The sequence below is a fragment of the Colias eurytheme genome, chromosome 16 (assembly GCF_061535395.1).
Source record: "Colias eurytheme isolate Ceu_HAF_F1 chromosome 16, ilColEury1 Martin Lab GWU primary, whole genome shotgun sequence".
In the NCBI taxonomy this organism is placed as follows: Eukaryota; Metazoa; Arthropoda; class Insecta; order Lepidoptera; family Pieridae; genus Colias; species Colias eurytheme.
This window is the reverse complement of record NC_142995.1, coordinates 8937676-8997709: the sequence shown is the minus strand read 5'-3', so window position 1 is coordinate 8997709 and position 60034 is coordinate 8937676. Positions and strand designations below refer to the sequence as shown.

Sequence of the window (60034 nt, the reverse complement as noted above, 5' to 3'; positions counted from 1 at the left end):
CGATTATTGATTGATCGATTATTGATTGATTGATTGATTGATCGATCGATCGATTGATCAATTATTGATAGATCGATTATTGATTGATCGATCGATCCATATATCGATTGATCGATTGATCAATTATTGATTGATCGATTATTGATTGATCGATTATTGATTGATCGATTATTGATTGATCGATTATTGATTGATCGATTATTGATTGATCGATTATTGATTGATCGAATGATTGATCGATTGATTGATAGATTGATTGATTGAATGATTATTGATTGATTGATTGATCGATCGATCGATCGATTATTGATTGATCGATTGATCGATTATTGATTGATCGATTATTGATTGACCGATTATTGATTGATTGATCGATCGATATATCGATTGATCGATTATTGATTGATCGATTATTGATTGATCGAATGATTGATTGAATGATCGATTGATCGATCGATCGATCGATTGATCAATTGATCGATCGATATATCGATTGATCAATTATCGATTGATCAATTGATCGATCGATAAATCGATTGATCGATTATTGATTGATCGATTATTGATTGACCGATTATTGATTGATCAATTATTGATTGATATATATATGGGTGATTATACAAAAATGGGGTAACTTTTGAGGATATTTTGTTTACTATATTTTTTATATCAGATTGTTACAAATTAGGGTGTATATGATAGCTAATCTAATGAATATATTGTTCCAAATCGGGCCAGCCAGTTTTTTAAGTAGATTGTGAGATATTTTAAATTTTCTGAAATTGGCCTCCGGGGGACTGACGAGGCTAACATGGTACTGATAAAAACACAATTTTGTAATATTCTTAAAGAAATTGAATGAAAATTACTACAAATCTCTCAGTTTTAATAATGGCACATGTCTTTTAAGTATTAAAATCACTTAGTTACGTTTAAAAATGATAATTAATAATATGTGATACTGGGAAAAAACAATGTCTCAAGTTTCAAAACAGCCTTCTGACATTTAACGCTACGTTAATATTCTTACTCTCTTACTTAACTTTTTCTACTTTGACTTAGTTTTACTTGATATTTCAAGTAATTCACAAACAAAAGAAACAAAAAAACGGCCAAGTGCGAGTTGGAGTCCTAAAAAACCTATTTTTTATTATGTTTGTAACTAAAAATTTACACTTTTAGCAATTTTTCCTTATCTGTGTTATAAAGACGTTGCTATTTACCAAGTAGAAGTAAACTATATAGCAGTTTATAGTAGACTGTATACACTGCAAGCATCCTGTGTGTTTTTTTATTCCCTTGCGAATATTTAATTTTGCGGAAATTTGCAGTATTAACGGATGTAGGTATCTTTTGATTGCGTTGCGTTATAAGTTTGATTTTTTTACAGCCCCAAGGGTTCTTAATCTTGAGTATCCAATATAAATTTCAGATTGATACCTCCACGCGTTCCAAAAAAAACGTCTTAACAGACAAACGTACAACAAAGTGATCCTATAAGGGTTCTGTTTTTTTCCTTTTGAGGTTCGTAGCCCTAAAAATCTACCAATATTTATGTTAAAAGTACTAATTATAGTAAAATTAAAAACCAAAGTCTCGAATGAAAGTCTCATCTGAGTTTTCATAAGAGCCCCTTGACATTTTTATAATGTTATTAAGTATATTAATTAACTTTTATGTTATTTTGAGGTAATTTTACTTCACAGTAATATACGTATACGTATTTATCTGATAAATATAAAAAGCTATGCCCTGAAAGCATCAAAATCAATAATTAAAATAAAATAAGATCTTTTTTAATAAAATTATTAGTAGTTTGTTTCAATAGCTCTTTTCTTTGCTACTCTTTCTTAAATGTTTTTTCCCTAGTCAAATTCAGGTTCTTTTAGCGTGGCGCATGATGTTTTAAACTGAAATATAAAATAGAAATGCTTATACCAATAGCAATCAAGATAAAAGTTCTCAAAAACGACAGAATCATCAGTACTATGGGGTCGAGTCAGTCCTCTGGCACGATATCTGACAAAGGACTGATGCCAGCGGATTGATGAAAAGGGACTTAATATGAGGTTATAATCACAAATTATGTTTTTTTGCCTAATTTCTAATATCAACAAACTATATTTTTACAAATCATAGTTAACCATTTATAAATGAAAAGTAAAATCGGATTAACAATAAAATAACGACTCACCATAGGACTGAAATGTTGACTGGCGCAGCAAGATTTTAGAGGACAAACACAACCCTAGCGCTGGTACAGTTATGACGGCCGTCAAAATATGCGGTGCACAAGTAACTTCATTACCAACATTAATACTTAGACAGGGATTTGACCTCGACTTGGTGATATTTAGCGAGAATTTCGAATTTAAAAAACACACAACGGACTGACTAGTGAAAACGATGACAAAGTTTAATTTTATTTTTTAAATAAAATGGAAAACATTGCGTTATGAAATTTGTAGTATATAATACTATGTACATCAAAGATTGTAGTGTTTTTGTAAGTTTTCTTAAATCGATGATAATGTTTAAACGATAGTCACTTGATTGTTGGTTTTCGGAGTTGTGACATGCCAAAGTACTGACATTTGAGGTATTAATTTATTTTTTTTATTCATTTGTATTTTAAATAAAGAAGTGAAATTGAGTGACCAAATAAAGGACGCTTCATTGTTTTAAAATAGATTGTTATTTGAATAAAATATAATAAGACTTTGTTTAAATTGGCTGATGACATCGAGTTACCCCATTTTTGTATAATCACCCATATATATATATACTATTTAATATTGTAAACAATATATATATATTATGTAAATATATTGTTTACAATATTAAATAGTGAATGGATATGAATGTGATTTTTGTGTATTATGTAATATTATGCTCATCTATCTATACTTTCTATAATAATATTATAAAGCTGAAGAGTGTGTTTGAACTACTTGTCCGATTTGAAAAAAATAGCCCATTTATCGAGGCTGCTATAGGCTATAGGCAGTAGGCTATATATACATATATAGCCTAAAGCGCGATGATATTATCATCGCGCTATAAGACCAACAGGAGCGGAGCCACGCGGGTGAAACCGCGGGGCACAGCTAGTTTGATAATAAATTGCTAAAAATATTTGTTAAAAAATACCGAACAGAAAGCTAGGTATAAAGATTGTATACAGCAATATTATAAAGCTAAGTATTATGACGTCTGGAGTGAATGTAAAAAGATGCAACTGTTAGGTAATAGTAGCTCAACAGTTACCACACACCTGCGATATCAAATAATGATTAGACTCTAAGTGTTAGAAGCATTAGAGTCAATAGAATTTAGTATTTGTATAACTTACAGGAAGTCAATAACAGAAAAAATAAAAATTACAAATCTTAGCCGGCGGCTCTCTACAGGATTTTTTTTACCAATATTGATAATATTTTTTATGAACTATAGATACGCTTTTATTGGTCGTAGGAAATGTACTAAACACAAATATAAAAATTCTATTTAAACTAGTCTTTCCTGAGATATTAAGCTCAAGTAAACAATCCAACAAAATTTAAAGCTTCATTAGTGCAAAGATATAGAGCTGCAACAAGTCCAAAAGCAACAATTAATATTTCTCATTTTAGAAATTAGTTACTAATCAAGTAAGACCACAGATAATAGTATTCTAATAGGTACTATAGGTACTAGGTAAAACTATTACCAAACCAAATTATTAATGATATGATGTTTTTTGTATTCTTTCGGATTTAAATGAACAAATATTAAAAATGACTGCTGACCCGCTGAATTTATTAACCTGTCTTGACTTTTCCATAATTTATCATTTTTTATTGTTTTGAAAATTGCATACGTTACACAATTTTCATTATGATCAGTAGTTAGTTTAGTGGTGACAAACAAATTGTTATGAAATCATTATCATTAAAATTCTCATGTCACAGTGTTGTTACAAAACTTATTCGAAACAGCTTGACTGATTTTTATGAAATTTGTGTACAGGCACGTCGGTCTTTTATTAATTAATTAAAGTATAAGTAAGTGATGTGTTCTGGCAAAACAACGTTTGGCGGGTTAGGTACTTTTTAGGGTTCCTATCTGTCTGTCAGTCTGTCTTTACGGTCGCTTTTTAGTTTAAGCTTATTTGTATGGAACCCGCACCTCGCACTTGACCAGTTTTCTATATCTGCATATTAATTTTTCGCTATTAAGATGTGTCTCTAGTAAAAAAAACATAAATCAGGAAAGGAAAAGTAGAATAATATGTTCAAACAAAACTGGCCTTTCCAAGATTGATAATATTTGATATTACAAGCGTGATGCGACTATAGTAGCGAAAGTATTAGGTATATGGTGTTTATTCTAGAGAAGCTTACAGAATTATAATTGTTTCGTTTATTTATCGTAGGTATATAAGAAGTATGGTAGAAGTTATGGTATCTAAAATACCTATTAAGTATAAAAAAATCAACCTATGATATTTTTATTACACACAAGATATGTGTGTGACGATTAAAACGACTCGATTATAAATAATTTTAAAAGCTTTTCGTAAAATGTGAACATACTGAAACAATTTTGCTCATGCATTTTTTATTTTGTAAATAATATAAATATTATGCCACATGTATGCCACACAATTTTTCCTATAAATCATAGCTCGAAATTATCAAAGTCACAAACCGCAGAACATGAAAACATATAAAGTGTTAGCTTTCGAATAAAACTCTTGTTTTATTATAATGGCGTCAATTTGTATATTCAGAATGGGCATAACAAGTCGGTCATTCAGATTCTTTCGCTGGACGCGAGCGGAATCGAAAGGCGGTGAAAGTTAGTCCTTGTGTTCCTATGAACTAGCGGTCATCGGCTTGCTGATGAACGGAAATATTTTGAGTAAGTATATGTCACTATGAGATAATACTTGAAATCTATGATCTATGCGCCTATAAATATACCTGTATAAAGAATAACTGTATTCGTTATTATACAGGTAGCTGAGCTTACCTTTTGAAAGCTCACTCTATCTCTTAAAAATCGAGCATCTAAATCTGTTGCGTAGTTATACAGATTTAAGCGGACATACAGACGACGGAAAGCTTTATTTTACACTATTTTATTTATTTTACGCATCAAAATCTGTTACGCAGTTGGAAAGATCCAAGCATAGGTACATATGGAAGACAGGCAGTGGAAGGCGACTTTATCCAATACTATGTAGTGATTAACCTTCCTCTTGAATCATCACAAAAGAAAAACCCACATCAAAATCCGTTGTGTAAAGATCCGTGTTTTAAGAAATAAGAATATTTGGAAATAGACAGATTGTCTGTTGTAGCGAGAGACAGAAAGATAGCGGAAAACGATTTTGTTTTATATTTAGGTATACTATGTAGAGTCGAAGCGTTAATAATGTTTGTTTTTTAAGAACGTGACATTTTCACAGATTAAGTACCTTTATTAAACATACGCTAGATGAGCAAGGAAATAGGAAAACATAAAAGCATCTACGTTGCATAACATAACATCATTGATAGCAACAGGATACTTGCAATAATGTTTGCAAGCATGTTTAATTTTGCCAATTTGTTTAGTTAAGTTCTCTTAGATAATTCTTTAAGTTGTGAAGATTAGAATGCCTGATTAGTGATGGATTATCCGTCAATGGTTCATACTGTTTCAATAACAAGCCTTAATAAGAAGTAGTGCTGAAATACAAAAGATTATCATTTGGAAATAACATGCGTTATTTTCTACAAAACCATATACAAAAACAGGTTGGCTCTTATTAGCACAAAGCTTTTGATGCAGTAAGCTGTGCATATGATAAGAAAAACGATTGCAATGCAGGTATGTAGCCGAAATATATGTTTTCTTTTATAAATAATTGGAAAAAAAAACAATTTATTTAATAAGGTACGAATAAAGTCGGATTGAACCTACAGCACATAAACATCATAATAATATGTTTTGTTCAATAGTTATTGACAGATTTGCCTAAGGGCTTAGTGATACGGCCGCCTCATTATACATAATTTATATCTTTTTTAATACATACATATTATGATTTTACCATTTACCAACTAAAGCGAAAGAATATTTACTTATTGGTTCAATTTACGGATCTGTGTTTAGTCCACATTCCAAGTTTGTATTGAGAAAAGATTTACAAAGTAAACTATGTTAAATTATATCTACTATCACGATCAGGAGCGAATCATTACAAAAATGTAGGAATTAAGAAAAAATATCAATTTTGTGGGGCAGATGAAGTTGTGCTGGCTAGTCATTCCTATTCTTAGAACTGTTGCATAGAACTACTGCATCTGGAGATAGATAGTAGGCTAGAGAGTGACATAGGCTTTACTGTGGTGAAACAACACTATCTCATGGCAATTTCCTTTGACAACAAGAATGAAGCTGGGATTATCTAGCATCTAGTATCTTTCTAATTGTTCTAACATTTTCATCTGAAAAGGAGACTTTCGCGTAGTGACCTGACCGCTTAATACGGGTCCGTGTTTTGACTCCTAATGATAGCATTCTACACTCCATAGAGACACTGTTAGAATTAGTTATCAGTAGAAGTGCCCTTGTTGTGAGAGTGTTGACTGTGTGTTTAATTGTTGCAATTATATTATATAGCTGTAGAGATATAAAAACAAACTGATCCTGAGATGTAAAATTGTGTTATGTTTTTGTTTTGCAAACACATTGCTGGCGAAAGATACTTAATGGTGTATGTTTAATCCACGACAGAACAAGATTTGTAAAAAAAAATCAAGTAAACTGTTAATTAGTAAATAAAAGAGCAAATTAAGTATTTTTTACTTCAATTTTTCATGGTTTATTTGATCTATAAAGATTTAAATACGTGTATGTACTTATGGTATGTTTGTCTCGTCCTACTGACGAAATAACTAATTCATTTGATAGAAGTTAACATAAATAATATGTAACATAGAACACAGGTATTCAATGACTTCATTTTGTCTCAAAAACAAAACTTGAATAAGTTTAAATAAAATAGGATGACGATTAATTGTATAATGCGTGTCGCAAGATTATAAACCACCTAAGCCTAGAATTACAAAATTACTGAACTCTATAATTATTATATAATATCAAAAGTATATTTTCTATTGTCTACAAACAATTTAATAACATCCGTATCAAGATAACTGGGCGATAACTCGTGAGGTAAGGAATGATTGCGTAAGCTCTCCCTTTCACGAAGCTTATCCACAATTTACTAGTTTTTAATATTCCTTTCTCTAGTAGTACAAACAGAATTAAGTTCTTCATGTACAGGACAATAAGCTTTGTCGGTGTATACCTACCTAGTGGTTAAATACCTGAATTATGATATAATTTTATATAGTAGTTAAATACAAGAATTATGATACCTATAGGTAACATGCTGAAACACGATTAAATAAATAAACATAGATTAATTAGTTTCCAGTGTTTCCAGTTTTCGAGTAGGTCATAACACCGTATTAACTATAACCACAGAAAAGTGGTTATATATATCATAATGTGCGAGGATGATAAGCGAGGAATGTGTTTGTAACAAGCGATAGGATTGGTTCTCTACAAAAACACCCCTCGCTACGCATCCTCGCACATCTCTAGTGGAAACGCAGCCTTAGACTTTATTATTTCGATGATGATTCAACTTATCGCCAAGTCAATTGTCAAACTTCTGTTTCTTGTACCTATAATATTATAATGGAAGAAAAAGCGATAAAGCTACCGCTAAGATAGGTACCTAAAGGGTAGATACCTATTATATTCGAAAATGGTTGATATTTTGTTTCGAACTTTTGTTTGAATAGAAAAGGCGTTTTATAACTTCCAGGAGTGACGCAATATCACAACTGTTAATGCTATTGTTGGTATAATGATATAAATTCACACGTGTCCGAGATCTGTATGAATTTGTACGGCTATAGCTCTTATTTCGTCACTTTACTGAGAGGTAATCCGGTGATTTTGTGTGTTTCCATTGTCTAATGATATTTGGATATTAACATTTAACTAATATAGCTTGAATAATATTATAGTATCTGTAAATATATAGTTTTTAGTCCTTAACTTTTCAGCGGAGAGAATAAGGATGATGATGATGATGATGGTGGCTACCTATTAGCCAATCTTAGGAATTATAAAAAGGCATTGAATGCACAATTGCACACATTACTTACAAAAATAAATTTAATGAGATCATTTTACACTAATAAAATATCCAATATTACATTTAGGTAACACTGAAATAAAAAAAAAAACAACAACAAGAGTCTATACTTAGTACAGGTACTTACCCATAGTAAGAAAAAGAGAAATCTAATCAAACAAAGATAAAAATCCTACTGTCCTCTAAAACCGGGCATTTTACAAGAACCATATTATTTATATAGTGTAATGGAAACACACATCGACACCCAGCATCAATCATTGGAGTCCGAAAGTAAGCTGTAATGCTATTGTTTGATTCAGAACGAAACTCGCTCACAGGGAGAGAAAATAACGTTTTTGTAGAGCGCCATTATTTATGTTTACGAAACATATTGGTTAAATCAGTAATTAGTAAATAATAAATTGTAGTTAAATATGTATACAATAATCTCCAATGATGGAATATAATATGTTCATTTAATTTAAATAGTATAAAAATTGAAAATATTACCACAGTAAGTATATTACTTACTTAGTTACCTATCTTACCATAGGTGTCTACTCTGCAAGATCTACTTAATAATAATTATTTTTTAATCTATACTAATATTATAAAGCTGAAGAGTTTGTTTGTTTGTTTGTTTGTTTGTTTGAACGCGCTAATCTCGGGAAGTACTGGTCCGATTTGAAAAATTCTTTCGGTGTTAGATAGCTCATTTATCGAGGAAGGCTATAGGCTATAAACCATCACGCTACGACCAACAGGGGAGGAGCCACGGGGGTGAAACCGCGCGGAGCGGCTAGTTTAACTATAATCGTCAAGGTGAGGTTTCCGTCCCAACTCCCACCGGACATAGCATGGACAGCTATTAATAATCCAATAAAGTATTATTATCAAAACATCGCCGAATTCTTACCTTGATAATTTTATTATTTGACCAAAGCAATATCATCTATTGTATCAGGTAACACGAAAACAATACAAACCTCTGTACATACGTTTTTATATTATTCTCCACTGGAATTTTCACACTATAATTTATGACCATTAAATATTACGTGGACGAAACAATTACACAATTAACTATAAAGCATCGGAAGTGTAACAATGACAGTCATTTCGACATGGTCGCGTAACCCGTGCATCATGATTTCCTTATTAACCAACTTCAAAAAAGGAGGAGGTTCTCATATTATGATCTCAAATTCGCGCTTTAGTCTGTCTGTGCTTTCCGCAAAGAGAAAAAAGTTTAACGTCTGTGTCATGTCCTATTAAAATTATGTAATTTGGTGAAAACGTGGGTAAAAATTATCAAGACTGATAGATCGGCAACTTGCAAATCATAAAAAACATGGCTAAGTACCTATAACTTGAGATTTAGACCTTCGGCTTTTTTTGAGAACAGTTAACTTTTAACCATCAAGATAAGAGTAGGTACCTAATCGAAAATCTAAGCCTTCACAAAACTTATACCTATCTCCTTTTTGAATCGAGATAAAAAAACCGGCCAAGTGCGAGTCGGGCTCGCGCACAAAGGGTTCCGTAGCAGCAAATATAATAAATTACAGTTAAATCAACCTATCTCAAAAACTATAAGAGATACTTTGATCAAACCAAAAATCGTTGAAAGAGTTAATTAGCATGCATCACCTCTATTTTTTTTAGAATTTTATACCCCGTAGTTATAAAAATAGAGGGGGGGGGACATACTTTTTACGACTTTGAGAGCTGATATCTCAAAAACCGTTCACTTTAAGAAAAATGTTTTTTAGAAAACTTTATATCATTTTAAAAGACCTTTCCATTGATACCCCACACGGGTATGTACATCGAAAAAAAAAATTTCATCCCTCAGTTACATGTATGGGGGGCCCCACCCCCAATTCTTTTTTTTACTATTTAGTGTCATATTTTTGTAGCGGTTCATACAACACATATTCCCATCAAATTTCATCACTGTAGTACTTATAGTTTTCGAGTAAATCGGCTGTGACAGACGGACAGACGGACAGACGGACAGACGGACATGACGAAACTATAAGGGTTCCGTTTTTGCCATTTTGGCTACGGAACCCTAAAAAAAGGAAAATATGAATATTGTTATGAATGTGATGTTTTTCAATTTAGATAGCGGAGATAGCGGTACTAAAGATGTCAATGATTTGAAAGTGATAGTTTAATACGAAACAAGTTGTATTACGCAATCACATCATTAGCCCAAATTATATATCTATGGTAAAAAATGTCACTACAATATTATATCGCCAAAATGTGGATGTTTTTTTATTGGACTTAATAGGTACCTACGCTTGTCTTTACTCTTTGTAAACTTATTCATTCATATACATAGTTAGTATATGTTAGTACATGATAATTATTTAGTAGGTTTTTGGAATGGTTCGTGAACGGTGAATCTCGAAACACATAATACATAATATTATAAATTATAATATATAGTAATTATGAACAGTTTTAAAAGCAATATGTCCGTCTATACTCTATCGGTTTCTTCGGAATCTACAAGAATCGCTAGGGGATAAAATAAGCATTAAAATATTAAATGTAGTAATTCGATCAGAATATTTATTTATCATTAATGCACTTCTTAGAACGCAGTATCTTAAACGAGCATAAAAGTGTTATGATCTAAAGATTAATGACCATTATGCAACTCGGCATTCATCAATTAAGATAATGCACAAATTATACGGAAGATTTCTCTTAATTGCTAATTCGTACAGGTGAACAGTCTACTTATTTAGTTGTTTTTTTACTTTTCATAATTTTTGACATTTCATTTAGCAACCTTACTAAAACAAATTTAATTTAAAGATAAGAGCGTATCTTTATAAAGGTACACAAATTATCGTGCCACGGGGTTTTGTAACCAAACTATACTGACTAGACAAGTTCTTTTTAGAATTAAAATCTATAAAAAGGGTTGTAAAAATAACTGTACTAGACTTTCGTGATTAATTATTGTAGTAGTAAGTAGGATTATACAATATGTAAACATTTTAGAGGTAGGTACTTATAGCAGAAAGCTCTGTAAAAAAATATATATTACGTAGGTATGTTGATTCGAAAGCGTTAGAACTAGATAATTAGGTATTTAGGTATGCAAAAGACAATCAAAAACTTTCATCCCCATAACCCATTCCATTTAAGTAGATATTTAATAAATTTTTCTATTTACGTCCAAATCGGTGTCTGTACATACTCTGTAGTTTAGTCGTACAAATAGGCAGACAGATCATCTGTTTAGTGATTTATTAGGTAATATTACTAGTAAGTACTTGAGATTTGAGTCAAATCTCAAGTACTAAAGTGACTTTGTCTAGAAAGGTACTTATAAGTGTATTTCGTAAGCACATCGCATGTAGTATAGTGATGTCAGCTGTTTCTAAATTCATTGCACCATTTCTGCAATCTGAGATCAATTCACATGATTCTGCTAATAAGAACTAGTAGGTACTATGTGTAGGTGTCAATATTCACTTTTAATGAATTTTGAAACTTATTTCTATTCATTGTAAGAATGTCAATAATGTTTGCATGTGGTTTTTCAAGGTTGTTATAGTGTTGTTGTTGATAATTTGAGACATTTTCGTGTGGGTTGATTTTTATGGCTGCAATGCTCAGTACTACTTATTTGGAAATGTTTTAGTAGCCGTGTATTATCATAAAAAATGAAGTTTTCTATATTTCATATTTATTTGTACATTGTTTGTTACAAAATGTTTTTTTTTTTATGTCAGAGCAAGCAAAGGAGCAGGTGGGCCACCTGATGTAAAGTGGTCACGTTACGTTTTATTGATCTTTATCTCCCTAAATAGAGCAAGTGTCATCAAAATCAGTTTAGAAGTTTAGCCTTTCGTTTCAAATTTATCTAATTTAAGTAGGTATTTAGTATTTACTATTTAGTTATTTTTACAATACTCCCGAGTGAATAAATGAAATTTTTAATAGTTTTAAAGTTAGTAGTAACTTTTAGTTAGTAGTGAATAATGAAATTAACATGTGTGGTTTCAACTTTGTTGGAGCGCAGAGCTTTAATTTTTATCAGTTGTCTATTGTTTTATCAATACATAACTATTATTTTCTTTACAATAACAAAACTACAAAATTACTTGGTAACAAATAAATTTCAAGATAGTTAATTGAATTTGTTTCAAAATATCTTTGTGACAGATTAAAAACAAAAAAATTTTAGTGCATGCTATGGGAAAAAATAACACAAAAAATTATCACAATAAAAAATTTATTATCTATATAACATAACATCGACTCGACAGTATATTACAAAATAATATGATATACATACGCAGCTATCCAATGAGCCAGAAAATTGAATTTTAATTTCTTTTTCACGCTAAAATATCTTGCTAAGCATAACTTAAAAAAAAATGTATTCTCGTTTTAACGTACATTATTCTATGAATATGGATTTTATTAAAATTCAATTTCCACTTATATTACCTTTTTACGCCTGCTCTATGACATTACATACATTTTTTTGTAAAAAGCTTATTTTAAATATCTATTTGTCTCGCTCTTGCATATGCAAAAACGTTTAGAGTGAAAGAGATAACAATAGGTTAATGACAGAATAATGAAGCAGTTAGATTTGCACATTTTATATTATGTTTAAATTAAGATTCGATATGGACAATTGAAATTTTTCACAGAGAAGGTATTATTTATCTATTGTCGCTATAACGACAAATAATATAAAATCAAAGTTAAGCAACGGTTAGCGCGGTCATTGATTGGATGGGTGGCCATATTTTTGTATTTGCTCTTTAGCTTTACGGAAGTCTTATTGTCACGAGACTCCCATGTCAATAACTAAATTCCAAAAAACTTAGGACTTATAACTTGACAGTGAGAGAAAAAACATTAGATTAAATAAATTAATGAATTAAATCGTAAAGTAGGCACGAATATAAAAGCACATACATACCGATCGTAATATATTATGTTATTATATATACTCTCTCAAGATATTAACACAAAATCGTATGTCTGTATCTGTAGCACTCGAAAACTTCATAAAACTAAGCAAATTAACAAAACATTTATACTTTTCTACCAAAATCCCCCGTTAAAAGTGAAATTAAATATATTTAACTCACAACTGCCACAGAAAAGTTCAACAAACATATGCGGACCAGCCAACTATATTTATTTGTATAAGTATAATTATATTTATTTGCATCAAGAAGCTTATATCTAATACACTGGAGATTGCACTATGACCATTAAATTGTAACAAGAAAATATGACGTTGAATGACGCCTGTATGTTTTTTTATCCCTTTCACACCTAGGTAGTTAGTTAGGTGTGAAAGGGATAAAAAAACATACAGGCGTCATTCAACGTCATATTTTCTTGTTACAAGTCATAGTGCAATCTCCAGTGTATTAGATATTATAAGCTTCTTGATTTGCATATAATTATGTATGTATGTTTGTCATAGAGCAGGCGTGAGTGTGTGTGTGAGAGATGATCACATGAAGTCGTCGAAATCGTCGTCAAAGTTGCCATACGCATCGTATTGGTTGAGATGGGCCTGGAATAGAAATGTTTTATTAATAACAAGCATTATTATTAACAACATAATAATATATTTATTATCATCTTTCTCAACACCTGTATATTATTATACTAGCAGTCCGCCCCGGCTTCGCCAGTGGTACCTACATGTTTAAACTATCCTATCTCTCAAGTTGGATCGAACTGCACATGGTGTGCGAATTTTATTATAATCGGTTAAGTGGTTTAGGAGTCCATTGAGGACAAACATTGTGGCACGAGATTTATATATATTAAGATTATACAACAAAGTCGCTGTCGCTGTCTGTCCGTCCCAATATATGGTAAAATCTTTAAAAATATGAAAAACTAGCTATAAAATATAACATAAAATACATTTATAACATATTCTTGTCTTAATTTTAATTAGTGTAATTCATTAAATCCTACTAATATTATAAACGCGAAATTTTGTGAGGATGGCTGTATGTTATTATTTCACGTGAAAACTACTGAAACGATTACAATGAAATTAAGTATGTAGTTAGCTGAAGACCAGAATAAGACATATTCTTTTAATCCCGGAAATCCCATAGGAACGGGAACAGTGCGGGTTTTTCTTTAAAGCCGCGGGCGGAAGTTTAATAGTTAGATCAATAAATAATCTTTCTTAATACAATTGTATAGGTGAAAGTTTGTAAGTATGGATGTTTGTTACTCTTTCACGTAAAAACTACTGAACCGATTACAATGAAATTTAGCACACATACTTATAGAGGGTAACTTGGATTAACACATAGGATAGGTTTTATCCCGGAAATCCCACGGGAACGGGAACTATGCGGGCTTTCCTTTGAAAACGCGGGCGAAGCCGCGGGCGGAAATCTAGTTATTAAATATACTCACATTATCTCCTTCAACTTTTAATTTCGCCTTGCCCTTGCCTTTGTTGGGCTTCTTTGACTTATCGTTCTTCTCAGCTTTCTGTTTCTCAATGTATAGATTGTCTACTGTCATTTTTATCCTTTTTATGTCTGCCGAGGCCACTGTAATGTGAATTATGCATTTTAATTAATATATTAATGCATTTTTTAAATTTATCTAGGTATATCGATAGACTTGATCCAAGGTTTAGAAATATGATGTTGATGTAAATCAAAAAGAGAAATTTAATTTTGTACAATCCAATTTCTTATATTTGGTTCTTATGTTATTTTATGCCAAGAAAAAAGCATACTAGAGAGAAGTAAACTCATTGTTTAACATTTAAGTCTACATTTAATTATTGCTGTATAAATTTGTGTATTTCTGTATGTCTCTGTGTGATTTCCAATGCGGGGAAAAAAATTAAAACTAGTTTTAATAATTAATTTTCCTGCATTGCTCCATTCCTATTGGCCTTAGCATGATGATTTTAACCTATAGCTTTTCTTGATGTGCTTTCTAACACTAAAAGATTTTATAAATGAATCAACCAAACATGCATGCAGCATAAAATAAAACCGGCCAAGTGCGAGTCGGGCTCGCGCACAAAGGGTTCCGTAGCAGCAAATATAATAAATTACAGTTAAATCAACCTATCTCAAAAACTATAAGAGATACTTTGATCAAACCAAAAATCGTTGAAAGAGTTAATTAGCATGCATCACCTCTATTTTTTTTAGAATTTTATACCCCGTAGTTATAAAAATAGAGGGGGGGGGACATACTTTTTACGACTTTGAGAGCTGATATCTCAAAAACCGTTCACTTTAAGAAAAATGTTTTTTAGAAAACTTTATATCATTTTAAAAGACCTTTCCATTGATACCCCACACGGGTATGTACATCGAAAAAAAAAATTTCATCCCTCAGTTACATGTATGGGGGGCCCCACCCCCAATTCTTTTTTTTACTATTTAGTGTCATATTTTTGTAGCGGTTCATACAACACATATTCCCATCAAATTTCATCACTGTAGTACTTATAGTTTCCGAGTAAATCGGCTGTGACAGACGGACAGACGGACAGACGGACATGACGAAACTATAAGGGTTCCGTTTTTGCCATTTTGGCTACGGAACCCTAAAAAAAGACGTGTGTCACTCGGGGACTGAAGCGGTAAAGCTATTGCATAGCATGCCTTCAAGCCACACCTCCGTGCCCATCGGAGTAGGGAGCGTGAGGTTTTTTCGTTACGGAATTTCTCGATTCGGTCCCCGCGCTCAAGGCCCGCGATAGAAGCTATGCAACAGCTTAAAAAAGAACAACAAAATAATACTAACTTTGAACAACAATATTCTTAACGAGGTCGTCCACAAAGGCCGGGAACTCGTCCTTCGCCTTGTAATAGTTGATCTTCTTGCAGAGCAGCTCGCAGAAGTCCGCAAACTCTGCTTTGTTTGTCGGGTGGAAGCTGTCCAACTTGCCACCGCCTACGTCTGATACGCCTGAAAGTTAAAAAATGTGGACAATTATTATATTTACTAGCTGTACTCCGCTCGTGTTGGTCTTAGCGTGATGATATATAGCCTTCCGCGATAAATGGGCTATCTAACACCGAAATAATTTTTGAAATCGGACCAGTAGTTCCCGAGATTAGCACGTTAAAACAAACGAACTCTTCAGCTTTATAGTATTAGTATAGATATGTTTAAGTGTCATAGTTATCAATCTCTATATATAAAAATGAATCCTAGTTTCCTGATTTGCGCTTAAATAAAAACAATTGAGTAATCGTAACGCTACTTGAACTTCACGGGTTTGGCAATTGGCGCAAAATTAATCATTTCTTTAATTCATGTATTACTCTGATGTACATTAGGACATAACTTTGTAATGTTATTGAGGGGTAACATTTTTTTTTGTTACCATTTAACTCAAATAATGCAACCAATTCATTTAGACTTTCCATTAGTAAGTAACATACAAATTTATTTACATACTAAACCAATTCTTAAAGTTTTTATAGAATACAAACTGACTTATTTACCAAGCCACACAGTTTACAGTAATAAATTACTACCAGTAACTAATAATATAACATACAAACCTATATGTATAAGCAATATATATACAGTGTAAACTCTATATAACGTCACTTAAGGGACCGTGCATTTTTCGACGTTATAGAGAGTGGTCGTTAAATGGAGAGAAAGGGAAAATTGCATGATTGGTCCCGAGACAGGAATATTATTTTGACATTGCCTATGAAACCATGTTATCATCGCTTGATCAAGGTCTTCATATTGAGGTTTCTTCAATTTTTTGGCAGACCGTCCATCTTCTTCGGCATGCAGAATTTTTTCTTTATTTTTCTACGACTGCATTTCTGAGAATCTTCGGTATGTCAGTAAAAAAGAATGTAAACAACTACATTTTCATTGATTTCGGCAACTTAGTCAGTACTTGCTAGTCCTAGTTCCTAGTTGTAATGTCTTATTGTGGTCGTTAATTAGAGTGAGCGTGATGCTATATGGAGTGTATTATTGTATAGACAACAATATAAACCAACCAAAGTCGAGAAATCTTGACGTTATACGGAGTTTGACGTTAAATGGAGTGTCGTTATATAGAGTTTACACTGTATATAAAAAAAAACCTACCAAATGTTTCCATAGCGAGCCGCAGATCAGACTCCTCCTGCAACCTCTGTCGGCGCAGCTTCTCGGCCAGCTTTTCTTCCGGCGTCATTTCTTCTTCCTTTTCGGCGGCCAAACGCTCCGCCTTCTCGCGCTCGAGACGCTGCAAACGTTACAAATTCAATGTTACTAAGGGCCAATTTTTCAATCTATACTAATATTATAAAGCTGAAGAGTTTGTTTGTTTGTTTGAACGCGCTAATCTCGGGAACTACTGGTCCGATTTGAAAAATTCTTTCGGTGTTAGATAGCCATTTATCGAGGAAGGTTATAGGCTATATATCATCACGCTACGACCAATAGGGGTGGAGCCACGGGGGTGAAACCGCGCGGAGCAGATAGAGATAAAACTTTTACGTCCAATAAAGTATTACACGATAATATTAAAATGTCACGTAAACTGTCAAATATGGGCAATAAGAATACGTTTTTAAAATGGTAGTTTTATACATTATTCGAAAAATAAGTTTTAACCAAGGATGGAAAAATCAGCCCTTAATTACTTATTGTTAACTACCACTTTAAGGGTTACTCGTGTTTGATACGCTTAAGTGTAGTTTGAGTGTTAACTACTTGGTTACTACTATTACTACTAAATGTTTATATGCTCGATTAAATATTGTCGAATTTTAAGCGCTTCGCCTTCTCGCGTTTAAGACGCTTAAAATGTTTCAATGTTAACTAACTATGAACTTGATTATTACTACTATGTACTAGATATTTAAGTAGTTTTAAGAGACGCTGCAAACATAGTTTGATTGTAGCTAACTACTTCTTCACTTCTGCTACTTGTTTAAGTAGATTTTGACTGGCTGGTTCTCTTGGTTGGTAGTGGCCCTGCCTTCCAAGCCAGAGGTCGTGGGTACGATCCCCACCCGGGGCAAATATTTGTGTGATGAACATAGATGTTTGCTCTGTGTCTGGGTGTTAATTATCTATATAAGTATTTATTTAAAATTATATAATATGTATGTTTATCAGCCATCTGGTTTCCATAACACAAGCGAAAGCTTAGTATGGGATCAGATCATGCCCTGTGTGAAAATTGTCTCGAAATATTTATTTTACATATTTGGTGTCCAAGTGCTTCCCCTTCTCGCGTTCGAGAAGCTGCAGATGTTTGAATGTTACTGACTATTTGTTTTCTTCTTTCTTACTCTTCAAATCTTTATATTTATAAAGCATTTGAATGCCATAAAACCAAAAATATCAAATTCAGAGTTTTATTTACCAACCTAATGTATTTTCTAATTAGTGATAGTTAGGTATATCAACGATATTTACATAACAAATTATCTATACTAATATTATAAAGCTGAAGAGTTTGTTTGTTTGTTTGTTTGAACGCACTAATCTCGGGAACTACTGGTCCGATTTGAAAAATTCTTTCGGTGTTAGATAGCCCATTTATCGAGGAAGGTTATAGGCTATATTTCATCACGCTACGGGCAACAGGAGTGGAGCCACGGGGGTGAAACCGCGCGGAGCAACTAGTCATTTATAAATAATAAACAATTTACAAATGAACATGACGTGTAAAGGTTGCTCGTTATTATTTAAGATTTGATTAAATAAGTGCTTTGATATTATAGGACAGACAAAATCATATGGTGGACCACAGTCTGCAGTTTACCAACTTACTAGATAAACATTTAGTAAACTGTAGGTTTCCATAATAATGATTAATTATTTATATTGTACTCATAACAGACTTATAGCATGCATGATGTGGATATAAATATTAGTTCTTAATTTTAAACCATATCTCTAGAAAGAAAAATCTATAATTTTATAAATAACTAGCAATGCCCTGCGGTTTCACCCGCATAGATAGCGATATCGTTACAGTGAAAAGTCTACTATAGGTCGGACTATGGGTTTAATTTTTAATCACATGAAAATCACCTTTACCCCGTCCCGCACTACGGCCTTTTTTTTTTGTTTTAGTGGGGAAATCTTTCATAGATGTGTTCCGTCAAGACGCATATTGGTAGAATTCCTCCGTGACCCCCGCACTACGGCCTGCTCGAACAGTATACCTACTATTTTCTGTAGATTGACACTTTTAAAAATTCGTTATATCTTTTGAATGGAATATCCAATTCTTTTCATTTAAAAAGTATTTTGCTGGTATTGAAACAGTCTATAATAAAACATCATTTAATGGGATAAGGATTAATATATGTGTATGGATAACATGGTTTGATTACTGTCGGCACTTCTATTTACTTTGAAAACGTAAAAAAGTTGTTGTAGTAACATAACTAATGAAGATGGACATATGGTATCGCGGACTTTCTTGTAGATATTGATCCATTCTATAATACCGTAGAAAATTTTTTTGTTCTATCTTCAATAGATTCCGCAGCGCACGCGCGATGACAGAAGTTTTATTGAGGATTTTTTTACACCTTGGGTTACATTATTGCATTTTTGGTAAGGATCTCTAATTTTTTTGAAAATGCAATATAGCCTATGTTGCTCAGTAAAGATGCAGCTTTCTAATGGTGAAAGAATTTTTGAAATCGGTCCAGTAGTTTATGCGTGAAAACCATACATACATACATACTTACAAACTTTTCCTCTTTATAATATTAGTATAGATGTGAAATTGAACTGTGTGTGTGTGATGGAAGTAAGTAATCACTACATAGTATAAAACAAAGTCGCTTTCTCTGTCCCTATGTCCATATGCTTAAATCTTTAAAACTATGCAATGGATTATGATGCGGTTTTTTTTAATAGATAGAGTGATTCAAGAGGAAGGTTTTAGTATATAATTTATTATGTTTTAGACAAAACGGGCGAAGCCGCGGGCGGAAAGCTAGTATAGGTATAAAATATTATGATTGATCCATTGAGTTGCACTTGTGTAATAATTATTGTTACATATTTTGATAAGAATATTATGCAAAAGGTGTGAAATACATGTAATAGTAATTAATTACAGAAAGTCATTAACATACAGTAAAAGTTCCTTATTCGCGCTTCCTTCATTCGCGGTTTCACTATTCGCGGATGGAAAAAATGCGACCTAAATCCTGTATTCGCGGACTAAAATTCATTATTCGCGGATCGAATCGGTACATCGGTACATACATATATGTAATAACCTAAATAAAAACCATTCGTTATCCTTAGTAAACGCTTGAACTACAACTACGAATTTATAATGTCGACTAAAAAAAAAAAAAGAAAAACGAGTAAAAAAGTGACAAGCCATTGCCTAAACCTGAAGATAATACCTAATTAAATGGTAATTAATAACTAAATAGGTTTGGTCAAAAACTTAAATTGAACTGGTTTCTTTATGTATTTGCTTTTTTATTTCGTCACCTAAGAACGTATTCCCTATAACCCCATACAAATTACCATTCTTTATTCACGGTTTCTCTATTCGCGGCACATTTACGGAACCTATTACCCGCGAATAAGGAACTTTTACTGTATTGAATTTATTTATTGAGAATTAATTTTAAAATGACCAAATATTTTCTTCAATTAAGCAGAGGAAAAAGTAATATAGGATTAATTAGGATGTGGAATAAAAATATGTACACTTTTAGTTCATATTTCGTAACAGCAGTATGTTTATCAATTACATATTAATGTGCTAGAACCTTCAATAGAACTTGTTTAAAAATGTTAGATAATGCTGAAGGCAAACACCTGCGTAAGTTTATGAATAAGGATTAAATTCCTAACATGAAATTTAATATCAGGTGCACCTTAAGCTATACTGACATTCAGATGTATTTAAGAAATGCTTATCACAAAACAAAAGGTCATTATTTACGATAAGGATCAATACATACCTCTTTTTCAGCTATTTTATCCTGGATTTTCTTTTTAGGCTTTGCGGCTGGTGGTGGCACGTCTTTTTTCTCCTCATCTTTTTTTTCTTCTTCCTCATCCTCCCAACTTTCCTATTAAAATAAGCTGACGTCAACACATACGCAATCAATTGAGGTTATGTGTAAAACTTTGAGAAATATAATTTGGCTCAGAATATAAATTCAATGCAAGTAAAGCACAATTTGGCAGCTCATTTCGTTACCTTGACGTTTTCTTCTTCGTCCTCACCCTCCCATCTATTGGAAGTTGCCAACGTGGTCGGAAGTTTGGGCTCAAAATTATCTGCGTCTGAAAAAAACATTATATTATACATAACACTTCCACTATAAATAATACGGTTACCCTAATATGAAATTATACGCACCCCACGATACGTCCATGATTACGGACTTTTTTAGCACCGCACTAATTTTGCTTGCTTTTCACGTGAAAGACAAAATCAGACAGGCAACTTGCGCCTCACTCACAAGATGTCTCCCGAATCGACTTGTTTCCTTGCGACAATAATTCTCAAGCGAATTTCGTCAAACGATCGAAAGTTTTCTGCAATGTACACGACCGGATTGAGAAACGACAGGAAAATGACATAATTTCGAATAATTCTCAACAGTGTTACTATCAATATTTTTTATCCAAAAATATGACTCCATCGCAAACGATAATTTCCGAATCACTAAAATTTTCAATATGGCGGTTTGACAGGACTGATCTATGACTTTCTGTGAATGTTACCTTACTAAAAAAACACATTATATAGGTAATATAGTTTTTGATTATTAAAAAAATTACTGAAAGAAAAATAGAGCATGTATAATTGATGATTTAATTTAAATAATTGATATTGTAATTTAATCTCACAATGCCTGCCATCTTCTGGGTTTGAACGTGTATTACTTTGTTTTTAGTATACCTACCATCACACTACCATAGTACTGCTTCGGATGAAGATAATAAGATGGCGCTGTTTTAATTACTTATTATATAGCAAAGTTTTTTATTGAAATATTTTTTTTCTTACAATTACTATACTTTCTTCCAATAATAATTGTTTGTTCATATTATATTAAAACTAAATAGCAAATTACTGAATTCTTTCAAATATCACAAAAATAAATTGAAATACTCAATAGAAAAAAATATTATAGTTACGGACTACGGTTCATGACCATGTGGAATTATTTGAATAAAAATTTAACATGAGAATTATAGTCTTTCCTCATCCTACCATTAAAATATTATAAAAAAATATGACGAAGAAGAAGCAAGAATTATTCATAGACATAAATAATGAAAAGGAATTTAATTACATTCTTGATCATAATTTGGATACTATTGTATGTAAGTACCTATAAAATCACGAACCTATCACCTCAAACAAACCACAAAAAAACTTTTATCTCTGTAGGTTTATTTCATGTTTTCAACCTTTTTTCAACCCTTTTAGAAAAAAGTTTGAAAAAGTGTATTGTACCAACCTATTAATATTAAAAAAAAAAAAAATTTTTTTTTCATAATATTATAATATTATCTACACCTACGTTCCAAATTTGAAAATTTCATCTAAAACAGGCTGAGGCATGCATGCAAGTGCAACAGTTTTTTTAAATTAATCAATTTTGAATAACAATAAATTCACAAACATATTAAAGAAGGGAAATTTTCCATGTATTTTATAGGTGCAGAGGTATTTTGTTCATTTAGCGGTCCCTGTACGGCCCTTGATCGTCTCTTTGTGCGTATTAAATTAGATTGGAGCGACGGAAAAATGGTGTTATTAAGGGTTCGTATTTAAATATTAATGTTACTTTAAATATTATATGAATAGATACAATTTTATGACATCTTCAGAATTACCTATGCAAACAGACTTTTATGTTATAGGTACGTAAGTATGAGCAAAATCTGCCAAAATAACATTTTATGAAAAAAACTACTTAACTGTCCCGGCAAACGTTGTTCTGCCTTACCTACTATCAGTGGTATAAAAAATAGATGTTGGCCAATTCTCAGATCTACCCGATATGCACAGAAAATTTCATGAGAATCAGTCCGTTTTGGAGGAGTATGGTAACTAACATTGTGACACGGGAATTTTGTATAATACTAGCTGCGCTCCGCGGTTTCACCCACGTGGCTCCGCTTCTGTTGGCCTTCCTCGATAAATGGGCTATGTAACACCGATAGAATTTTTTAAATCGGTCCAGTACCTAGTTCCTGAGAATAGCGCGTTCAAACGAACAAACAAACAAACTCTTCAGATTTATAATATTATTATAGATTAGATTGTGAGGGGCCTATCGACATCAAAAATCTGTTTGAAATCGGAAAACTAGTGGAATATGAATAAATAACTGGTGTTTTTATATTTACAGGTGCTGGCGGATGAAATAGAATCGCTAAGTAGGTTTCGGAATCAAAGCGAACCTATATTCTTGTTTATTTTGGTGAGATTTTTCATCTTTTTTGTTACATAATATCATTACCTGTCATAAAATCAAAAAGGATTCATAATTATACAGGGTGTGTGCGCAGGCGATTATTCTGTAACTATTGCAGGTATCAAAAGAACTAAAATGATATGGAAAGTAATTTACCTAATGAGTAAAATGACAATAATAACTTTTTAAAAATATAACGAGAAATATCCTACTTTGATACCAATTTAAAGTGTTTTGATATCTGCAATACTTTACGGAATAATCGCCTGTGCACACTGCACACTTAACGATTACACACTGTATAGTTTTACTATAGGATAAAAGTTATTATTATGGCAAAGTAATTCTTTATACATTAACTATAAATAATTGTATAGTTTTATCCAATATAATAATCCACACACGTGTCTCAAATATAAGCTTCATTATTTAAAAATCGCTTGAAAATTTCGAAATTCCCGTTCGACGCTTAATTATAATCACCTCGTTTGTAAGCTAACTATTTTTTTTCAGAATAAGAAAATAACAAGGATATTCCGAGGCGTAGACAATATAAAATTCGCGGAAGTAGCTAAAAAGGAAATTGAACTTTATAAACAAATGCTAGAAGGTTTCTTATTCGAGAGAGAAACTTTTGAGCTAAACGAATCTTCGCCTGAAGAAATTGTAAGGGTTTTTATTAATTTGGGTAACATTATACTATGTGCTAAAATAGAATTTGGATGTTCCCAAAATAGTTATTAATGGTATAAAGTATTGGTTATTCAGACAATAATATAATGTTATAGTAGTATAAGTTACATGAATTATGATTACTACAAAATATTAAATATCAAACTACTGTTCTTGGTTACAAAAATCTAGAACAAAAATAACAATAGAAAAAATCCTTTAATAATTGAGTTTACTAAGTTTAAGAACTTGATTTTTACTTTGTAAGAAGAGCAATAAAAAACAATTGCTCGAAGAAATAAATAATTAAGAAAATTTCTCATACATTTTAGCATTATAATCTTTACCATAGAAATTTAGAATTTACATGTTATTGTGTGATTTAGCAGGAAAAAAATATATATGATTCCTGCTACCTATATAAGTACAATAATTAATTATAATGGTGTGAATTTTAATTATTTTCTGATCTATTTAAAAAATCTGAACCAATACCAACAATGAAAGACTCTCTCGTCTCTACGTCAAAGACACATTCAGAGCACACTTGCTCACACACACTCACTTACGTATAGGAGTGGCAAAACAAACGTAACTCAGAAGCGTTACAAGAATCGAACACCGAACATGCTCGACGAGCGGCTCGGCAAGCGGCTCGCAAGCGGCACCGAGCCGAGCTCATGGTTCCCCGCTTGCAACAGCTGAATTTTGTTCTGTACTGGCCCCATGCGATACATGCTCATCCTGAGCTGTATGAGCGATGGGATGATAACAGTTAGTACCTACTACCTACTTAGTTGCTAAAGAAATAATTATATTTTAACAAAAAAGAGCGTGTGGGGAGAGCACATGTGTCAGAAGTGAAACTTCTTTGGCAAGATTCATAGATACCAAAATTAAAAAAAAAGCCTTACTCCCTGTCGTGACGATATTGCGAAATTTTACACTCAACGCACCTGAAGAAGTTTCACTTCAATAATAATTGAAAACCTCCCCTTTTTTGAAGTCTGTTGTCGAAGCAAGACTGTAAATAGATTTTTTTCTAATGCCATTCGATTCGAATTGTCGCAATTACTGACAAATAATCATATAAAGGTGACAGTAAATATCTTTAAACTTGCATAGCGTATTAAGTTAGAGCATAACCACAAGAGCAAGGGCAGTACTTAGGACGTCGTTAATGCGATTTCCGCAATTCAGAAAGCAGCGGTAAATACATTAAATCACCGTCAGAACATGTTCACTGTAAATAGAATAAACAGGTAAACAAGAAAATTATTAAACTCCGTTTTTTAAACGTTGAAAGTTTTTAATCTATTATAAAGCTGAAGCGTTTGTTTAAACGCGCTTATCTCAGGAACTACTAGTCCGATTTGAAAAATTCTTTCGGTGTTAGATAGCCCACTCATAGAGGAAGGGTATAAGGTCGAGAAGGTATATAATATCATTACGCTAAGACCAATAGGAGCGGAGCCACGCGGGTGAAACCGCGGAGCGCAGCTAGTGTTGAATAAACTTCAAAAAAGGAGGTCAATTATCAGCATAAATTATCAGCTCAATTAAACGTTATTTTTAAGTGTGTTCATATTTTATTGAAGTGCTTTTTAAGATCATTTAAATGATGAGTAGACTTTGAGATGTTAATAACGATCTGCTATTACTAATAATTCAATAACTACCTTTAAAAACAGATATAATAATGGTTGGTCGTGAAGAAATTGTCCTGGATTATGATACTGCGTTAGATGTCCTATACGCAGGTGATGCGCCTATAAACGAAGCGTCGATGTATATGCTGACCACTGCTCCAGCTTTGGCTATATGTTTCCGAATTTTGGACCTTGATAAACATTTCGTTTGTATGTAATCGTTGAAATTGGTAAACTTGCAAAATTTAGGGTACTTGTCTTTTTTCGTAATGGAAATAAGGCGAGGTAAAAGTATGGCATTTATTTCTATTGCCTTCTTTAAATTACCTACTAAAACTTTTACTTATGTATCTATGTATTCTGTTTTAATATTATAGGTTTTAATGGGGTTTCTTCTATGGTTGGTGTGGTGGTTCTTCATCGTGTATTACTCCGTACAATTGACATTTTTAATGTTACACTGTACAGCTTACAGAATAGATAATCATAACCAATAATTATCACCTGGTTTTTAGCCGTGGTAAGAAAAATTCTGTATGAAGATGTAATAGCTTTGGACGATTTAAAAAAAATAGATGGACAATTACCACAGAGATCTGCTTTTGACATTTATAAGACATACAGTCCCACTAAGGAAGAAGTATGGCAGAAGAGACGAGAAGAAAGGCTTAGAAAAAAGGTGAGACGTGATCTTAAAGAAGTTATAATAGGATAGTAAATTACTGTAGAAAAAAAATCTGGTAAACTTATTAAAACATTTTGCGTGTTTTCAATCGGCTTTAAAAACGTTTCTTTTTCAATAATTTTCTCAATAAAGCGGGTGCTGTGCGGGTGCTTAAGGGTAATTGTGAATGTACATTAATGACCATCAATGCTACTATAAACAAGCCGATATAATTTAATTACAAATTCTTTAAATCAAACGATCTTTGATTAAGACATAACAATTATTGGAAATTAAATTTTTAAAAGAAAATACAGAAATATTTCAAATGATATTAACAGGAAGAAGCTATAGAGAAGCGTGCTAGGCGTCTATCAGAAATGCAACGTTTGGCTCGACAGGCGATTGCAGAGGCGCTTGAAGCCAGACGGCTTGAAAAAGAACATCGGAAGTTAGCACTTCTTAAAGCAGGAGTAAGTTTATTGATATATTATTCATTATAATCATAATAATTGGCCCGTCCGATTAGGGCCCTTCTGGCCTCCTCCACTCAAGCGACAGCTCAAGCCGAGGTTCGTGGTCCCCGTCAAGGGGGGACGCCCTTGTGCATGTCGCTACCAGGGTGAACCTTCAGTTCACCCCCGCGTCCGCGTTAAAATGTAGAAGCCCTTCTGGCTAACATTGAGAGACACCACACAAAATAATAATAATAATAATAATTGGATATTGGGATAATTTTCTATAGGCCCAGGAGGGAAAGTACTTTAAATACTGGAGATAGAAAATTTTGCTGGAACATTCTTTTATTTTTAAAAAGAAATAGAACTGCATTTAACGATCTTGATAAATGCACTTGAATAGACCGGGAATCGAACTAAAATAAAATCTCCAGAATTATAAGTAGGTACTTTTCCTCCAGGGCCCAAACTTTCCAGCCTGTATACTGTTTTTTTATAATAATTACAGAATTTAACTGCCCTAGAAGAATTAAAACAAGAGCCTGATGATGAAGAAGTTGATATTGTAGTACCTGATGTAAGTTTAAATAAATAAATATTTCAGGACTTTCACACACGGCACGATCTGATCCCATACTAAGCTTTCGCTTGTGTTATGGAAACCAGATGGCTGTTAAACATACATACTTATGTAATTTTAAATAAATATTTTGTTGGTAAAATTGGTGTTCAAAACTGACGTACACAAGTTTCAACCAAATACGAAAAGTAGTTTTTTCGAAAAAGATAAACAAACATACATAATATATCCATTCATCGTCACAAACTTTCACATTTATAATTTTTTCAGCATATCAAAACTTATAGCAGGATTTTTTAAGTGAAACTTCTTTAGGCGAGTTGAGAGTAAAATTTCAAGGTCGCGTCATGGCAATACGTCATGAAGTAAGGCGACGATTTTGGTATCTTTGAATCTTGCCAAAGAAGTTTCACTTCTGTCACGGCACACACGCTCTTTTTTGCTATTTTGTCGTATTATTATGCCATATCATCGCTAGAAAAATAACGCATGAATAAATCAGGAATTGTCTGAAGAGGAAGAAAGTAGTTTTGAAGAGGACGAAAATGAATATTTTCCACCACCCGGCTTGATAGTACCTGGTTTTTACGCTCCTCCCAACGACATAGCTAAAGCAAATGGTCTAGCCGTTTTATTTCCAAAGGTAATATAAGTAATTAAAAAGTAATTTTATATTACGATCAAACTCAAACTCAAAAAAACTAGAAATAACATTATTTCTTACTGGCTGTGCCCGCGGTTATACCCGCATTGCTTCGCTCATGTTGGTCTTAGCGTGATGATATAATATAGTCTATAGCTTTCCTCCATAAATGGGCTATCTAAAACCGAAAGAATTTTTCAAACCGGACCAGTAGTTCTTGAGATTAGCGCATTCAAACAAACAAACTCTTCAGCTTTATATTATTAGTATAGAAAATAAGATGTGAAAAGAGTAGTTTTTATACGATAATATGAATACCACTTTTATAGAAATTGATAGTCTTAAAACAAAAGTGTTTGTTTTAATTACAATAATACAAATGAACTTTGTTTAAGAGATAAAATTTCGTGGAATTAACGATATTATCAACAATGCTAATGAGCTAATGCATCTTGTTTTTTAACGCTTATTATCCTTTTGATTTTAATCATAGTCATTTATTATAATTATATGTAAATATATAGATAACTAGCTTTCCGCCCGCGGCTTCGCCCGCGCAGTCAAAGAAAATCCCGCTTAGTTCCCGTTCCCGTAGGATTTCCGGGATAAAACCTATCCTATGTCCCGGGGTAAAAAGTAGCCTATGTCCATTCTCGGGTATCAAAATATCTCTATACCAAATTTCATTAAATTTGGTTCAGTAGTTAAGGCGTGATTGAGTAACAGACAGACTTATTAAGTATGGATATTGGATAGTATGGATTTTGTGATTTATTTGCCCTATAACTAACTCACTCATTTAAAGTCACCTTTTTCTTATAAAAATGGTTAAAATCACGCTAGAAGTCACTTCAAATTAAACAAGTTGTGTCCCGCGGTTTTGATGATTTTTCTTTTATTTGAAATTTAGGGCCCATTTTGACCAGATCAGATGATTATGGCGGATTCATTTGGTTAAAAATGAATTGTTCATAAAAATTTATCTCTATATTGCAGTTAGTTGCAGAATATATAAAACCAGAGCCAGAATATTTACCTCCTCATGTGTTGGTCTTACTTGATATTAACAAGCGGTACAAAGCAATTGATTCGTTGGTTAAATACAAATCAGCTGTAATACATGTAAGTGGGGCTTGATCAAATCTTAATTGTTAAGTCAGAATGAAAATGAAAGTGAAAAATATATTAATTTCATACACACAATTTTTCGATGACATAAAATTGATGGGTCCTCCTAGTAAGGTTACAAAAACCTGTGTCAGAAGGACCCGATAATACGTGTGCATGTGTGTGCGTGTGAATGTGTGTGGGTGTGTGGGCGCATGTGTGTGTGTGTGTGGGCGGGGTATGTTTGAGGTAAAGTCTAGATAGACGAGTTAAAATTTCGGGTTTTCGAGACGTAAAATTATTACTTATTTTATTTATAACGATAAATTATTGTAGTTGTCTATATATAAGTATTAGGTACACAATCCTACGTAAATAGCTAGATAATATTCTGATTTCTATCGAATAATATAAAATAATGGATGTTGATGTATCAAATTTTTCCCTAACTAAATCAAAAATTAATCCTAGTGAATCCTAGTCAATAAATAATATTATCGGTCTAAGCATAGGGCGTTAGTTACCTACTATTAAGTTTTCTGTGGCATAGGCAAAACTTATAAACAACGTCAGGAGTCACAACTAGTGTCAAATAACAACATCACCATTGTTTACAGATGGGTATATTTAAATTGAAAACGCCTTACGATGCAAAACACTTGGCTTACAGTGTAAGGCAATTTGATTCTTTAAATTCCTCGTATGATCTGTAAGTAAATAGTGCCTAGTAGAATCATCATTTTACTTTAGTATTTATGCAAATAATTGTAATGAATAGTTTGTATGTCTGTACGTGAAAGATCTATTGTTACCCGTCTAGGTAGTTAATAATAGAATTATTATGAACTACCTAGCTTGATAGTTCACAATTCATAATATTTTGTTATCCTAAATAAGTTGTATCCATTAAAATTCGTTCAGCGTTTTTGAGCTATAACTGGTAAACAATTAATCGTATTTAAAGAATATGAACTACCTCATTGACTATTCACTGTGAATTAAACAAACAGTTGATATTGCATATTAAATATATTTCCCCAGATATGATATAAAAATAGCTTTCATGGTATCAACCCTGAACGATTTTGCACTGCTGGAGTTAATGGATTTGTGTCCTTCTCACGTCAGCAGAGATGCTATGGTTGGTGAAGATGAATGTGCAGCTCTCTTTAGTGTTGATTATGGTGATCATTATCCAGAGTTTGAAGATTTTGATAAGATATTATAACATGTATACATACAGTATATAAACAAATGTTTGGAACAATAAAACTAGTTTTAATGTTTATATATCTTTATTTTAACTCAGTAAGCACATAAAAATTTTAGGCTAAAACAATCATTACGGGCTAATTTTTGAACACTTATTCTACGTACAAATAAAATTCTTAACATAAATCACTGAAAAAATAATAATCAGAAAGGGCAATGTTCGTAGATTAATTATTATTTTTTAGTGAGTTCCTCTCCGCATCTTGTAGCACGAAGCGCCAAATATTCTTTCTTAAAAATGAAGTTTGTTCTTGTACAGCTTCTAAGATTTTTTGATTAATCACCAAAAGCCTCTCATCTGTCTCGACGAAATTGGGGCTTTGCTGAATTAGGTTACCAACTTCTTGCTTACAAGGTATTCCTTCTATTGAATTCCCGCTAATATTAGTATTCAATACAGTAGGACGCATTTTTGAATAGCCATTATTAAAATCGTTTAGCGCCGTAGCGAGCCAATCGCAGGAAAACTCGTTGTCGTCTAAGTAAACTCTTAAATCTTGTTTATGGGAAAGCCAGTTGCTATGATCTAAATAAGTCAGACCATTATCCCTCAAGGAGAGAACGCTTAACATTTTCAGATCCATGAGTACTTTTGAATCTAGATGCGTGATTTTGTTATGAGCTAGGTCAAGATTTAATAACGACGTTAGTCCCTCAAATGTTCCATAATCTATACCTGTTAGGAAATTATAAGAGAGACGTAACGTTTTTAGGTGAGGAACACGATGGAAAGACGAAGGGCCAATTCTCTGTATATAATTAGAGCTCAAATCTAACAATCCCAATGTAACTGGTAATTGCAGTGATGATTTATCTAATTCTTGAATTAAATTTTTACTCATGTCAAGCTGTACTAAATCTGGTTGATGATTAAGTTTAATGAGCGATGGTTCTGTGATATTATTTGAACTCAGTATTAAAATCGTTAGGCCAATAGCATCTCCCGTGGGTAGGTTGAGATAAGACAGTCCATTATTAGATAGATCTAATACGCCTCCTTCGCGATTAAATGATATGCGTAGGCTATTTATTTGTACAATGTCGTTAAAGGTAAAGTTAAGTAGCTTCAGCCTATAATTATTGCTCAATGGTTGATCTGGGAAGTAGTCCATATTATTGTGGGATAAATCGAGGTTTTGTAAATTGATCATGGCAGCAAAACTCTTATAATGTAACGTCTGTAAGTAGTTTTGACTCAAATTCAGATATTTCACAAACCTTAAATCTTTTGCGTTTATATCAAAAGTAATTAGTCTATTACATGATATATCCAAAGATGTCAATTGCACGATCGATTGGAAAGCATTGTATTCAATGTGTGATATAGAATTTTGGGACAAATCGAGTTCAGTAAAGACATCCATTCTCTGCTTAAATAAATTTCTTGTTGTGCGATAACCTATTTCATTTGAAACTGTTGCATTAGGTACATAAGTAATGTGGTTTTCAGATAGAATAATTTTGCATACAGAATGATCTCCAAAATGATACCAATGCCTGGAAAACATAATCGGTTTCAAATTTTCAAGTTGGTTTTGGGATATGTCGAAAGTTTCAAGATGATATATGACTTTTATTGATTCGATATCAATGTTTTGTATTTGATTTACTCTTAGATATAAGTGTTTAAGGTTTAGCAAATTATTCATAGCTCCATTGAGATTTTTGATAAGGTTATTGTTAAGTCTCAATGTTTCAAGGTTGGTTAAATTATAGAATGGTTCTTCATACAATTCCGAAATCTGATTGAAGGAGAGGTCAAGCTCAATAAGATTGGTAAGTTCTGAAAATGTATCGCCGGGTATTTCTTGTATGTCGTTATGAGAGAGCGATAGTTTCTTGACTTTATTCGGATACGAGTCAAATTGGAACAATTCTTCGATGTCTGTCAAATGGTTTCGGGACAAGTTGAGATTTTCTAACCTATTGAGATGACGGAAGGGGCTATCGTAAATACGCTTGATTTGATTATCGATTAAATGCAACGTTTTGATTCTGTACATGTTTTCGAGGAACGTGAGGTTTGTTTCGGGCCAGTTACCTGATATCTTCAGAGATGTGATCATAGAGAGGAAATCTAGTTCAGAGGTAGTGTCGAATCGGTCGGTTGCATCGACGAGGGTTACATCCAATATGACGTCATAGTTTGTGGAGCCTTGACATTCCCGTTGGATCTTGATTCCCTTGATGTCATGAGTGCAGTGTATGTTGTAGTGGCAGTGGCCCATGTTACGTATTTTTTCGTACGGGCAATCGCCGAAAATCATTGGCACCATTATCAGGATGAACACGATCGTTGCTGAAATTTGTAAATAATAATAGTTTAATATGTGGTATAATAGGTTATTTCCGTGAATAAAGAAGGGAAAAGGAGCGTTAAGAGTATGATATTATAATAATGACACGTTCTTCTGGAAATAAAAACAATTAGCATTGAATAAAATATATAATTATCTTCCTCTTAGCTCGTTTCTTTAAAACGACATTAATTTTCTTGTGTCTTAGTAACTATTTAAAATTAACGTATATGCTGAGTCTGAGGTTGTTAACTCGAAAGGTATGGGAGCCATAGAAAGTGTACCCAAATGTTGCTTTCCTACCGAGAACATATTTTAATCTTATGCGTGTTTTTCATATCTCAAATTCAAAATTCCGCCTTGTGTTAGTTTCCACACAGATAAAAAAGATTTTCAATTTAATTGGGCATTGCGACTAGACTACATTTTAAATATTATACGAATGAAATATAAAAAAAATTACCTGTTTCCATTTTTGAGATTTTTATGACATCGGTTCAGGAACGAATTCTGAAAAAATATTTTAAATATTATATTAATTATTATGCTTTAAGGACAAGTACCTATCGTCATACCTTCTAGTACTACAAAATATATAGTAAAGTGGTAACTATAAATTTATTTTCTATTGAAACTACTATTACGGAGGGTTCACCCTATGTCCATTAAACTTGTTCTAAAAATGCAATAATAAAGTAGGTTCTAGTTTCAAATGCATATTATCCTATATCACGATGAAATTTAAATCCATACTAATATTATAAATGCGAAAGTAATTCTGTCTGTCTGTCTGTTACTCAATCACGCCTTAACTACTGAACCAATTTGCATGAAATTTGGTATAGAGATATTTTGATACCCGAGAAAGGACATAGGATAGGTTTTATCCCGGAAATCCTACGGGAACGGGTTTTTCTTTGAAAACGCGGGCGAAGCCGCGGGCGGAAAGCTAGTTTGAAATAAATATGTTTATAATATTATCTTGATGCATCATTGCATTGCTATGTTTTAAACACTAAAATGAAAAATTAAATCCAGTATGTACATTAGATATTCAGCTTTTCAGTCAACGGAAAACCGTTCCGGGATAAAACTATTTTCGTAAAAATATACTTTCGCATTACTAAGGATACATTAACAACCGCTATTACCTTTTGCTGAGCAAGAAACTGTTAGCCTTAGTAGGTAACACTTTTTGCCGTATTTTTTTTCAATATTATACATATTATATTATAATATACTATTTGTTATTTTAACGGACACATATAAAGCTAAACAGAACATATTCAGAAATCGTGAAACTGGCAATTAATTCTCATTAAAAACTCACCTTATGATATCCACACCGCTTGTTACTAGCAAAGAATATAACTGTTTAAAGTCCACTTTGAAAGAACTTGATGCTCATGTGCTGACTGGATGAAATGAGACTACTGCTATGTGGCCAAAGAATAAGTTATAGATCCGCACATTAAAATAATTAACGAAAAACAAAAATATTATTAATATACAGGTATTACCAATTGTTAAAACTTCATAAAATTTCGATTGAATGCCCGTTTATTTTGGTATCTATATAAATAAAATAAATAAAATAAAATAAGCCTTTATTACTGTTAAATTTTAAAATAGTTACAACTTTAGTCTTACTTTAATCTTTTACAATAATATTTACAATTTTCTTAAACAATTACTTTTTTTCTATCAATGGGTTTCAAAAGTTAACAGTTTGTCTTTCGACAAAGGCCTCCTCTAAAGACTTCCATCTCTCTCTATCTCTCGCAGTTCGCATCCACTCTGAGCCGGCCTCTTTTTTCAGATCGTCTTCCCAACATTTCATTTGACGTCCTTTACTTCTTTTCCCATTCCTGGGATACCACTCTGTTATCGTTTTTGTCCATTTCCCAATTGTTTCCCTTAGCATTATTATGATATAAATATTATGTTGTAAGCAAAATACTTTTGTTATGCGCGTGTTTTTACCAGCGAAAAAACGATCGAATCATCGACGAACGACAAAATCGAGTATTTCAACTTATATAACTCATGTGTTATTCTGATGTACATAATCTATATTATTCTAAACTTTTATCCAAATCCGTAGAATCATTTTCTCGTAAAAGAGTAACAAACATTTATACATCCATACTTACAAACTTTCGCATTAATAATTTTAACTACCAACCTATTTCATCTATTTTAAGACCTACCCACAGACATATATCTCGATATTTGGTTTGTGTACCTACCGAATATACACAAAAATATTTACGAGAATCGGCCAAACCCTTTGATTACCATTACAGTTGCCTACAAGATAATTTAAAAATCTCTTAATTTTAAATATGTATAGGCGGAACCGTGTCGAGCAGCTTGTGATTTTTAATGTGTCGTGTCTGCTCATTGGATCTTCCAATGCATTGAAAATATTTGCTGCCATTCTATATAAGATATACGTACTGACAAACTTATACCTGACAAGGCTAGTTTGGCAAATAAATCTTTTTCATACCATGCAGTGGTCAATCAGCTTTGTTGCTTAAAGGAAGTAAATAAATGATAAGCAATGTCATTCATCATCATTCAACTTTATTTATATATTATAATAAAAATTTATAAACAACTAGGTTTCCGCCCGCGGCTTCGCCCGCGTTTTCAAAGGAAAACCCGTGGGATTTCCGGGATAAAACCTATCCTGTGTTAATCCAAGTTACCCTCTATATGTGTGCTAAATTTCATTGTAATCGGTTCAGAAGTATTTGCGTGAAAGATTAACAAACACACACACACACACACACACACACATCTTCACAAACTTTCGCATTTATAATATTAGTAGGATAAGATAGGATGTAGGTATTTTACGCAAAAAAAGCATGAAGCTTTTAACCTGCGTCTTTCGCCTTTTACTTTTGATTATGTATTATCAAAAGTAAAAGCGAAAGACGCAGGTTAAAAGCTCATGCTTTTTTTTGCGTAAAGTAAATTTGAGTATTACATCCTACTTATTGAAGTGAAAACTTCTTTAGCGGCGTTGGGTATAAAATCTTAAACTCGCGTCAGGACACGTGGCCTGATCGAAAAAGCGTAAGACGGATGTTTTTTTTTTTTTTTAGCCCTTATATTCCATGCGTAAGACGGATACCATTCCAAAATATCAAACATGCTGAACGTTAATAATCAAGTTTTCACTTCTGCCGGCACTCCCGGAGTGCAACCCGTCTTTTTTTTTAACTCAGGCCCCGGAATCAGAGACACAATAGAAAATCTATTGTGTCGTGGACCGATCGGGCCGCTTGGGGCTCAATGGGTTAACAAAAAAATTTGTATGAATGTATGGATACGTTTAAGATTTATGTATGTAGGTGTGCAGGTGATCGAATCTTTAAAAAATTGTGTACAGAAATAGAATATATTCTGTATTAGCACATAGGATATTTACCCGGGTACCACGCTTGTGAGAGTTTTAGCTACACACGACTGTATAAGTCAAAGGGCAATATTCAATATGGTAAAGATACTGATTGCCAATTTAACGCTTCGATTTGTATTTATATATGTACATACATTGTTAGTTATTTTAACTAACAGATAAAATAAAAAGATCAAGCCCAGAAGACCCTTAGGGTGCACTCACACACATCAGTCACCGTCAAGTCACCGATGACTGATCGGTGACGGTTTGTGTACGTATCCACAAACACCAGTCACCGTCATGTTGTCCGTCAGTCACGTCGCCGGTTTGACTGAATCATTGAACACATACATCAGGTTAGTGAGTGATTAGACGTGTGTCACGCTAGAGAACATGTAGCAATTGACGGTAGCACGACGCTGACTGAACTGAGACGTGACGGCACCGGGTGAGTGGGGATAAAAGTATGATACATGTATGGAAAGATTATTTGACGTGCCTGACCGGGGACGTCACTGATAGATTTCGTGCCGGCGACTGTCGTGTGGGAACAGAGTCATACTAGAACTATTGATACATATTTTTTTTTAATCCTGTCCGGTGACGTGCCGTGACGGTGACTGATGTGTGTGAGTGCACCCTTAACCTTTACTAGCATATAATTGGTTTAAAATGACAGGATCTGTAGAAATTAAAAATTCTCAAAATCTGTCCAGAAGGATTAGATAACAAAATCTATGCTTGATCTATGTATATAAAATACTAGCTGTGCCGCGCGGTTTCACCCGCATTGCTCCGCTCCAGCTGTTGGTCTTAGCGTGATGATAATATTATATAGCCTTCCTCAATAAATAGGCTATCTAACACCGAAAGAATTTTTCCAATCGGACCAGTAGTTCCTGAAATTAGCGCGTTCAAACAAACAAACAAATAAACTTTACTTCAGCTTTATAATATTAGTATAGATTGACAGATTTTTGACATAACGTTTAGAGCTATTACGCACTGTCGACCAGTCGCCGGCGACTCAGTCTCTCGGCGACCAAAACAGAGAAACTAGGGGCAGGAAACCAAGCCGAGCGACAGTATTCAAAGTACATTCGTGCAGAATCCGATCCCTACAAAAGTCGCTACGACAGTTGCTTGCAGTGTGAACGCTCCCATTTGAAGCCGTGCTTCTATTGGTCGCCGGCGACCGCCAGTCGCCTGTGCGTCGCCACAACGCGGCGAGTCGCCGAGTCGCCGGGACGACTGACGACTAAGTGCGCAAGCCCCTATTTAAACTATAGTAAGTCACAGTCGCCGGCGACTGAGTCGCCAGCGACTGGTCGACAGTGCGTAATAGCTCTTAGACACGTCAATTTAATCTATAGGTCCATAATAAATATGTCCATATATTATACTGGATATTGGCGGAGTCCCTAGGAACTTATTAAATGGAAGAGTCATTATTGAAGAGAAGAAGAAGAATCTATAGGTACTTAATATCTGTTTTAATATTTTAAAGATGAAAGCGTTGTGTGTTATCTTTGTAACGAATTGGCCCAAAAAGAACTGGACGGATTTGGATGAAACTATACAAATAAATAATATAATGTAACAGTATTATAATATTATCTGTGCGAAATAACTTATGCACTATAGAAATATTTAATATTGCCTGCGGGTTCGTCCGCGGGTGAAACGCGCGGCATAATTATTAGTTTATTTATATCTAGCTGCACCCCGCGGTTTCACCCGCGTGGCTACGATCCTGTTGGTCTTAGCGCGGCGTGATCATCACATGATTGTGATAGCGTCCTATATAAAGCCTTCCTCGGTAAACGGGCTATTTAGCACCGAAAGAATTTTTCAAAAAGGATCAGTAGTTTCTGAGATAAGCGCGTTCAAACAAACAAACAAACAAACTCTTCAGCTTTATAATATTAGTACAGATATAAATTGTAATGTACCATGATAACAAAACGAACCCATTAGACTCGTATTTGCTGACTTTAGTTCGTATAAGCACTTCAGTACTTGCAAGCATACATGCAAATTGTAATTAAAATACATATTATATGTAATAATATTCTTGTTAAGCTTGTTATATTAAATGTAAAATTGTACAAACCTGCAGGAGTTTCTTCAAAAATGTCGCGAAGGTGAGTTTTTTTGTATTTTAAACAGTCTTTAAGTATATAATATAGTTTTGGGTAATAATTATTAATTTGATTAGCAACTGTACCGTATATTAGAAGGAACAACTTATGAAAAAATGTTTAAAATTAATTACAATTTTGTAAATTGTTTCAGTAATTATCGAGATTAAAACAAACAAGTATACAAACTGACTCACCTGACTTTTTCTTTATGTGTATGGATTAATGTCGAGTTACAGATAGAGAGAAGAAAAAAAACTACACTTGTATGAATCAGTACACGAGCACCATTTTTTTGTGCCGAATTTGAGCCATTGCTTTTTGAACATATACATGCTATGTCACCAAACTTATTTTCAATTTTTCAGTGTTCCAAAGCCTATTTTTTTAATTTAAGTACAAAAATAAAGTGCAGTCACACTGAAGCAATGTTCTACATGCAATAAACAATGCGCTTTTTTATTCGAACTTATTTAATAAGGATATTTTAAAAATATAAAATTACTTTTTATTCTCTTTAAATTACTATTAATTTAAGACCATAACAAAATAAATAACTGTAAATCTTTGTCCATACTCTTTTTATTTTGTCAAAATAGTTGATATATATACCTAAACTCAGAAACCAGACATTTTTTGTAGGAACTTAATTTATTATTTGTTTCAGGAAAATTATAAATCTTCTTATTTCAAGTAAGTATGGGACAAGTAAATAAAATTTAAAATTTCTCATAAATTTTATACATTTACATTCTTAAAAGGTTCTTTCTTTTTTAGCAGCTTATATCTATTTGTTACCTTTTTCTGCAGAGGAGAGTCGGCAAGGCACACACTTGAATAGTCTAAAAAAACTTGAATACTTATGCCCAAAATGTACAATTTATAGAACTAATAGTTAATACAGGGTGACTTGTACCTAATATAGGTGTAATTCAGAAATATTTGACATTTTAATTTTTTTTTTAATTTGCATAGGACTTTTTACTCCAAATGAGCTATAATTTAAAAACACCCCTTTAAATGTATCACCCTGTATAGGTTTGTTATTTCTAATTGTTGAATTATTGGCCAGATTTTTATGAAACTGGCTCTGTTCCTTACATTGAAATACTTGTAATATAACATCACTAGCTGCGCCCCGTGGTTTCACCCGCCGCCCGCGTGGATCCGCTCCCGTTGGTCTTAACGTGATGATAGCCTATAGCCTTCCTCGATAAATGGGCTATCTAACATCGAAAGAATTTTTCAAATCGGACCAGTAGTTCTTGAGATTAGCGCGTTCAAACAAACAAACTCTTCAGCTTTATAATATTAGTATAGATTTAACAGAGCGTAATTGATCCGTAAATAGATATTGCTACATTACCTAAGAAAAAATCTCATAAACAAAAAAATATAATATTATAGTGTTGCCAGATACAACAATGAACCAAAGCGCTTCTTACACAGAGTTCAATTTTTTTTCAGAGACACTTCTATTTTGTCTAATTGCAAAATTAGAGTCTTCGTTAGAGGAATGCATTCAGGATTTTAATACAGATTTGTGCATGATTGAAGCTAAATGTCGCGATGTTGTTACTTTGGAGTCTGTGAACGACAGGTTAGTTGGGAACTGTTACGATTCTTATCATTATAGACACTGGAATCGTTTTCCAATGAAGATTGCTTATGAAGACACTTCTAATGAAGATTCAGAGAGAAAGCCTCCTATAGAAGATAATTATTATTATAGAATTATAATGCTAGACTTAAGTCATAATAATTACACCATTTTTCCTTTATTGCAAAATATGGAAAATATGGTAATGCTTAATTTATCATTCAATTTGATAGAAAGCGTAGAACTCAGTTCTGAATACAGTTTTCCGAATTTACAAGAGCTTGATCTATCACATAATTTACTCCATGAGCTTACAATTAATTATTATGAATATTCATTTACAAATCTAGTAAGGTTAAATATTTCACATAATAATTTTTTTGAATTGGATCCTGCTACCTTCAATCAATTCAATAATTTACAAAATATAGATTTGTCTTATAATGACATATCAAAATTAGATGAATTCACCTTTGTAGGAACACCAAATCTTGTGTACTTAAATTTAGCACATAACAAACTCAAAAAACTGAGTGGATTACTTTTAAGATTGACAAAACTTGAGCAGATCGTAGCGAATAATAATAAATTTAGTGATTTGTTAATAAATGATTTTGGACATTTAAGTCTTTTAAAAACAATAGATTTTAGTGGCAATCTGATATCTAAACTCGAAGATAATATATTTAATAATCTGCCAAATTTATCAACTGTCAATTTAAGAAATAACTTGATTACTAATTTGAACAAAAATTGGTTTTTAAACACACATTCCTTAAAAAATATTGATTTTTCCTTTAATGAGATACGAGCTATACCTAAATTCATTTTTAAGGATAATAATATAACAAATTTTAATATAGAGCGAAATAAAATTGGTGGAGCGCTAGTAAGAGGTATGTTTGAAGGCCTATCTTATGTTACAGAACTAGATTTAAGTTTCCAATATTTTGATTTTATTGAAGATTTTTCGTTTGTTGGTTTAAATCATGTCCAGGAGCTTCTTTTAAACAATAATAAAATCAAAAATGTATCTTTAAAGTCGTTTAATAATATGTATACTTTAAAACGACTTGATTTATCAAATAATCAAATCACCAGCTTGGGGTTCCAGGTGGATGAACTGATAAAGCTAGAATATCTATCAATTAATAACAATTTCATAAGTTCAATAAAAAAACACGACTTTCATGGATTGCAGGTTTTACAGTTTCTAGATGTATCTTGTAATAATATTTCTCAGATTGAATCTTACTCTTTTAAAGATATGGGTGAATTAGATAGTTTTGATATATCAAAGAATTCTTTAGGAAACAAATTGGATGATAATGCATTTTATGGATTAAATTCATTGCCAGTCCTCGATATATCTTATAGCTCCCTAACTGTTATTCATAATAACTCTTTCAATCGAATGTTCAATCTGCATACTCTTAACATATCACACGGGGCTGTTACAGAGATCACTCATAACGCTTTAATAAATACTGACAATATAAACGTACTCGATTTATCCTATAATATGCTGAAACATTTTGACTTGAATTCAACGTCATTACTTAAATTAAGAGACTTGTATTTAAATCACAATTTGATTTCTTTCATTTCACATAATACTTTTGCCGGCATGCCATTGTTATCCAGAATCGATTTATCATATAATGACATAAAACAATTGCAAGACACATTATTTTTGAGCTGTAAAGAGATCTCCTATTTAGATATATCCTATAACAAGGGAATTGAATTAAATATTTCTTTAATTGGTAACTTATCTTTTCTGGAAAAAATTGTCCTGTCAGGTTTAACGAAAGATTTAGAGTTCGATAGTATAGCCAATTCACATTTGATTGAATTAAATTTGTCAAATTCTAGTATAAGCAACGTTACATCTCTTCAAATTAATAATTTTCACTTTCTCAAAATATTAGATTTAAGTCACAATAAGATTATGTTGCTAGACGCTGGAGCGTTCTCTAATTTTCATGATTTAAATACATTAGATCTCAGTTTCAATGAGTTGAAAATTTTACCACTTAACCTTTTTAAAGAGAATATTAATTTGAATGTTCTTAATATTTCACACAATCAATTAAATACTCCCAGTTATGGCGCATTTCGTGGGTTAACTTCTTTGGTGACCCTCGACCTATCTTACAATAAGATACAGGATGTGGAAACAGAACGATTTTATGATATTCCGAATTTACGTATTTTAATCGTAGACTTTAATAATATAAGCAAAATTAGCTTTGAAGAGTTTTCGAATCAACACATATCGATGCTAAGTATAGGCGGCAATCCTCTGTCTTGTGAAATATTAGTTAAATTTAAAAGAAGTAAACATACGTTTAATATAACAGCAATGATTCAAGATGAAAGCAGTAAAGAGAACATTCACGGTATCACTTGTAGTGGCAGTGACAAAAGTATCTATGGATCCTCAAATAATATGAATTCTAATGTAAGTGATCCGATTCTATTCGATATCCGCGATGTTTTGGTAAAATTATCAATGGACAAATCTAACCAAGATCGAAACTTTAATTCAATTAATGACAGATTAAAAGACCTCGTTGTTGGAAGCAATATTACAAATAGGCTACTGGAAAGGTTTTTACAGAGTGATGTTAACGATAAGATGGTGATTCCAAAAACAACAAGCTTATTCAATGTTTCCAAGGTTAACAATAACCCATACAATACAACTGTCAATGATAGTAATTTGGCCACTCCAGATGAGGGTGATAATAAAATGACAGTAATGAATGAAAAGATAGCAATAATGAATAAGACAATGAACAAATCTCTTGAACATATTACTTCAGAATTAGAAAAACACTCAAATTCAGTGCTTTTTACAGATATTTGTATGGGATTACTATTGACAGTTGTATTGTGTTTTACAGCGTATAAAATTTATGAATCTGTTGTACTGACACCTAAACGTAGATCCTACAGTACACAGGAAATAGTTGTACCTATGGATAACTCCCATGTGTGATACTTGCACGTTTTTTCAGACTGACCTAATGTAAGAAGCATTTCAATGAATTCGAATGTATGTTCGTTTTTATTACGTTTGGGTATTAATGTAGGTACATATTATATTGTTATAGTTATGCACAAGCACACACAACACACTACTATGTTTAGTTTTCGTTTTGAAATATCCTGAATGATACCTGTAATAAAAAAAAAGTTTATTTTTGCAAAGTAAATAATGATGTAAAAATCATATTCAAAATGTAAATAGAAATACTTAAGTACATTATTTTATGTTTATATTATTACTAGCTGCTCAACCTGACTGCGCCCAGGTATAGCTAAGTTTTTGATTTTGTATGTTTTTGAAAATAAATTATATTTTTGAACGCTATGTTGTTTTATTTCTTTAACGTTACGACACGTAACGAAGGCACGTTATAAAAAAAAAAAACCATATAAGTCAGTTGACCCAGTCGAAAGTTCTTAGTTCAAAATTCAAAAAAATACTTACTCTTTTTAACCGACTTCCAAAAAAACGAGGAGGTTATCAATTCGGCCGGTATAATTTTTTTTTTTTTTTTTTGGATGTATGTACACCGATTACTCCTAGGTTTCTTAACCGATTTACGTGATTCTTTTTTTGTTCGATGCGGGATGGTGTCGAATTGGTCCCATAAAAATTTTATTCGGATAAACCCAGTAGTTTTTATTTTATGAGCATTTTTGTCTGTACTCGATGACTTCATTGAAATGTAGCAAGTAACTTTGATTCACTTCCCGGTAACCGATTGAGCTGAAATTTTGTATACTTATGTAAATTGGATAGCGATGAAACATTATCATAGACATAGAGCTGATTTGATGATGGAATCGGAAGGTGGCCTTAGGAACTCAGTAATATATTGACTCAATTATATCGAGATTGGGCTCGTTTGATTCGTGTTGATAAATACACTAAAAAGTATTAAATAAAAATAACTGCGTTAAAAACAACCGACTTCATAAACAGAAAAGTAAAAAATAAAAAAGATTTGATATTATTAATTACTACATATTATTTAGATGTGCTATTTATTAAATAGGTTTGAAGTCGGTGCCAAACACTAGTATTAAGCCCGTGCACCGACATCAAACCTTTTTAGTAAATAGCACATCTAAATAATATGTAGTAATTAATAATATCAAATCTTTTTTATTTTTTACTTTTCTGTTTATGAAGTCGGTTGTTTTTAACGCAGTTATTTTTATTGCTTACATTATTTGTGACAAGATCTGCAATTGAATTTAATATTTTGATTTGCAAATGCTTTATGAATAAAAATTTTGAAAGAATAGAAAAATTTCGATCACGAGGTGGGATTCGAACCCGCGTCTTTCGCCTGAATTCTGGGGCAATGACTGACCTCTATTCTTAAAAAAATTATAAGATCTGGAATTAATTATTATTAGTCGCAAAACTATAAGCTAGTTCGGTTGAAAAGTGATGACGAGGCCAGCTTTTTGCATATCAACTACCTATATCAAACCATTTACCTCTCTATAGTTAGTATGGTTTAACAAAGTCGCTTATTTGAAAAACTCATGATTTACGTTATTATTACCGTGCCTTGATAAGTGCACAATGTAAGAATTTAAATCTGTCCGTTTAGAGTCAAAATCGAGTCATGAGGAGTCGGTTACATACAAAATATAGGTGAAGCTATTAAATCGTGTTTAAAATCGGTTAATTCTGCTCATTCGAGAAATATATTAATTTATAATTTTTTTTGTGAGATATCTATAAGTATAAATTACTAGCTGTGCTCCGCGGTTTTACCCGCAGTGCTCCGCTCCTGTTGGTCTTAGCGAGATTAGGTAATATAGCCTTCCTCGATAAATGGGCTATCTAACACAGAAAGAATTTTTCAAATCGGACCAGTAGTTCCCGAGATTAGCGCGTTTAAACATATAAACTCTTCAGCTTAATAATATTTAGTATAGATTAAGAATTTAAGACCATGCAATTGGTAGTTTGTTGATCTCATGCGCCGCAAAAGCGGGGATTCCCCGAAATGTTTAAATAGTAGCCTATCAACAATTTATCAGTGCCCACTCATATTTCAACACACACGCAGTTTTTGTTACATTGTAACTATCTAACGCCGGTTGGCCACTGCGAACTAATTTATTCGTATGCTATAAACATGCTGAATGCTGATGCTATAAATAATTATAGTACATACATATAAGCAAGATATGAAGATTAGGCATATAAGTCCAGGATTACAAAATATATAGAACAAGTAAAGGCAATTAAAAATATATAACCCACTAATAATAAAAATGCGATAGTTTGTGAGATGCATTATATTTGTTACTCCGATACGAAAAAACTATTGGATAGATTTGGATGAGACTTTTTCAGAAATCTAGGTTTTACACCAGAATAATAATAATAGACATGGAAATACAACTCTAATACGCGATTTGTCCGCGGGTGAAACCGCGCGGCGTAGCTAGTTATACATATAGTAATTGTTAGTGTTCTTGAAAAATCAACGCAGTTAAAAATACTGCGTCAGTTATGTAAATAACAAAGGTTGTTAAATTAGGTGATACTTACTAATATTTGTAGAGTAATTAATATGTTTGTTTAGTTGAATGCGCTAATGCGAAAGTATCTCCGTCTGTCTGTTTGTCTGGCTCTTCTCGCATATACCACTGAACCGATTTTGATGAAATTCGTGATATTTTCCTCGACCGAGCCATGGTCCACTAGCTGCTTCGCGCCTGCTCGGTCTGTCAAAATAAATAAATAAAAAAAAATCCACAAAAAGATAACAAGGGGGTCAAACAAAAAAAGAGCTTGTGTGCCGAGCACACGTGTCAGAAGTGAAACTTCTTTGGCAAAGACATCAAAATCGCCGCCTTACTCCATGACGTGACGGCATTGCCATGACCTTGAAATTTTACTCTCAACGCGCATATAGAACACTTCAAGATTTCCGTGTCAATTGATATTCTTTCGGAGTCGGTCAAAAATGAAACAATATAACTGCTATCGCCACGGGACAGATAATAAAACGCACAAGATTACGTTGGATCCATTCTGATGCCCGCAGTCGTTAAATTCGATTTTATGTTGACCGTAGAATAAAGGTTTTATAGCATGTAAACTAAAATAGTGGGTGCCTACGAAAAATGTAAAAAGTTTATTGTTGTCGTGTGATCTATTCACTCATCACTGATAAGATGAGATTTTTTATAATCAATAATTAACGTCCTTCAACGTCATTATGTTTTAAGAAAAAATTGTAAAATAAGTCATCGAGATCAGACAAAAATGCTCATAAAATAAAAATTACGGGGCCTATCGGTATCAAATTTGGATGGGACCAATTCGAAACCATTCCGCATCAAACAAAAAAAGAATCACCGATCACGTAATTCGGTTCAGAAACCTCGGCGTAATCGGTGTACATACATAAAAAAATATATATATACCGGCTGAATTGATAACCTCCTCCATTTTTTTGAAGTCGGTTAAAAATAAATTTAGTTAAAAATACACTTTAATTGTCACCCATACAAATTATTGTATTGTTCTCGATCCTTGTTATATGTGTAGAAAGTTTGAATTAAATCTGTTCGTTCAAAGAGAGCCAAAATCTAGTCGAAAGGAGTCGATTACATGCTTATTATATGTATTGACTGCATGTAAACATATCCACAGGAAAAGTTAATATTACCGTAAATAGATCACCTATCCTATCCCAAAAATAAAATTGCATCCTAACCTATCTATAGTTAACATTTTTATAATAAAACCAATAATTAAATACATCTTTTTCTTTCTATTACCTTCTGTATATTCTCCGATGCGAGACGTTACTCAATCCACTAACACCCGATATCGTGTCGTACCAGTGTCGTATAGTAAAAAAGCCGCAGACCTTAGTTGCGGACGGTTCAAGAAAACAATTTATCATTAGAACGGATGAGACAATGGCCGACGTGGTTAATTACATTGAACAAACAGAGCATTGTGCCACAAGGAAAAAGGTTTGAAAGTTACAGAAAAAATAAGTTATTTTCGTAGATACAAGCAAAATCACTATTTTAACGCAATATAATTATATATTATTTATTTCAGATAATTATAATATAATTATCTGAAAACTTACCTTCTATTTCGAGATTGTTTTTTGCAATAAAATTTTTACGAAAAAAAAAATTAGAGGTAAGTATAATATTTATTGTTAATACACTCAATGGAGCAATTTAATTGTTTTCTTTGCATCCTACTGAATTCTGATTCTCATAAATCACTGAGTGGATTATCCATAATGTTTTAATTATTATTATAACAACTTGTGTTTAATTAATATGTTTTTGGTATAAATATAGGCAATGATTTTATTATTATCTTCGTTTCTTCATAAAAACACAGACAGATAATAATAATTTTAACTATTTATTTAATTTATTACTTATTAGTTATTACTATTAAAAATTCCATTGGGTATACTAATTGATGATAATAAATAGCCAAACATGTAATAAATACTTATGGTAGCTTCGCTTTTCTAGTGCTCTTTAAAATCCCTATAGGTTACAGTCTGAGCTAAGTGAGAAAGATTGCTTAGTTCTGAAGTGGAGGTGTGTTTACAATTAGCTAGTTACTCACCTTACTTATTACTGTCCTGTTATTTCAAATAATATTATGCAGGTATCAATACATTCACATCATCATATTTGATACCAAAAGGAAGATACCGTAATTTTTGAAGTGAAATTTCAATAATTTTTAAATAAATTATCGGGTTGTTTTTAACCGACTTCAAAAAAAAGGAGGAGGTTATCAATTCGGCCGGTATGTTTTTTTTTTTTTTTTTTTTTTTTTATGTATGTACACCGATTACTCCGTGGTTTCTGAACCAATTTACGTGATTCTTTTTTTGTTCGATGCGGGATGGTGTCGAATTGGTCCCATAAAAATTTTATTCGGATAAACCCAGTAGTTTTTATTTTATGAGCATTTTTGTCTGTACTCGATGACTTCATTGAAATGTAGCAAGTAACTTTGATTCACTTCCCGGTAACCGATTGAGCTGAAATTTTGTATACTTATGTAAATTGGATAGCGATGAAACATTATCATAGACATAGAGCTGATTTGATGATGGAATCGGAAGGTGGCCTTAGGAACTCAGTAATATATTGACTCAATTATATCGAGATTGGGCTCGTTTGATTCGTGTTGATAAATACACTAAAAAGTATTAAATAAAAATAACTGCGTTAAAAACAACCGACTTCATAAACAGAAAAGTAAAAAATAAAAAAGATTTGATATTATTAATTACTACATATTATTTAGATGTGCTATTTATTAAATAGGTTTGAAGTCGGTGCCAAACACTAGTATTAAGCCCGTGCACCGACATCAAACCTATCATTTTTGTCTGTATTTGCAAATGTTGCAAGTGCAAGTTTGAAGTCGGTTGTTTTTAACGCAGTTATTGACTTGTGCAGAAATCGCTTACAGCGATTTGACCGCTCTCTGTACATGTTATTACTTGTAAGTATAGCTCTTATTTTCTAATCCTGCATTTCAAAAAATAAATATAAAATAAATACACTTTATTCAGCACCCAATGAAAACAGACGATATAACAAAAAGAAAAATACAATAGAATGTAAAGCCAAAAAGGCGGCCTTATCGCTACTGAGCGATTTCTACTAGACAACCTATGGGTAGGATTTTAGTGCGCAATAAAGAATTTTTTTCATCATTCATTCAAACGCAGCACAGTACCTAATGTAAAAGGTTTCCCTGATACAATATTAATCTCACAGGACGTAGCTATTACACGATAAATTAATTTATATGCTACATGTATCTCTCTACTCTACTTCATTAGGAAAATGCATGATCCACTTTAAAATTACCGGTTAATTTTCCACGTTTTACCTCGGGCTGAGTGAAAAATTTCAATTCTTTGCTGGGTTAGTTGCTACGTCTAGTTTCGAATTCACTTTGGGCTTGCAGTTTCAGTGTGAACATTTTGGATTATTTATGTTACATTTTGACGCACGTGTGGTAGAGGTAACAGGTACTGGTACTGGGTTCAATCCCGGTGGTTAGTAATGGAAAAAACGTCTCTAAGCTCCATATAGGAAAAACGATCAGTGTTGTAGTTGTATAATCATATTAATTATTGTTCAGTTGCACAGAACCAAAAAACGACGTGTTTTCGTTCGGAAAACTTTTCGTAACTATATTACATTTTTACCCAGGTTAAACTAGTTTGAAAAATTGTAGACTCAAAATTACCAGATATTAATGCATGATCTTTAAATATATAAAGAAACACATACTTAACGTAAGACTAAAGACTAGATCTATTAAAGTAAGTTTTTGCAATTTTACCAGTCATTATCTAAGCAAATAAGTATGTAACTTAACAAACTTGGAACTGAAATGATGAACGCGTCTTTGAATCCCGAAACATTGAATTCGATTCAAATGGAAACTTAATACAAATTTGTGTACAAGCGTACCTATAATTTAGCCTAATTTAGAAACTAGGTTATCTACTGTAATACAATTTGACGTGTCTCGCCTTAATCTAAATCGAAGAGTACTATCACTATCACTATATCGTATAAAACAAAGTCGCTTTCTCTGTCCCTATGTCCCTTTGTATGCTTAAATCTTTAAAACTACGCAACGGATTTTGACGCGGTTTTTTTTAATAGATAGAGTGATTCAATAGGAAGGTTTTAGTATATAATTTATTAGGTTTGAGACAAAGCGGGCGAAGCCGCGGGCGATGAGCTAGTTCCATATAAAATATACTTATTTTAATTAGTTTTATTTGTATGTATAGTTGTATTTTTTGCCGCTACTTATTATTTTTTAATTTATCTTAATTCTTACACTAGCTGTTTCGGCTACCACTTCTGTGGTTCCACGCTTATCCTCTTAACGGCATACTATTGCTCTTTTTTCGTGTTTCCTCTCTGTAAGATCCTTCCTTGTGTCTAAACAAAAACGCTAAAAAAATTACCTGAATTGGCCGAGCCGTTCCCGAGTTTTGCGCAACACATTTGGCGATTCATTTTTACTATACGTCAACGTAAGATTATAAACACTTTTAGCCCATAATATAACACGCGAGATTATAAATTATTGTCGAAAAATTGGGAAATGCTAAAGATACAGTTTTAGAATGTTTAAAGGATTTAAATCAATAAAATAGTTTTAAAGTGATTGCAAACAAACAATGAAATACATATACGTTCTTTATAATGTTATTATAGAAGAGAAATATGGTAAAAACATATCAAACGTCAACACTTGCCCCGACCGCCGCGAAAAGGTAACAAAATATATTTTTAACGAAAATGACCCAAATAATTTGTCAGCTGTCTGCCTTTCCAGATTTAATGGCGCAATATAAAATTCAACCCAAAAGCACTTAACAGTAAGCCCCTTTTCGCTTGCACTCATCAAGGCCCTGGACTATTTTTTTTCTTTTAAATGATGATGTAAAGTTATGAATTTATGCCAGTCTCTAGACGCCGTAGCAATTTTCTTGTTCAAGTGTTTGCGAGAAGGCTTTCAGGGTTTTAGGGATCAGTCTGACGGTTGAAAAAAACTAAATCTCCTTACTATTTTGGTCTTTCTAATGTTATTTTAAGGTATGAACTTAAACACAGCTTTCTGGTTTTGTAATATGTTTGTTCAAGTAATATTAAAATAAATATTTTAAAGTAGAAATGGTAGATAAGCTGATGATTACTCATTCGCCATTTCTCTTTAACTGATTGATTATAATTTAAAAAATAAATTTATTTTATTTTTTAGATATTTTTGTATTGTCACCGATCCTTTTTATGTGTCCAATTTTTGAATAAAATATTTCTGTTAAAAGTGGATCAAAGTCGAGTCTAGAGTACCTAATCAGTAATCACAAATTACACACAAACATATACAGGTGAAGCTAATAGCATGTTATAAAAGTGTCTTTGCCCAAAAATGAAAATCCAATAAATTACACTGACCTACGCCCGATAAGCATTCTTCCCTGCCCATCCAAGATACTCGAAAAAATTGCTCATAAACAACTAATGCGTTTCCTGGAAGCTAATTCGGTGTTACCAGATAAGCAGTCCGGTTTTAGGAAAAATAGGAGTACGACCACCGCGTTACTCGATGTCGTTGATGATATCTTGGCCGCTCAAGATGAGGGAATGGTTACTATGTTGGTGCTTCTTGATTTCTCACGTGCCTTTGACTCCATAAATATATCCTTATTGCTCTCTAAGCTCTCTTATTATGGTATTAGTCCGGAAAGTGTAAAATGGTTTAATAGCTATCTAAGTCAAAGAACTCAAACTGTTGAAGTCACCAGTGATGATGGAAAATCAAAATTCTCATGCCCTCTTCCTATCGAGACTGGAGTTCCCCAGGGATCGATTCTGGGACCACTCTTATTTATTTTATACACCGCTGACTTACAGACCACCATTAAACACAGCAAATTTCAAATGTACGCAGATGACACACAGCTTCATATTTCATTTTATCCCAAAGATATTAGGCATGCAACTACTCTTCTAAATGCTGACTTAGAACGAATCTACAATTGGTCACAACGAAATTCTTTGATTTTAAATGCATCAAAGACTAAATATATGTTACTAGGTAGTCCTAAGTCAATTGCAGCGGCTGAGCAGTATAGTGTTAGGGTTATGATTAATAGCGTCGATATTGAAAGGGTAAAAGAGGCTCGTAATCTGGGAGTGATATTGGACGAACATCTAAGGTTTGAAAGACATATTAACAATATTATATCTAAATGTTTCTATAGGTTGAAAATGTTATACAGGATAAGGCGGTACTTGACTACTGAACTCAGGGTAACCTTATGTGAGGCTCTGGTATTATCAAAATTAAATTATTCTGATTCGTTGTATGGCCCTAGGCTCCTCTATAAAACTAAGTGCTCCATACAACGCGTGCAAAACGCGTGTGCTAGGTACTGTTGGAATATTCCACCAAGAGAGCATGTCAGTCCATATCTTAGAGAGGCTAAAATCTTGAACATGGAAGCTCGGAGGCGTCTGCACCTTGGTATATTACTCTTTGGTATAGTCAATTTTAAAACTCCCCAGTACCTATACACAAAACTAGAATGGCTTGGACAACATAACTTAAATATCAAAACAAGATCAGCGCTTCAAGTTATGTCAGTGCCCAGACACCACACCACTGCCTTCAGGGGAGGTTTTAGATACAATGCCACCAAGTGCTGGAATGATATACCACCACCATTAAAACAAATCAAATCAATTTCTAATTTTAGACTAAAATATAAAAAACACATTTTTGAAACATTACATTACTAAGCCTTGGTGAGCAGAGTATCTAAAAAAATTAATTTGAAGCCTATTTATATTATTTTCTCTCTATTTTTTTTTTTTTTATTTTTTTATTTTATTTGTATCTACTTATATACATATTACATTATGTTATGTTCCTCTATTCTATAATTATAATTATAAGATAATATATAGTATATGTATGACACACCGTAATCTTTACCTAATTTAAATATATGTATATATATAATATGTATTTTATTTATTTAACTTTCTATTAGTTATGTACACAATTCAAAAACAGTGTACTGTCTACTCCATATGTCACAAGGGGTTGCTGAAAACCAGCGTTGTGTAAGGGCCCTGGCTCTTACACAACTATTTGCTGAGTCAGCCCCTTTTGTCAGCAACCGACGAGCCGCGCAGTATATTGATTTGGCCTTTTTTTTTCTCCTTCTTTTTCTTTTGATGTTGAAAAAAAAACTATATAATTTAAGGGTCATGACTCATGAGGTAATTAGTTTTAATTTTTTTTTTTTTATGTATTTTGTTATATTGTGTGGCAGATTGTGTTGTTAAATGACAATAAATTTATTTCTTTCTTCTTTCTTTCTTTCTTTCTAAAAATCACGAGCATCAATTTGTAAATGCTTAACTATTAATAAAGTCACTTTTTGTATAGACTAGATTTCCGCCCGCGGCTTCGCCCGCGTTTTCAAAGGAAAACCCGCATAGTTACCGTTCCCGCGGGATTTGCGGGATAAAACCTATCTCATGTGTTAATCCAATTTACCCTCTATATGTGTGCTAAATTTCATTGTAATCGGTTCAGTAGTATTTGCGTGAAAGGGTAACAAACACACACACACACACACACACATCCTCACAAACTTTCGCATTTACAATATTAGTAGGAAGTAGGATAGGATTCCCATAGCAATGAGTGCTATTTTTAAATGTAAACTTAAACTACGGTTGTTAAGAAATTATGTAAACCAACGTTTTCATACAGTCGTACCGGATACATTAAAATGTATAAAGATCACACGGCTAACATCAAAATTCTATCTAGGACAGCAATATATTTGAAATATGGTCTCTTACGAGATAAAAATATTTTTGAAGTTAAACTTCGGAGTTAATATTTATAAGAGACAGAAAATACTTATTTTGAGTTGCATCGTCTTAAGATAATTCACTACATTAACTAAGATAATGAATTTCGTTTCTACCAAAAACAGAATATCTTTGAACCTGCTTTTAATTCCACCAAATATTCTATGTAAATTACGTCTTGGTATATAGCCGTTCCATTACTTAAATAAATAAATTCTGATAAAGATTACTTATTGTTGTTTATGACATTGCAAAAATAGATTTCATTTTTTTTAAATAACAACTTAACAGTTCCTTAATTTTAAATACGGTTTAAATCAACTTTTGAGAGAAAAATACGGCACAAAACTCTACGGAACCCAGTAGTCGATACTTCACGAAGAATTTTAGCGACGTTGGTTTTGGAAATATTGTTAATGTGCCCATATTTTCTCTACCTTTTGTTAGGTGTTTGTTATGTTCGGCTTATTTCCTTTATGGCTTTATTGTATTACCGTATTTTTTAGTTTATCCAGTATTAAATTTGTTACATCGTTCTTTTTTATGTGGTCTACATATAAAATGGAAGGCAAAAAATTGACAGGTCTTTTTTTATACGCTTTTCATTGAATGTGAAATAATAATCTAAGTTCTCTCAATTAATTTAGTCAAAAACATACCTACGTACGTACATTTGTTGTATTTGATGCTTATTTTCATACCGTTGATATTCCAACAAAAAATCTGTGTATAGTTTGATTTTTAAGAAACTTTCGAATCATTTTCTCTTGTTATGTAGGTATGTACTTACTATATTTCAGCGGGTATTGAGAATTGCAAATGTGAGCCTAATCGTGCTTCTGTAGAGACCTACCTACTTACTTTTTCATATAGATGTTAGGTATTCATACTAAGTAATATTACAAACGCTGCAGACTTCATTAGTTTGTTTGCTCAAGCACACAAACTAACGCGCTAATCTCAGAAACCAAGGGTACGATTTGAAAAAATGTTTCACTACGCTAAGACCACGCTATGACCAATAGTAGCCGAGTAATGCAGGTAAAACCGCAGGGCACATCTAGTTCATACTTAGACAATGTGTTTTGTTACAACGGTACGGCCCTCACCTACTTTATCAATAGCTTATTGTGCAAACTAAATACAAGAGGGTTACAAAGTTAATTGTTTGTCGTCTGCGCCATGAAAAGACTGCTCGCAACCGCACTCAATACATTGCAACTTTAGCGAGTAGAAAAATGACGATTTTGTAGGGTAAATTCGTTTATTATGGTAGGTTCTATTTGGAGGAGAGGAAAGGTTGTGTGACCCTTCGGGGACATTTACTTGTGTGCGAATGTATATTTGCGTGCCTTAAATTATTATTATGACTTCTATACATATGCATACAGATACAGATTTATTTGCAATTAAGAATTAAGCATGCAATTAAGAAATAAGCACGCATTTAGAGAAATAGAGTCCTAGTCATATCATAAACATCAAAAATATTATGTCATGTTTTTCGAAATAGGTATATTCTAGCTTTCAGTTAAAATAAGTTCAATCACATTAATTAAGTCATACATAATACAACTTTTGTTAGTTACATTAATAAGGAATTTCGTCAAACTATTGAAATATACAAAACATCGTAGTATTTACACCATTGAAAACTTGTTAGAAGTGATTTTAAAAGGCCTGGTTTAACGATTCATGTCTTAAGACATTAAAAAAATGAAGCTTTCCTATTATTTTAATTTCGTAGTGTCTCTCGTTATACCTACACTGAAAATATTTTCCTTTTTTATATTATTCAAATTACTCAAGCCTTTACCTTTGAACCTCGTTAAAATATCTCGTCAAAAAAGGTGTCTTGTTTAAAACGAGTATAATTAATTGGAACTAGCCGGTAACAGTACCCTTTACCCTATCCGATATAAATACGCAGTGAAGGGTTGAAATAACGTAGAGACGCGGTTAATTGGCCCCATTCAAGTGACATGGGATGTCGATGCCTTCATTTGTTTAGATCTAGTCAATAGCGGCCTTTACACGCAAACTCTATCGCGCATGAAACAGCAATCGTGTGTGAAAGATCGTGCGTATAAAGGGTGCAGGGGACGGAAGGATAGACCACATGCCGCGCTCATCAGTCGTGCGCGCAATCGCGCACTCACGATTGTACACAGGTTTCCTTTACACATAAATTCTTTCGCGCACGAATAAGATGGCGGACATACGCACGTGGAGCAAGGAATTAGTATTGGAGCTTATTACTTTATACAGATCTTTCCCATGTCTCTGGAAAATCGGAAGAGTACAAAAACAAGAATTTAAAAGACCAAGCATATAAAAAACTTATCGACTTTTGTAAAGAAAAAGGTTTTATTGACGCTAATCGTGATTTAGTTGTAAAAAAAATGCAAAGTTTTTTGAGTTCAATTAAACCAGCAACCATGATAACTTGCGCCACCCGATATCTTGTCTCCATTTTTCACTTCAATCACGCGCGGTTGTCGATAAAACCGTGTGCATTGCACACACTCCAACACGCGCCTCTTTCACGCGGTCTATCACAGGCGATTAGTCTTTACACGGCCGCTCATTCCGCTAAGGAAAGCAAACACGAATAATCGCGCGCGAAAGAACAAGTGTCGTAGTTAAGACATACAAAGGTAATCGCGAGCGATTGAACGTGCAGGCTTTCCCGCGCGTAATCCTGTACGATCCACAGAACGCGCGATAGAGTTTGCGTGTAAAGGCCGCTAATGCCTAGTATTGTTTGTAGGTATACTACATTCTATATCGAAAGAGAGGAGTGTCTATACATAGATACACACATACACTTGCAGATCTGTCTTGTAGATACTGTTTTATAGACAATAGATTTTGTCTCACATATTTTGTAGTTTCATTATATTTTTTGTATTTTGTATTTTTCTACCAAAGACTGGTCAAAATATTAATTAATAGAGATTATTCTTAGCAAGATAAAAGCTTTATATTCTGCATCATATTCATCAAATATTGTAGGAGTCAAAGTTTATATTGTTGGGTGGATGATTGTTAGTCTTTTGCGTAAAAATAACTGAACGGATTTGGATGATATTTTAATAGTCTACAATTGCATTACCGTCACCTTTATAATATTATTTATTATTCATTATAATATTATGACTTGTTACTAGACTTTTAGATAAATTATTGCATATATTCTATAAAAAATAATCTTTGCTATCTAAATTCTAACGTAAACAAGAAAGTAACTTAGTCATAATATTTTATCTACCTACGGTGTTAAAAACACCTGAATTATTCATGGGGTTTAAGTGATATCTTTATAGAGGTAGGTAATATATTGTATTGATATTTTTCACGACAACTGTCATAGAATACGGAAATTTTTCAAAGAATTGTCTTGATTTGGTTTGTATTCTTTTCCTTTTGTGACGTGACTTGACTCAAATGTAATTATTAGATATTATTTTTTTTTTATCGAGAGCAGTGGTGGCTCAGTGGTGAGACCTCGGACTTCGAATCGATAAGTCCGGGGTTCGAGACCGGGCGAGCGCGCAGGAAATAAATTGATTTTTCAATTTATCTGCGCATGTTGTAACATCACCACTGCCCCAACGGTGAAGGAAAACATCGTGAGGAAACCGACATGTCGAAGAATCAAAATTTCGACGATATGTGTCATCCGCCAACCCGCACTTGGCCAGCTGCAGCGTGGTGGATTATGGCCTGTACCCTCATAGGAGGCCCGTGTCCCAGCAGTGGGAACATATATGGGCTGATGATGATGATGATGATGATTTTTTTTTCCATGTTGTGTTGTCCTATAATTGTTTGTCACAATTGTCAAAATTTTTTATTGTTACAGTTTGTACCTATATAATAAGTATTGTTGTGACAAGTGTTGGATGACCTCAATAAATAAAATAAAATAAAATAAATATACCTACCTATAATACCTATAATATACATAATGTACTAATTACATATAATATACTAATTATATATAATATACTAATTACAAAACTTTCAATACCCATTTTATCATAATATATTATGTAAAAAAAAGCTCATGTTTGAAATAAAACTCTCTAATATTTTCATTCTGCATTGGTCTAAGTTCGATTTCCCGTCTTCCCCGTATTGTTTAGTCCCTACTAACAAATAAAGTTTAATTTAGCAGGACACAGAGTGTCCCATATCCCGCAAGGGGATACGGGACTTTTAAAGTACTCGACCAGCATACGCTTTTCACAAACGCAATTTAACCCCAGAACATTTGAGCCACGAAGAAAAAGTATCCATGGAAATAATTGCACAACTTTTTCGTCGGCAAAAAGTGGAAGAATTAAACTGAATAATTTAGCCGGCGACTGAGGGCAAATGAATTCCAACGGCTTAACTTCAGACTTAACTACGCACTCGGTTTCAGTAGTTAGAGTTTAATGAACGCCGCCCGACTGCTCACCAGCTATTGGTCATTCTTTTAACAGCAACATGATTGAAAAAAATAAATAAACGGATATTAAACGCGATTTATTTAAAAACATTTTTAATTAAATTATTTTATAGTTTCAACACACCTACACTTTACCTATATCCACAAAATTAAAAAATATACCGGCAAACGTTGCAGCTTAACCGAGCTATTACCACATATTTTTGAAAATTCCCAAATTTTGCAGTCACTCGACGATTACATGATCGGACAAACTAGACACTACAAGGCAGCGTTTACAGATCAAAGCAAATCGCATTATACAAGGGTTACAATAGTGACGTCAGAGCAGTCAAGCGAATCGACCAATGTTCTGCGTAAAACCACAATAATACTCAACGACGAACGCTTCGTAACGTCATCACTGAGGATTACCTACCCTTTGAATGTGCGATTGCTGTGTACCCTCAGCGATATCCTGATATTATAAAGATGGTTACGATTTGTCTCAAAAACTACTCTACCGATGTAATATTTTGTTTTACCACAAGAGAAGAAGAAAGCTACTTCTTTACCGAGTTACATAAGCTGTGGGACAGAGTCAACCGATACTTTTTCATTTGAAAACTATGCCATTCGGAGTCCTATTTAAATTCGGCTTAGTTCTGCCAGTTTGAAGGTAGTTGAGCGCGGGGACCGAATCCAGAAATTTAGTAACGAAAAACCTCTGTGTGGCTTGAAGGCATAGCATGCAATAGCTTTACCGCGGCAGTCCCCGAGTGCCACACGTCTTTTTTAATATATTTTTTTTTTATTTGTCCAGGGTCAACCTAAGCGAAGCTGTGCTGGCTTTCTTCAATAAAAGTTTGTAGTAGTCTTTGTGTAATCTTTCACCATAATTCATTAATAAGAAATAATTCATTGGGATGCATACAATACTTGTGCATTTGTAATGATTAGTATATATAATATAATATGTTGTGGTTGAATACGCCTTTCGCTTTGACTGGATTACCTTACATACACACAACTTCTTCATTAAAGTTCCCTGTAGCCGAGAATGACTCACTCATTAGCTGTGAAAAAGGCCGTGTTTTCACGCAAAAGATTAGCGATTTATTACTATAAAATATAATAGCCTGTTTTTTACTTTTTTGGCTTTATGGCACACCTGATATGAAACTTTTAGATAAAAACATTCAATAAAATTATTTCCACATTTTTTACGTCTAACCCAGAATCGACCTACCGCTAGTTATATTTATTAGCTTTGAGTTAAAATTTACTAATCTATATATAGGAATAGCCAGGCATTTGACCGCACCATTACCTGATGGTAAGTAGTGATGCAGTCTATGAAGGGGCATGCCTGCCTAGATAGAGCCTATTCACTCTTGCCTTGAATGAGTTTAAGTTGTATTTATCTGGGAAGACGGAAGCGGGTAGGGCGTTCCAATCCCTTGCAGTTAAGTTGATGAACGATTTCTGATAACGTTTTGTGCGGATAAATGGTACGTCAACTACGAAGGGATGGAAGCCGGCGGCACGTCTAGATGTTCGATGGTGAAACGGTGAAGATGGAATGAGAGCGTGAAGTTCAGCTGAACATTCACCGAAGTGCAAGCGGTAGAAAACTGAAAGACACGCAATCTTACGTCTGTGATCAAGACTAAGAAGTTTACTCTTGGTCAATTTCGAGTCAGCTATCAGCCTAACAGCTCGTCTTTCCATCGAATCCAATGCTCCCAGATGCGTCTTCGCAGACCCAGCCCATAAATGGCTACAGTACTCCACACACGATCGAACTTGTGCTTGGTATAGTCTTAGAAGCTGTTCCGGTGTGAAATACTGCCTGACCTTAGATAAAATGCCGAGCTTTTTTGCGGCCAATCGAGCTTTGGTTTTATTCATATTTAAACTATTGTAACTAACAATAAGTAGATATTATTAAATACGACATATTATGTTATGCCTTTGTTATGCATATCATCTTT

At 32.9% G+C, this 60034-nt stretch overlaps 4 protein-coding genes across 4 annotated transcripts; 2 read left to right on the top strand and 2 right to left on the bottom strand.

Annotated features, from left to right (window-relative positions):
- Positions 1-13597: 13597 nt before the first annotated feature.
- Positions 13598-21883, bottom strand: eIF3j (eukaryotic translation initiation factor 3 subunit j). Its single transcript, XM_090110859.1, has 7 exons — positions 21561-21883; positions 21399-21484; positions 21157-21267; positions 17306-17444; positions 15986-16150; positions 14627-14766; positions 13598-13757 (listed from the first exon to the last, which is right to left on the bottom strand). The coding sequence occupies exons 1-7, from the start codon at positions 21574-21576 to the stop codon at positions 13695-13697; spliced, it is 720 nt and encodes a 239-aa protein (XP_089966985.1). The 5' UTR covers positions 21577-21883; the 3' UTR covers positions 13598-13694.
- A 560-nt stretch (positions 21884-22443) lies between these two features.
- LOC149901986 (uncharacterized) lies at positions 22444-30635 on the top strand. Its single transcript, XM_090111181.1, has 12 exons — positions 22444-22534; positions 22873-22976; positions 23569-23640; positions 24148-24300; positions 24882-25080; positions 25998-26165; positions 26471-26634; positions 26961-27092; positions 27586-27654; positions 28160-28300; positions 30025-30116; positions 30449-30635. Exons 1-12 carry the CDS (start codon positions 22444-22446, stop codon positions 30633-30635), a joined length of 1572 nt encoding a protein of 523 aa, XP_089967307.1.
- Positions 30636-30846: 211 nt separating this feature from the next.
- On the bottom strand, positions 30847-33500 carry LOC149901985 (uncharacterized). Its single transcript, XM_090111278.1, has 2 exons — positions 33440-33500; positions 30847-32978 (listed from the first exon to the last, which is right to left on the bottom strand). The coding sequence occupies exons 1-2, from the start codon at positions 33447-33449 to the stop codon at positions 30847-30849; spliced, it is 2142 nt and encodes a 713-aa protein (XP_089967404.1). The 5' UTR covers positions 33450-33500.
- Positions 33501-38479: 4979 nt separating this feature from the next.
- Positions 38480-43458, top strand: LOC149901984 (uncharacterized). Its single transcript, XM_090111247.1, has 3 exons — positions 38480-38535; positions 39200-39225; positions 40000-43458. Exons 1-3 carry the CDS (start codon positions 38525-38527, stop codon positions 43134-43136), a joined length of 3174 nt encoding a protein of 1057 aa, XP_089967373.1. The 5' UTR covers positions 38480-38524; the 3' UTR covers positions 43137-43458.
- The last annotated feature ends 16576 nt before the right edge of the window (positions 43459-60034 follow it).

Coding starts and splice junctions, on each gene's coding strand:
- eIF3j (XM_090110859.1), bottom strand. Junction 16,151..17,305: donor GCTCGCTATGGAAACATTTG/GTAGGTTTTTTT, acceptor TTTAACTTTCAG/GCGTATCAGACGTAGGCGGT. Junction 13,758..14,626: donor TAAAAGTTGAAGGAGATAAT/GTGAGTATATTT, acceptor TTTCTATTCCAG/GCCCATCTCAACCAATACGA.
- LOC149901986 (XM_090111181.1), top strand. CDS start 22,444: ATGACGAAGAAGAAGCAAGAATTATTCATAGACATAAATAATGAAAAG. Junction 23,641..24,147: donor CTATATTCTTGTTTATTTTG/GTGAGATTTTTC, acceptor ATTTTTTTTCAG/AATAAGAAAATAACAAGGAT. Junction 28,301..30,024: donor TAGCCGTTTTATTTCCAAAG/GTAATATAAGTA, acceptor CATTGTTTACAG/ATGGGTATATTTAAATTGAA.
- LOC149901984 (XM_090111247.1), top strand. Junction 39,226..39,999: donor TATAAATCTTCTTATTTCAA/GTAAGTATGGGA, acceptor ATTTTTTTTCAG/AGACACTTCTATTTTGTCTA.